We start from the raw sequence: 72,089 nt of genomic DNA on the forward strand, positions 1-72,089 counted from the left end.
GGAAGGTATGATAAATCGGACTCTTCTAGCGGTCTTGGCACATAACCATAATGTTGGCCGTCAACAAAGTAGGACGACCGGAACTTTAGGGACGCTTCGCTACAATAAGGCCTTCACTAAAAGAAGTAAACAATGGGTGATCAAACCAGTGTTTGAGGATATGCAATATGAGTTTATTGAGAGACTTATCGTAGATGTCCTCGATAGGCACATACATGGAGTGGTGAACGAACCTATGCAGGGGACAACTGCATTGCCACCCAACATTGCCTCTGTTCCATGTCCACCTAAAGCAGAGCTCATTGAGAAATACACATCACGGTTTAAATGATTGTAATTTGATTGTCTGTTCTCTCGAGTCTCCTCATGTCGCAGGCCCATTGTACATGCAATGTGTCTCTCCACCCTTGCCCCTCCCTTCACCGTGCAGTAGTGCGAACCACCCGGGTGTCACCTGTGACTTTGCTCTCGAGTCTCCTCATGTTGCAGGCCCATTGAATATGTGTAGCTATGTATTGTGTAAATAAAAGTGATTGCTCAGTGTAAATGCAATGTGTCTCTCGAACCTTGTTCATTTGCGCATTAAATTAAACCAAACAGTAATATAAATCATTTTTACAAAAAATATAGAATGTTTCCGTATTACAAACACATGGCCGACCCATAGGGACAATAAAAAAAAAGGCACGCAGACAAGATGCCCTTACACTAACTGCAGCTAACTAGAAATGTGTGCTCGCTCAAAGTGAAGGTCAGCTGCTTTGATCTTTTGCTCGGGTGGCGGAACGGCCCACGACCCAGTATAAGGTTCTATTGTGATTTGACCTTGACAGGCCGGGACCATCCCGAAAGACTAAGAAAAGATAATGAATAAAATTTCAGAAACGAAACGATAGCCACGTTCATTAGAAGAAGTAACGTCGGCAAAGAAGGAGTGGTGTTTCGGGTCTGCCCTACACAGAGACACAATGGAAAATGCAAATATAATGTAAGTAACTTTTGATGAGTTTATACTGCAATTATAACCATCTCCTTTTACGGAAGCACCTCAAAACCTTCCTCTTTGCTTCTGCTTTCTCTCTCCCTCTCCCCTGCTACAACTGGTCCACTGTTCCCCTGCTACAACTGGTCCACTCTCTGCGACCTCGGTCCTGGGCCCTTCCACTCTCCACCTGCACTGCCTCCCTGTCAACCCCTGCACTGGGGGACTGTCTCAGTATCCTACAGCCCCCCCTTCCCAGCACTTGTTCTGCACTTACCTTGCACTTGCCACCAGCTGGCCCTATTTATTTATTATTTTATGCTACTTACCTTGTACTCCACTCCCCCCCCCTCCCTGCCTCGCCACGCCTTTAAACACTTGTGTACACCCAGTAGCGCTGTCCTAGCTATGAAATGAATAATTTTAATAAAGATCTGATGGTGAGACTTATTTCATTAGTTATGTTTTTAGGTACATCCTCCATTATTGTCTGTGTCACGAGTACCAGACACCGGCGGACGGCTTCTACAGCCGCCAGTTGCTTCTCCGCGTGAACAACGTTACCACCCTGACCATTTTATGGGACGATCGCCAAGTACAAGTATGCCCTTACGCGGTGCTAACGGTTAGATGCAACATACCTACCGTTGTGGTGGCCTAGTGCCTCGTTGTTGGAACAGCCATGCGATTATCAGTGCGACCGAAGAGCTTATTTTTATCGTAAACCAACACCCTGTGTACTGCACACGAACATCGCTTCCCTCAAGACGAACTATTTTGGATCGAGAGCAAAGAAAAATGCAAATCGCTGAATATTCTCTAAACATTTGATGTCCAATAAATGTACTTTGCCAAATGTACAATCTTGCCGTTTGCTTTTAAACCACGGTTTCACATTCCGAATTGTGGCGCTGTATTGTGAGATGCTCTAAGACCCTGTGTACAGCAAAGGACCATCGCGTTCCTCAATACGAACTTTTTGGAACATGAGCAAATAAAAATGCAAATCGCTGAATATTCTCTAAACATTTGATGTCAAATAAATGTACTTTACCACATTTACAATCTTGCGGTTTGATTGAAAAGTACAGTTTCATATTCCGAATTGTGGCGCGCTGTGTTGTGAGCTGATCTGTGTTGATTTCCGGGTTCTGTGTGGAGTCGCGTAGAAGACGCCTGGGCGCGTTTGCCTACGCAGCACAGTCACGTCACTGATAGAGGCGGGGAATATGAATGTTTTGATGAAGTCTGTTTCAGGGGCGGGGGATTTGATTTAGTGCCGCAATGGCAGGTGAGCCAGGTAGATGTGGGGAAATGATAGGATTATCACAAAATGGAGGCTGATTTCGATCGCGATAATGGGCGAAAAGTCGGGTAAGGTCCATAGGAAAGTTTTCTACGATCTACCGATTTATGCTTACAAACACATGGCCGACCCGTAGGGACAATAAAAAAAAAGTCCCGGAACTATCCTTTAAAGATCCCGCAGGGACTCGCTACTGGTGTGTTAGAGACCAACATCGTTAAATCAGGTATAAGTGATCCCGACACTGTTACTGAAGGTGTAACTACCATAAGTGATGATGACAATGGTGCTTTTATTGAAAAAATTTCGAAAAAAAAGGAAAAGAAAAATAGAAAAAAACAGGCAAAACAAGCCAAGGCTAGTCTCACTACATCTCGTACATTTATGAGAACTCTTGATATACTTGAGGCCTGGCTAGACAAGAATGCTAACAATAACATCTGCAAGGTGGTGGTCGATAATAATATAGCTGATCCAACCCCTCCAGCCTCATCAGTTAAATTGGCAGCCCTACCATTGGTTGCCACACGAAGCCCAGACAAACCAGAGTATACAGAAGGCACCTCTATGCTGTCAGCCGTACTTAAAAACAAAGTTACTTCTGAAAGGATTGATAGCAATCTTTGTGCCTTAGAAAGGGGGGTTCAAGACATTTTTGATATCTTTAAGAACCCAGATGCCTTATCCAGACCAAATACTCCTACAATCATGGATTGCACCTCCACCGCTTGCTCCATATCTCCTGTAGCACAAGCTAAAGAAACTATGGTGGCTCGCCAAATTGACAATAAGGGTGGTGGGATCATAAAATGCAGTAATTTGAAAGAGGGAATGCAGGAGATCAAGTATCCCGACCTCACTGCAAAAGACAAAATTCTTGAGTCTCTTCAATCAAAAAATGTTGAAACTATCACACCAAAAATGGACAAAACTGCGAACCAGACTGCAGGTACTATCGAACACCCTATTTTATCTAGGGAAGCAGTAGCATTGTCGAAGATATTCTGAATCACAAGCCAAGTGAAGCAAAAAAACTCCTCCCAAGCTTAGTGGGCCCCTCTGCTGGTAAACATGATAATCTTACTATGGAAAGTGGCGCAAGCAGAAACAACTGGGTGCCTGATGTAGCATTAAGTCAAAACATAGGTATAGGGTCATTTCGAGGCAGACAAGAACGCTATCAATTTCAAAAATCCGACCAAATGGTCAATAGTAACAAGAGAAATGAGTCTCGCAACTTAAGGCGTCCTGTGTATCCAAATGAACCAAGTCTGGTGCTTTATTATGTATTTGATGATGGGGGACCTTGGTCCCTAAATAGGCAGTACATTTTAAGCTTATTTAACGACATTGATGAACTACGCCTAATAACCTCCTCAGACATTCAACTTGTAGATTTTATCCACGAAGAGAGACATGATTATGTTAGACTAATAATCAATTCTCCCCTGGTCAGAACACTTATATTAAAAGAAGCGGGTGCTCTTCAAAAAAGAGGATTTGACGTGATGGAATTCCAGGAGTCATATAATATTGACGGAAATTTGGGATCAAATGAAGCCTATATGAAACATCCCTCTAATCAAAGTACCTATTCCCAAGAGGTTAGGTGCCCCAATGGTAATGAAGGTGATAAGCCGGCAATGACGGAAGTCAAATCCCAACTATCTGATATGCAAGAATGGAGATGGTTAGCCCTATCTCTTAGGGAATCCATAGATAAGCTGAAAACATTGAAGGACCCACTTTAGCGTAGATACAGCTTTTAACCTTGCTTCATGGAATACTAGGGGTTGTTCACATCTTACTGCTAATGCAAAAATTGTTGATATGTTAAAGTGTTATGATTTTGTCTTGTTGCAAGAGACCTGGGCTACAGGTAATTTATTATGGGATGGCTATGGTATAATTAACATGAAAGCATCTAAAGGTCTGCAAGGCCGTCCTAGTGGTGGCCTTGTATTGGGTTATCGATCAGAGACTAACATAAAGCTGATCTCTGAACAACAGGTTATGGACTGTGCAATTGTTGGTACTTTTAGATTAGCTACAGACAATGGCAATGTTCTCATAATGATGATAAATATATACTGGAACACCGCCACTCATACAAACACAGAGCTTTTAAAGCTTTTTGCACTACTTAATCAAATATTACATGATTGGTTGGACTCGAACATGGGTAGTGCTTTGCTGCTTGCGGGAGATCTGAATGCAGATTGCAGCATGGAATATGATGATGCAACCTGGATTCTCGCATCCACAGACTTGGAGGCTTTGGGGGCACGCAATAAAGTGTACAGAGGTAGTATGTGGGTGGTCTTCATGTATAGTCGGGGAATGCAGCCTCTATTCAATACCACTCCAACATGGCAAGCACAGGGCCTTAGCTCCATACTGGATTACATCTTTGTAAACAATAATTCTCAATATTACTCCAATTTCTTAAAGGTGACTGGTCTGATGGAAAGTGACCATGCAATGCTATCTACAGTTTTACCATGGAGGAAGGCAAATATAGATGTAGTGCAAAATGTGGGGAACATTATAGTTAATGTTGCTGGTACTAAGGTAAAATGGACCCCGGAAAATATAACCAAGTTAAATACCTTGATGTTACATGACTATTTTTCTTCGTCAATAGAGTGGAAACTTGCAACTTATTCAGGAGATTATTTTAAAACATATGTAGCACATATGCTGGCAAAAGGCAATATCATAAAATCAACTTCACAAATACCCAATAACAAATGTCTACACGTATTTGATATTGAAGTACAAAATAGGAAGGCTTTGTTAAGAAAAGAACTGCATTTAGTAAAAAAGGAAACATCAAACCAGATAGAATTGATCTGCAAAATAAAACAGATCAAACAGAAATATAAAAACTAGTTACTGTCTTACAGAGCAACTATGGCACAAAAGGATGGAGAAGCGATGATTAAAACCCTGGATTATGGCAACTCTAGGGATATATGGCTTATAATCAATGGAACTGAAGTTTCTCAGCAACAATTGACAACAAATCCAATTGCTGGGCATATATGGGTAAACCATTTTGAGAAGTTGTACCAACAACAAGACACCCAACTTTTAACCCAATATACTAATGACCGGTTGTGGTCACTGAACATATCATCAAATAACATCGCCAGGCACATAAATAAAGTTAAATCTACATGCACCCCCGGTCCCAATAACCTTTCATATATTACACTGAAAAACAATGTAACACTATGGGCAGATTTATTGAACTGCATGTTTAGATCCATTATACACGAGAGGAAAATTCCTAAATCCTGGAAAATGTCTTATGTAATACTGATACACAAAAAGGGTAATCGCCAAGTCCCCTGAATTACCGGCCGATCATGTTAACAGATGTAGAATCTAAGATTTTTGCGGCAATTGTTTTGGATGAGTTGAATTTATGGATAAAAAATAAGAACATTTTAGATATAAAACAAATAGGTTTCAGAGAAGGGATGGGCACAGACTTGGGCGGATCAGTTGTAGCAAATTTGTTGAGTATGGCTAGAAGAAAAGACAAGCCGTCATTATATCTAGCATCCATGGACTTATCCATGGCTTTCGACATGGTCGATAGGAAAACCCTGTGGACAACCTTACTTGAGCTTGGCATTGAAAAAAACCTGCTAGATGTTATAATAGCTCTTTACTCGAACACTGTGCTTAGAGTGAGACTTAACAACAGTGGCCTACTATCTGACCAAATTTCTACTCATAATGGTCTAAAACAAGGTTGCAGATTGGCAGCAACACTGTTCAATCTTTATGTTTCTAAAGCAGGGAGTTTTTTAGATGATAGTGGTTTAGTCTCTCCTAAATTGGGTAAAATAAGATTAAATTGGTTAGCTTATGCGGATGACTTTTTGTTGTTTGATGGGACTAAGGTGGGCTTGCAAAGGTTGATTGTTGCATTTGAGAAATTCATCTTGAATAGAAAGCTACTGATAAACCCTAACAAAACAATAATATTCTACACAGGTGTGAAAAATATAAAAGAAGACTCTTTTTCGATTACATGTGGTGGTCTGAAATTAAAAAACAAATCAATGTTAAAATACCTGGGTTATATACATACATCTCCTTATTCGTCAGGGTTTATAAAAAGACATCTTGGTATAAAAGCCTCTGCTATTGCCAACCAAATATCAGCTGTGGAGAGAAGATATGGCAGGTTTACAATGATGCCTTGTATTTTGTTTTATCGGTCGAAAGCTATTCCTCGACTGACATACGGTCTTGAGTTTTATTCTGAAGAATTGATATCTTATCTGAAAACAGTTGAAGCACAAGTATGGCGAAGGGTCTTAAGATATTTACCGAAATGTTTGCCTATGGAACTCATATGTTACGAGTTAGGTTTGTCCTCTTTAAAGTGTACAGTACACTGGAAAAAACTATCTCTACTACGAAAGTACATGATGTCTGAAGATAACACATTGTATTACTTTTTGGGCGTTGACCTGCTTGGAGTTTTCATCTGTGAGCTAAAAAAAGGCTGTGTGAAAATTCTAGGCGATTTAGGCCTTACACTAGAAAATCTAAAAAGGAATCCTCTTAAAGTGAAAGAATTATTAAGAGCCTCTGACTGGTTGGAGAATAATGTGGTAATCTTAAATTCCTCGATATATTCACAAGCGATATCTTTCTGGAAATGGAAACCTTATCCTGAGAAATATCTAGAAAAATATCCATCCAGAGCATACAGAAACCAATTCATGAGATTTCGTTTTAATGTTTTAAGCACTCATGAAATTCGGAATATAAGGTACAGTAATGAGATAAAGAAATCCTGCAGACATTGTGCGAGTATCAGGGTAAATGAATCATTAATGCATTTGTTGTTGGTTAGTCTGGCTTTATTGAAACAGAGAATAGAATACTTTGCAATGTTTGTCCATGATATATCGAATGTAAATAGATGCAACTTGTGGTTCGAAATGCTTCATGGTAACTCGACGATTCTAAAAATACGTATTAATGAATTTTTGAAAGTTATCTGTGAATTAACATGAAGATTATTTAAGTATTTAAATACTCAGGTAGTTTTTTTAAAAAAACAATGAGTTGAAGTCACAGATTATTAATAATGTCTTAGTTAATAGGTATAATTATTATGTTTGTATATACAATGAGAAGTAATAAGCGATAAGTGTTTTAAAATGAATTGTTTGTTTTTAGCTGTTTAATGAATTGCAGGTTCGATATTGTATCAGAAAAATGTGTTTTAAAAAAGTGTAGAGTATTGTATTTTTATATGTTGTATCCTTTTGTAAACTTTTTCTACTAATCGATTGTATTATGAAAAGAATTCATTTTGTAAAGGTTTGTATAAACCAAAAACAATAAAGATAATAATAATAATAGTCTCCTGTAGCTGTCCTACCGCTACACACCCCACGAGACACCCCCCGAGCATTCAAGACTTTTGGACAAATCCTATGTTCGCAGGTAAGACACACACCTGCATTGCCTCCTTTCCTCACGCTCCACAAGGCTACACAACCAACCCGACCTCTAAAGACCCTCCTCCTCCATCCTAAAACCCCCAATACCTCTTCTCAGAATTTCACTCCCTCCCATCCTCTCTCTCACCATGCGACCATGCATTTGCTACCTCCCAAATACCACCCAACTCCCACATTACAGAGTTCCACTGTGCTTCCCTTCTCCCAGGAACCCACTCACCCTCCTACCCTTAACAATGGCAGTACGCCCCAAACCACACTGCTCGACCACCATCTCCTCCGCCGATCCTAGCGCACGCCTCCATACCCCCACCACTCCATGTGAACCAACGCATAGCCACGACCAACACGCTCCAAGTCCACACCGCCAAGGGCAACCTGCATAGACAGGCACCACCCCCCACAAGACCCTGATCCCCCAGCCCTGTTACTCCTCGCAACCCGGGAGAGCGTGACTTTCAGTCTACATCCTTTGGTACCCAGCTGACGCTGGTCGACGCACCACGCCATACTGCAGCTGAACGCTCTACGGCTGTAAAATGGGTTCCTGCGAATTGTACACTACCCCCTACTGCCTTACTATACATCACTTCTGCGATTCATGCCTCTCTTGAACAATGTTTACTTCCGAAGAAATGTACTACCTAAACAAATCAATGTTTATCTGCTGAGAAATGCATTACTTGCATGAGTCGCTACAATTTACCCCCCTTGCTGCCTGTGAACACACCGTGCATTCCCTCTATCACACCCCCTGCCGGCTTGCATTTCCTGCCCGATCTCTGCGAAAATGTGCCCACCGATCCAATCCTCCCTTCCCATCTCCCTCGCCTCACCTACCCACCCTGATTCGGATTGGCTCACCCACTACTCAAAAAAGTCCAGTGACCTCCAGACACTACCCAGAGTCTTATGCCTCATCCCCCACCACCCCGCCACTCTCCACACCTGTAACCTCTACCCCAGCTCACCAGACAGTACCACCACACCTGTCCCCCAACTCCCATGTCACTGCCTACACACACCTCCAGTACCAGCAACGCCACTCCCCACACACCACCCACTGAAGCAGTACACCCCAGAATATACACTGCCACCTGCCTAGGAATCCATCGCCTATGCAGACTCTGCACCAGACTCCTCAACTTGGTAACCAATATGCCCAACACAGCCACCGCCAGACTCCATCGCCTCAGGCCCTGAACCATAGCCCCCAGACCCCTACGCTAATCTTCCCACTGTAGGGTGTCCTGACCCACGTTTAAGCTACCCTGCTACAACATTTGGTGCTGTGGGCTTAGGAAATTCAAGATGGCGGAAAACCCACTTGTGCGCCGAAATCCAGGAAAGCTGCGCAGTTGTGCGCACACCAAAATGGTTACCTAACTTGCCACCCACCAGTGTAAAGAAAGGTCTTTGTTAACAAAATCCACTGTTACTGATGTCAAAAAGTTGCTGAAATCGTGACTCATTGGACCACTGTAAAGATTCAACCCTTTTTGTGGGGTTCCACATAACCATCTTACTGTAAGGAGCCCCATCAAAACAATGTTAAGCAAGGATTTACTACCATGTAAGAACCATTCCTGTTTAGAATGCATTAATCCAAGAAAATCCCAAAAATGGGTGCAGTACCAGTACTCACCACTATCCAAAAGCCGGCGTTTTAAAACCCACTGTGTGTTTTTCTGAAGGCAAGTCAAAATGCCTATTTTCAAACATCGCAATATGTGCAAAATATTTACTGAACACCAGCAGACATTTGGCAGAATGGAGTTTTGTGTGCTACAAAATCCGGGAAATGAAGAGCCCAAAAACAATGCTTATAACAAAAAATGCTATGGAGTCAGCAGCTTAAGCCTAACTGAAACTGGATTTGAAACCACCAAAATCGAAAATGTTAAATTAAATGAGTGACCTATGTTTGGTGTCACATGCCTTTGTAACTGTTGAAATGTCATAGTTTTGCACTTAGAATCAGCATTCTAGCTGCATGTGCAAAATTACAAGTTATTTTAAAAGCAACAAAAAGTTAGCTGAAGGTCTGGCTTAAGGAACTTGATTTTGCCTAGCAACTAACCCCCATCAGGAGTGAAATTTGAGTCACAACCATGTTCCCAGGCCAATGTTCCTTTTGCTGCCCACACTAAGGATATGCCACCTATCTGATAATTGAATTTCCTGTGCTCTGCCAGAGAGTGAACAAAGCCTCTCCACTCAGGCAAAGGTTTTTATTACAGACGTCGTAAAATGTGGCTTCCTCCTGGAGAAGCTGGGGGGAGCACTGCCTGGGAGAAGCAAGCTGGCTTGGCAGAAACTGGAAAGACTGGTTTGTGTACCATGTGACCTGAAAAGACACACCCCTGCAGCAAGGATATGGTTTTATAAAAAGGGGGATAATTCATAGTGCGGACATGTGAAAATTTTATAAATGATACCATAATTCTTGTGATTTTTCTGCCCACAGTTTAAGACGTGGTAGGAACCGGTGGTATGTTCAGGGGGGTTTTAGCGGAAAAGTGGATATTACTCTAAATGTGTGCATGTTAAAAATCTGAAACTTCATCAGTTAATGTCCCTACCCCCTGCACACATGTATGTAAAGTTGGGTCCATGTCGGAAATTGAAAAAGCAGTTAAAAAGTCAATTATGTACACTCTTTGAATGCGAGCTCCTAGAATGAGCAGATTTGGACATAGACATGGCTAAATTCAGCCACACCATGTATATGTAATTTTAAACAAATGTGTACCTGTGCAAATATGTTTTTAGGTCAGATATAGATTGTGTGTAAAGTTGACAGGGGTGGGTTCTCTGTATCATAAACAGACCTCATCATGATGACACTTCATTTCATTCCCCCAATCAAGTAAGGAATGAATATTTGACCAATGATAGGTGAGAGGGGCAAGGCTAGTGATGCAACACACACGCCCATTCTCAAGAAACAGATAAAAGGAGAGAGTCAGGACACATAGAGAGATTCAATTTCATCTGCCGCTGGAAGCCCTGCCGGAAAAATCCATACTTACCTCCATCAAACTCCAGAAAGCCAAACTAGAGACTTCAATCTATCCAAAGCAGTGCTGTACTAAGAGACCAGAGAGAAAGCAGTGCTGTGCCTAGCAGAGACCAGACCAGGCGCTGTGAGCAGAACCCGGAAAGACCTGACCAGACTGTTGACCAGATCGTGACCAAGTCGCTTTCCTGTTCAAAATCTCTTGTGAGTACTTAGCAAAACTCAGAACACATCTCTTAGTTTAAATTCATCTAATTCAATTTATTTAACCTAAGTAGAACTGCCTCCAAATCTGTAACCTGTCATTTCTAGTAAAATTTGTCACTTGTCATTTTGAAAAAGTGTGCGTTTAAAATTTACAAAACCCAAAAACGACCTTTATTAAATTGCTCATATCTCCGCGACCGTTTGGGCTAGAGACTTGCAATAACATTTGGAAGCTGAGATCCCAGGCTTTCTTAGGACCCCAAAACGGTAGAGATAGTCCTCGCGGTTCCTTTGTAATAGCGCTCGGCGCATCCGCGAATTTTGCCGCGATTTGCAATTTCTTCACATGTAAAAAAAACTGCTGCTGCCTGATTTCATTTGCCAGAAATTCGTTTAACCTGTTAATCATTCCTGCGTCATTGCTAGTGTGAGCCTGGACTAATATTAACTAGATACCACTCATCCTGAACCTCTAAAAGGGAATTAAGAGCGTTTCCAGCATATTTCTCATTCATTGCTAGCACCTATCAAAGCATTTGCCTGTGTTTTCAAACTTCTGTTTAAGCTTGCTGGATTGAACTGAATTACAGTTGATTGCATTTCTGAGAACTGTGTGCCTTCCTCCCATTTTCTTGCATTGCATAAGGAGGGGGGGAGTGAATAGCCAGAGAAAAGTGATTACATTGTTTGGTTGAAATCATATTGCGTATTTTCTGTACTGCATTCATTGAATATTGCATCCGCCTGAGTTTACATAAAGCATCCTCTACCACACTATACTTTGTTCCTATTTACCAGTGTGCTACCTTATCCATTTCATGTCAACTCATTAGTGATTATAAGAAGTGTGCTAGTGCCAGATTCTCCGTTGTTGATCTTTATCATATCAGATTAAGTGTGCTATTCAAGTATTAATTTATTATAAAGTGTGAGATATATTTTTTTAATTTATCAAATAAACCTTTTAAACTTGCAAAACAGAACTACTTCTTGGCTCAGTGGGGTCAGGGGGATTCCAAGAGAGGGGTGTTATACAAGGGTAGTCATCCAGAACGCATGAACTGGACCTAAAGATATATCAATAAGGGTTTTCATTCAGTATTATAGACTAGGCGTTAACTTGGCTGTAGTGCTGAATTGAATCCTCTTACACCACATACTGACTCCAAAGCAACCCCTCATCCCCAACGTAAGAAGCCCTCCTGTTATGTCCAAACTCCTGGTCTGCGCCCTCATAAAAACTCGCTCTGTCTGTGCTCACGCCCTAAACATCCATGACCTTCCACTTAAAAACGACCTGGACATACTTGGCATCACAGAGACCTGGCTGCATGAGGCAGCCACCCTCACACTCACCCTCCCCCTGTCTACTCCATCCTCCACTCCGATAGAGTTAGGGAGTCAAGGTGGAGGAGTTGCCATCATCTCCAAAACGGACCTCCTCATCAGAAGCCTTCCCCTCCCTCCCCTGCGAGGGCACGTAATCTTGCTTGCCAAGCTCGAACCTGACCCGAAAACAACCATAAAAAATATGCTCCTCTATCGCCAGCCTAACAGCTCCAGATCCCCAGATGCTGATCTGCCCCTCCTCATCGCCCCGCTCCTGAAGCCAAGCACCATATTCCTACTACTGGGTGATCTAGACCTGGGACTCAACGACCCCACCGACCAAAAATCCACACACCTCTCCACCTCTCAACAGGAGATGAAATTCATGCAAACCATCAGCACTCCCACTTATGCCAAAGGCCGGTCCCTCGATTGGATCCTTCCCCTTAAAATCCACACTCAAGTCTCCTCCATCGACCTTGTACCATGGACGGACCATTTGGTGATTCTCTTCACCATGTCAATTTCACCAAGTACACCCAAAACCATTATAACGCCTTCTGCAATCACTGCAAGACACACCAACAAACAAACAAAAAAAATACTGGAGCTTAACATCTGGGCCTCCCTCGATTCATGTCCCTATAACAGCAACTCGAGGCCATTCTCATGGCTTACAATTCCTCACTCCTCCACGCCCCAGAACCTCACGCCCCCCGTTAAACAAACTACCTGAAAAAAAGACTACCATCACAACTGGTTCACAGAGGAGGTAACAGCCCCCCGTAAAACAAAACTATCCAAAAAACACATCTGGAGGAGAAATCCCCCCATCAACAAACTACCTTTCAGCACTAGTGCAACCACCTACTAATTAGCAATAATTAGCACTAAAGCTAGCATTTATAACACCAGCATAACTGAGGCCAGCTCCAACACTAGAGAGCTCTTCACAATCCTCAAAGAGCTCGTAACCCCAGCATCACCTATCACAGTATTTCCCAAAGACAAAACCTGGTGCACCTTGGTTCAATTCTCCCTTGCAAACAAAATCCTTAAGCTCAGAAACAATACCATACTCAAGAAATCGTAGCTCACCTGCAACAGGTTTAACATCCCTGCACCCACCACACCCAGCTTGCTCCCTTTCCATTTCTCTCCGATTACACCGGCAGACGGGCTCTCCAGTATACAACGCCTCAAAGCAACTACTTGCACAGGCGACATCTGCCCCGCTCACATCATCAAGCTCTGTGCTGAACTCCTCGGCCCGACCGTTGCAAATTCATCAACACCTCCTTCAGCTCCTGCACTGTTCCTAGTTCCATCAAAGAAGCTTGGGTCACACCCCTGCTGAAACCCCCCCCTCCCCGACCCCACCATGCAAACCAACAACTGCCACATCACAACAGTTCCCTTCCTCCTTAAAATACTCGACCGCACAGCATATCGACAACTCCAAACCCACCTAGAAACCAACAACCTACTCGCTGTGTGCCAGTTGGGATTCAGACCTAGACATAGCACCGAATTCGCCCTCCTGGATCTCCAGATCCAACTCGATCACATCCGAGACAATGGCGACCTTGTGATCCTCATGCTATCAGACCTCTCTGCGGCTTTCGACCTTGTCGACGATGACATCCTCTGCCGCCTCCTCATTACCACCTTGAACTTCTACCTTGAAGCGGCCACATGGCTAAAATTCTTCCTGAGTGAGCGACCCTCCGGGTTATTTTTCGGAGCCAAAGCCCCTGACCTCATTCCAGTCCCACTACCTGCAAACCCAAATCCCATGCCCTCCCAACCCCCTCATCCCCAGCACCAATGTCCTTCCGCCACCCTCAACCCCAGCACCCATGCCCTCCCACCACTGTCAGCCCCAACACCCATACCCTTCTACCACCCTCATGCCCAAACATTCGTAATTTGGAAGTTTCTACTTAATTCTGTGCTTTTCCTGTGTTGGAGGGGTGGAGTGCGTGCCATACCACTGAGCTGACTAGAGGTCTTTCTGTGCTGCCATGTCCTGCACCTTACGGATCTCTACTGTGATGGCAGCAGTGCTATGCACACAGCACCGGCACTACCTGTCTAAGGCGGTTGCCACCCTCCGTGAAGCCCTCGGCATGGCATCTGCCATCACCGGGGAGTGTCCGAGTAGTTCATGCCCTATTCGCTACACAAGTTCCTGCTGCGGCGCAATCTGTGCGAACATCTACCAGATTGTGTCCAGGAAGGGTTGTGGTACTGGGCTGGGTGGGTCACGTGGTTGCCTTCATCCGGATCCAGTGGATGTGCATCTGCAGAGTCGTCGTCACCATCGTCATCATCCCCATCACCGCCAATATCACCATCCCCATCCCCATCAGCATCCCCATCCCCATCATCATCAGCATTGCCATCACCATCATCATCCCCATGCCCATCACCATCACCATCCCCATGCCCATCACCATCACAACCACCATCCCCATCCCCATCCCCATCATCATCAATATCGCCATCACCATCACCACTATATCACCATCCCCATCACCATCACCACCACCATACCCATCCCCATCATCATATGCATCGCCATCACCATCATCATCCCCATCCCCATCACCATCACCACCACCATACCCATCCCCATCATCATCCCCATCCCCATCATCATCAGCATCGCCATCACCATCATCATCCCCATGCCCATCACCATCACCATGCCCATCACCATCACCACCATACCCATCCCCATCATCATCCCCATCATCATCAGCATCGCCATCACCATCATCATCCCCATGCCCATCACCACCACCATACCTATCCCCATCCCCATCATCATCAATATCGCCATCACCATCATCATCCCCATCCCCATCACCATCACCACCACCATACCCATCCCCATCATCATCCCCATCCCCATCATCATCAGCATTGCCATCACCATCATCATCCCCATGCCCATCACCATGCCCATCACCATCACCACCACCATACCCATCCCGATCATCATCCCCATCCCCATCATCATCAGCATCGCCATCACCATCATCATCCCCATCCCCATCACCATCACCACCACCATACCCATCCCCATCATCATCCCCATCATCATCAGCATCGCCATCACCATCATCATCCCCATGCCCATCATCCCCATCCCCATCACCATCACCACCACCATACCCAATCCCATCATCATCCACATCCCCATCATCATCCCCATCATCATCAGCATCGCCATCACCATCATCATCCCCATGCCCATCACCACCACCATACCCATCCCCATCATCATCAATATTGCCATCACCATCATCATCCCCATCCCCATCATCATCCACATCCCCATCACCATCCCCATCCCCATGATCATCAATATCGCCATCACCATCATCATCCCCATCCCCATCACCATCATCCACATCCCCATCACCATCCCCATCATCATCAATATCGCCATCACCATCATCATCCCCATCCCCATCACATCATCATCCACATCACCATCCCCATCATCATCACCATCCCCATCATCACCATCAAGAAGCCAAGCAGTGTCCTGAAGATGGCGCCACTGCATTGCACGGCCAGAAGATAGTGGGGGAGGGGGCTGGTGGCAAGGGCGAGGGAGGATAGGGAGGGGAGACGCGTCCACCTGTTCGAGGCCCATGCAGCTGCAGGAGCGTGTTCGATGGTGCCTGCAGGTGGGCAAGCGAGGCACTGGCAGCCTCAGGTGTGGGCAGGCACACAGGCTTCCTTCTAGCCACAGGCGGTGTCAGTGGTGGTTGGTAGACAGAGGTGGGGGTGCATCGCCGGTTGCTGCTGCAGGCTCCCCTGCCCCAGCGGTGGTAGGCCCAGCGGTAGTGGTTGTGCATGTGGGCGCAATGGCGGAAGGGACGGGGGTCGCTAGCAATGTGATGTGAGCTGGGGTCTTCTCTTTTTCCCAAGCCTCCTTTCCTTTCCCTGCCCTGCACCGCATCACTGCACTCTGAGGCGTTGTCTGGTGCTGGGCCGGTTTTGCAGGAGTGACTGTTATGTTGGGGTGTGGGAGGTGCGTTTTGCTGCTTCCTGACTGCCTTGGGTGCCTGTTGGGAGGGATAATACTGCGTGGTGTGCATCATGTCTAGGCTAGTACATGCAACTCATGGAGAGAAGGTTCGGGACGTGGCATGGCGCCCATGGTCACATGTGCAAGGCGCTGGGTCGGATGCTTATTTGGAATGCCATTCGATGGGGATGTGTAGGGTGGTTGCCAGGCAGCCATATGGAGGTTTGAGCTCGTGCGTGCTCATAGTTAGCCATATGGTCAGTGGTTTGGGGTGTTGTCTCATCTGTGAGGTGTGGTGGGATGCATCAGTCCCGGAGTGACCCCTTATTAAAAAGGGATCCCCGCGTATGCACACAGGGTTTATTGGTCGTGCTCCTTGGCACCTGGGTTCTGCATGTGTCATGTCCCTATGGGGCCAGTTGACATATGTCCAGGGTGTGGCTGCTTGGCGCATTGCAGTTTCTGCAGGCTGCTTTCACGCTACATGGGTGTGGCGGTTAGGGCCAATGGTGGCTGCCGATGGCTTGTGGACCACATGGGCACGCCAGAATACATGGATCTACATGTCGGAGACATGTCCTAGATGGACGGCTTCCAACTTCTCACTAGAGGGCCTCTTTTCGGGGAATCACCTGCCTTCGGACCTCAATAGTGGTCCCAGTGTGTTGTTGTGTTTGTTGTACACATACAATGGCACACGTTTGGGGTTTGGGCATTGCATAAAGGACTTCAGGCCAACCATCTAGTCAGTGGCCTCTTCTTGGGGGCTGGCTGCTCAGACCCCTGACACTCCTGGCCGGGAGTGGCGTGGGCTACTCGCTGTCTCCTCCCACGCTGTTAGTTGCAGGTGCCCCACTTTCCCTCCTCCGTGGGCAGCTTTCTCCTCCCGGTGGTGGGCTGCGAGGGTAGGGAACCTGGTGCAGTCATAGGCCCAGGCGCGGCAGTATCAGACGGCAGTCCTCCTCTGGTGGGTGGTTTTATGATGGCCACGCCCTGCTCTACCAGCACAGTGACTTCTGCTTCGTGGAACGTGTGCCTCTCACGGCTGCATTTTAGGCACCATGCCTGCCTTTGGCTCTTCCTCTTGACATGATGTGGGCTTCTTTCAGCTTCCAATGGCAAGTGGGTGATTGTCAGCAGATTCTATTTTTCAAAATGGCTGCTGCCCTGCTCGCCGTTTTCATGGTTCTGCTGGTCATGCCCGGCGCTAATTCCTCCAATGTTTGAGGAAGGAAAATGCTGTTCAGCAATTCTGACATGACTAGCATCTGGTACCGGTAATTCAGCCAAACATTTCCGAAATTCGTACATTAGTACTTGGCAGCGTGTCTTGGTGGTATTTCCGTCAGATGGAATTGCTGTTACCATCAGGCTGATTGGCTAGTGATCAGGTGCAAATTCAGACGAGCACGTCGGTAGTACGGCAACCTGACAGGTGGAATTACCATGAGTAGTTTTACCACTGGACATTTCTTTTCTTTTCCTGTGCTCCTCCCTTCTCTTCTCTCCTCTGTCTCTCCTCTCTCATTCTCTCTCTTACCTCTCCTCACTCATCTCCCTCCCTCCCCTCTCCTCTCCTGTCATCTCCTCTCTCCCTCCCCTCCCCTCTCTCTCCGCTTTGTCTGTCTGTGGGTCTCTCGCTCCCTCTCTGCTCTTCTTTCTTCTCTCTTTCGGTCTCTCCTCTTGTTCCTCTCTCTCCTCTCTCCCCTCCCTTTCTCCTCTCCTCTCTGCTCTCCATTCTCCTCCGTCTCCTCTCTTTTTCGCTCTCCTTTCTTTCTTTCTTTCTTTCTTTCTTTCTTTCTTTCTTTCTTTCTTTCTTTCTTTCTTTCTTTCTTTCTTTCTTTCTTTCCTTCTCCCCCTCTCTCCTATCTCTCATTTTCTCCCCTATCACTATCGCTCCTCTCTCTGCTATATCTTTTCTCCCCTCTTTACACTCCCTCCTCTCTTACCTCTCTCTCTCTCTCTCTCTCTCTCTCTTTCTCGCTCTCCTCTCTCTCTTTTACTCGGTCTCCTCTCTTTCACTCGTTCCTCTCTCTTTGATATCTCTCCTCTCTCTCTCTCTCTCTCTCCCCTATCGATCCCCTCTTCCCTCTCTCCTCTCTGTGATCAAAAAAAGAAATGTCAAAAATCCCCTCCGCTGCACCTCCAGGAGTGCGTTAAAAAAGTATAAATCACTTTGAACCTGAAATGGTTATTTAAACAAGCAGTGCCAAATTCCTCTGTTCCGCAGACCGAGTCATTTCCTATTGCGCCCCGCCCGCCCCCCACCCGCGGGGCTGCCAGCCAAGCCGTGCACGCATATTCTCAAGATAAGTAACACGTGTGCCTGGAAGAACAAAGTTACTGAGCTATATCATTCTTTTGGGCCAGCGCTGTTTCCTTCCCCTCCGACCTCTGGCGACCTAGCCAGGATTCCAACTGCATGCACATGCGCAGTGCAGGCCTCAGCTGTTCCAAGGGAGCTGCACGCAATGAAAGGCAAATATAACAATGAAGGGAAGGAAAGTGCCCGTTCTTCTAGGCCTAGTGAGCATTCAGAATGTGCAAGTGCTGAGAGGGAGAAGGGGCGAGGGAAAGGGGTACGTGCTAGTGGTTTTACTGAGGAAGTGCTAGGAGGTAAGTTGCAGGCAGTTGTAAGTGCCTGGCAGAGATCATTTGATGAGAGTGGTCAGTTGCCAATAATAAGTGTAGGCCTGTGAGAGCGCACAGGCCAGAGGGCGCCCAGTGGTAGTTGCTGGGAGTGGGTGGAGGCTGGAGGCTATTGGGGGAGAGAGGAGCAGGCCAGGGCCCATGAGGATACATGAGGGCACTTGTTACCAATCCCAGCGATTGTGGTGTTTAGCGAGGGAGAGGGGGAAGGAGGAGGTGAAAAGGAAAGTCTTGAGGAGCTTCTGGAAATGGAGGAGATCCAGCTCCAGACAAAGAGGAAGGGTGAGGCTATTCCAGAGGAGGGAGCCACCAGAGGAAAGAGATCAGCCATCAGCTTGCTGTTTTGAAAAGCGCTTGACGCGCAGAGAGTTGGTGACAGAGAATACATTACAATGCCGACAAAGATATGGTTAATAGCCGCATATTATCATGAGACAGCCAGCAGGGAATCTTAAACATGAGATGCCCCTTGAGGAGCTATACACACTTCTTTGTCAGCAAGTGGCAGATGTGTAGGAACCAGTGTTAGAAGGCAATGAGGTGATAACACTTCTGTATATCCAGTGGTAAGTGACAGATGGAAGGGAGGCAGGAGACGCAGTTTGTAATGCGAGCGCTGCAAAGCGTTTGACGAATCAACTACCAGGGCACCAGTGGGCCAGGTATGAATATCGGTTTCTAAACCATCAATCAGCCCCACCTCTAGTACACCAGAAGGGATCTGAACAGATTGGGAACACAAGCAAATTATAAACCTCCTTGTCCAATTTTGGTAACATGGACAGAACGGCAGGCTTATTTCCGAAAGGTCGAGGATCGTTGGTCAGTTGCAACACAGCAAAAATACAATTATTACCCAATGATAAAAGGGATTGACCAGTCAAGGTTGTATAAAAATATCTACTTTATTATTATCACAACAGACAGTTCTAGCACACAACAAAATACAACCCACACTGTAAAGGAATGCAGATGAAAGAAAGTTTCAAAGAAGGAAAAGGGATGCACTCTGGATACTGACGAGAGGGTAGTCAGAATAGTAATTAATAGAAATAGTTCAAGGATACTTGGCCCTCTGCAACTAATCCAGAACAGACTGCGAGACTTGTCCTTGCCTCAAGCCCAATGACCATATCTCTCCAGCCCTGAAAACTCTCCACTGGCTCCCGGTGGCTGCAAAGATCAATTTTAAGACCCTCTGCATTGTCCACAAGGCTTTCTGGGGCCGGATCGTGCACTACAGCAAACTCTCCCTTCCAAAATACCTTCCTTCCCGAGACCTTCGCTCAGCAACCTCCAACTTTCTGAGGGTCAGATGCTCCTCCAGGCAGAGAGTGGGGGGTAGATCTCTTGCCTCGCCAGGTGACTCCCTCTGGAATGGCCTCCCTGCCCCTCTCAAACCTGAGCCGGACCACCTGACGTTCGGGAAGCAGCTCAAGACCTTCCTATTCTCCTCTGCTTTCTCGCGTTATAAATGACATATGATATCATAACACAAAGGGAGCAATGGGTCGTAAAATGTCCTTAGGGGCCTTTGGAGAAGGACCAGGGGGACAGAACCACATTGTACCTTGTGCTGTAGGAGTTCTTGGTGCTGGACAGGGTTGAGTCAGTTTCAGGGTGCTTTGCAGCTTCTGCGACAGAGTGCAAGATAAGAGACAGGCGGCAGGCAGTTCAGCGTGTGAAGCTGGATGGATTCTGCAGGCTGGCCTATGCAGTGGCTTACGGTCAGGAGTCGTCGTCTCATTGCAGGTCAGTGGCTCTGAAGCACTGGTCGAGGTGTCTCGGATGTCTTTAGAGACTGCGGCATAACAACCATCAGCGGGGCAGTCAGCTGCAGCTCAATGGACTCGACTGGCTTGAAAATGTTCTTTAAGGTCGTACGTCGGTAGATGCTTGTTGAGGCACGTCTTCTCGCTTCTTATCTGGGCTTGTGTCGTCCTCTATGGCAGACGGCTCAAAGCTGAGCAGTATGTTGCAGGCAGCTCTTTGGTTTCGAGTTCAGAGACTCTCTGGCACTTTCCACCAAGGAAGCTTTTTGGAGAGCCTACCAGGGCACTCTGTGTGCTGGCTGGGTACCAGTTCTGGAGCTGCTGGAGGGTCCTCTGTATTTGGAATCTCCCTCTGTTCCCTGGGAGATGTTTAGGGGAGTTCTCTTGCATCCCTCTTGAGGGTCCTGGCCTCCCTTCACTGGCAGAAGATGTAAGGCAGCCTGCACCTTCAGCCAGGGTCCAATGATGAGTTCTTCCTTCTGCTTCTGGTGAAGCCTTCAGATGATCTGCCAAAAGAGGGGCTCATCACTCTTTTAAAGCCAAATGGGCCACTTTGATTGGTGAAGACTAAGCCTACCTTAACTGGGCCCCCACGAACAATCTCCTGTATGCTTGAGGTCATCACCAGAGGGCTTTGCATCAGAAAAGGTAAAGGGGTGTAAACATGTATTACTAAGTCCCACCCATCATCCTGTCTGTTGTAGATCAAAGGGTCTCTCTAGTTAATGGAGCTCTCTGCAGTTCCTGATTAAAGTGGCAGGTCTCCCATGAAGCTGCGGTGAGACTGGACTTTGTGGCTCCATCAATCTACATACTCGTACCTTCTAAACGTGGTCTCCCTGCATGGGTGATTACTGTAAACGCAGTCCCAGACATGACATTTCACTGTCAATCGATACTGTGGGCTAGAGCTGGCAGCAGGGTGATACAGTGCATATGCAAGGGGGTTGGGGTTTCCTTTCTCCTTTGTTAGCCTCTTCAGCCCGGCCCCATGTTGGCCTGTTTGAATTAGACTCTGATTAGTATGTGAATGCTGCCACTAGCTGTAGGGCTCAACACAAGGAGAGGGCGGATCCACCCATGGAGCCTTTGTTAGTTAATTAAATAGGCTGGCCATGGCAGGGGGAAGGTATAGCCCTCCCCATTCTGAGACGACATAGTGTACCCCTGGCTGTCAGATCCCAAATAAATGTGAAAGAGGGGACTGTGCCTGTAGGCTGTGTCCTACCAGCGTACACAGGTCTAAGAGTATTTTGTGTGGTGAGCATAGTAAATTGTGTGCGGATTAGCCCCACACATTTTCATCGAAGAGGCTGGTTGTCTGTCTGGGTCATAAAGTGTGATCCAAAGATGTAGAGGTTCAGCTTCTTTATGGACAACACAACGGCGTAAGCCTCTTTTTCAATAGCAACTCAGTTTCTTTACCTTTTTGTCAATCGTCTGCTAATGTAGGTGACAGGTTGCTCTACCCCTTGAGAGTTCAGCTCAGCTGTACTAGCACTTCTCATATCCCAAAATAATAGGTGTCTGGCTGGATAAGGAACTCCTGACCATAGTCTTGCACTTTCAGAACTGGGGCCCTGCACATTCCGTCCTTTAAATCCTGAAAGGAGGTTTAACAGGTGGAGTTCCAAGTTACCTTCAGATTTTTCTTTGAATTTACATCATTCAGGGGCATGGTAATGGTCCCATACACCTTGATGAACAACCAGTAGTACCTGGTGAGACCTAGAAAGGCTCTCACCTGCCTCTGTATGGTGGAGATTGCCCAATCTTCACAGCCTGTACCTTCGCTTCAAGGGGTTGTTTCTTACTTCAACTGATCAGGTGGCCTAGGTAAGTCACTTTGCCCTGTGCTATCTGGCATTTTGTTACTTGGTCGAATTCCTCACAAAGTTCAGGTTTTAAGCTCCAGAATGAAAATAGAGATAGAAACATATTGTTGTGTTGCAAGACTGGCAGAATGGGGGCAGTGGCTGGAGTCTCCTGAAGCTCGAGGCCCCTTTCATTTGAAAAGGTTGAAAGGTCCTGATGCCGTCTCTGGTATAGTATCAGCTGAGTCGGCAAAGGAGACGCAGATTAAGCAAGCTCTCTGAAGCAGAGGCAGTCTCAACTCACTTTAGGAGGTGCCGGTCCAGATGATTTCTGAATGAATTGTTAGGATACACAGTGGCTGATAGATTGTGATTGGCTGCATCACCAATTCAATCTTCAAAGTGAATTATTCGTTTCGGTTATTTAAGAGAGCAGCTCAACTATGTGAAGGCCCCCAACCCAGGCCTGAATGTAAAGTTTCAAAACAGGCTCCTTCATTATGAACGCATCCTACAGACATAATTAAAAGACAAATCTAATAGTTGCTCTCCAAGCAATGCTTATTGTATTTAACAAATTGAGTACGTTTCATTTAGCGTCATGAAAGTTCTGGTGTGTTAGAAAATGTGCGACTTGATATCCTGCCGAATCTGATGTGCCTTATGTTTGCCGTATGTGTCGAAAGTATGCCAACTCTATGCCCAAAATGTTTCGCCCACTGGGCTTTCTCAAGGCAAGTTGCATATATTACGCTGCAAATTGAAATTTCTCTGTAACTTCTCTCATTGAGCTAATTGCATAACAGTTTCCAAGGTTACAAAAAAGGGGAAACAAGCAGGTTTATGGAAATCATTAGTCATGCACCTACACAATTGTTAACAACAGCAATGCAAAGGAGTAAGGTGGAAAATAAAAGACAAATTAAAAAGAGAAAAAAGATAAAGAAAAAATGAGAACAGATGTTAGTACATTCTAATTGCAACACAGACATCCTGTTAGATGTGTCAGCCTAGATACGATATGATAGTTTATTTATTTAGCGCCTATACACAACGTGTTTAAAGAGTATGGCAATGACAGCAGGTCTCAGCACTATGGGCCCAAGTGCAAGGCAACTCATATTACGGGGTTACACTTGGTCTGGTTATTGTTCTCTCTCACTGGTCAATATATTGACCTTTATTCAGACAAAAGGCACTTAATGGATCTGACTATCATTATTGTTCGAGTGTCAGTATTAACCAAGAACAGCATAGGGTGTCTTGATTCTGGCACAGCCGAGTTGAAAAACCAGGGCCAAGAGGGGCCCCGGTCTCCTCACAGAGGCTGACCTTTCCGTGGTCTCCTCACAGAGGCTGACCTTTCCGTTGATACGCCCCTCTATCCGTTAAATATAATAGACAGACGAGTAGATCAATTGAAAGAGCGAGAGAACAACACTATCAGTGTGCCGGGCTGTAAGGAAAAGGATACGTTTTAGGACAGGGTCTAAGTATCAAAAGAACCAGAACAAGAGAGAGTATTTCTCCTTACTTTGGACTGGGTGTATCTGTTTCTGGATGGCGAAAGGTATTCCCTCGTCTGGAACTTCCCCTGTGATCTACAAAGAATGGTGAGTGTTTAGTGAGTGGGAACGGGAACTTCCTAGGTAGAATTGGAGTCAAATATAAACAACTGGATTCTTACCCGGGAATGGGAACGACTTTGACCCAGAAGGAAAGCAGCAGATAATGTCGAGTTCAGTGGTCAGAAAGAAACGAGGGAAGGAAGGGTTAGTATGGAGCTAATACCCGAACGGCACGAGAGACGCACTAGTGCGGGGTAGGTGCACAGCAGGTGTTTCTGCAAAGCGTCTTGTTTCTGTGCACGGAGGAGTTCCAGGAAAAGAAGTCAGTGGGACAGGCAGAGTTCAGCGTTGAGCGGGCAGCGAATCAAACAAATACGCTAAGCAGAGGCAAGTCCGTGGGACAGGCAGAGTTCAGCATTGTGCGGGCAGCGAATCAAACAAATACGCTAAGCAGAGGCGGGTCCGTGGGACAGGCAGAGTTCAGCATTAGGCGGGCTGCAGAGCAAACAATATGGTAAACAGGCAGTCCGAGCAGTAAGCAAAAGGGGGTTCGGAACCAAGGAATCAAACAAGGAGCTTCAGTATAGCAGTAGTCCGTAAACTACGAGCAAGAACACAGTAAACCAGATAGAATTTGCAAAAGCACGTTTACTATAATCAGAAGTAGCTTGCTGAGAGCGAGGAGAACTTTTGTGGCGGCAATGTGGGCGGAGCCGGCATTGCGCAACTGATCGAGTAGTCACATGATGATTCCGACGGATAGAGCGTGCAGCAATGGAGCGTAGGCCATGAACGCATCTCCTCCAAGTGTTATATCGCCATGGCAACTTCCATTGTTGGTAAAGTGGAGAATGCCCATAACGGTATGCACGGGATGAACGTTTCTGTGGCGGGGAGGACGAGGTAACGGATGTAACGGAGCAGCCCTGGTTAGAAGCAACCGTGACATCGAGCTGGATTTGTTTGTTTGCCGTCTCCTTGGTTATCAGTCTCAAGAAGTCTCTTGGCTTTCAGTTTCCTTCAATAGTAATTTTCTCAAAAGTATCAATTTATTGGATTGCCTAATGATAATATCCAGTAGGGTCACAAAAGTGTGCTGTTATTATTATAAACTATCTTGATCAGTGAAAATGATTTTCGAAATAACGCACCTTGTTACTCCAAAGCCGATGTTCATTTATTTCTGGTGGGTGATTCCTCAAATTAAGTCTGCTCCAAGTATGTCTTGGTTCGCTCCCAGCTCCATATGGACTGCAACAAGCTAAGCTACACATAAAGAGATTGTTTGTCATGCATTAGTTGGTTTTAAGTCATTCTTAGCCACGTGATCTGTTGCAAGGGATTGTTCTGTAAACATAAATGAATGCATTAGCTCGGTGCTCACAGGTGACATCATCTATTGGAGTGGTTGTTGGAAATTGGTTTCAGTTAGTCACAGTGGGTCCGCTAATTAAAGCACGATCGACATTACTGCATAGTTCGCCATGGTAATGCCTTCATTGTCACATTCTCGTATATCTCCAGAATCACAATTATTCACATTCTCAAAACCCTCCTCCCGGTATATCTCCAGAATCGCAATTATTTGCATTCTCAAAATCCTCCTCTGGTATATCTCCAGAATCGTAATTCTTTGCATTCTCAAAAGCCTCCTCCCAGTATATCTCCAGAATCGCAATTATTTGCATCCACAAAACCCTCCTCCTGGTACATCTCCAGAGTCACAATTATTTGCATTCTCAAAACCCTCCTCCCGGTATCTAAGAACGGCATTATTTACATTCTCAAAACCCTCCTCCCGGTATATCTCTAGAACCGTAATTATTTGCATTCTCAAAACCCTCCTCCCAGTATATCTCCAGAGTCGCAATTATTTGCATTCTCAAAACCCTCCTCCCGGTATATCTCCAGAATCACAATTATTTTCATTCTCAAAACCCTCCTCCCGGTATATCTCCAGAATCACAATTATTTTCATTCTCAAAACCCTCCTCCCGGTATATCTCTAGAATCATCATTATTTGCATTCTCAAAACCCTCCTCCCAGTATATCTCCAGAGTCGCAATTATTTGCATTCTCAAAACCCTCCTCCCGGTATATCTCCAGAATCACAATTATTTTCATTCTCAAAACCCTCCTCCCGGTATATCTCCAGAATCGCAATTATTTGCATTCTCAAAACCCTTCTCCCGGTATCCAAGAACAGCATTATTTTCATTCTCAAAATCCTCCTCCCGGTATATCTCCAGAACCGCAATTATTTGCATTCTCAAAACCCTCCTCCCGGTATCTAAGAACGGCATTATTTGCATTCTCAAAACCCTCCTCCCGGTATATCTTCAGAATCAGCATTAATGAGCCATGCTTATAGTTCTGTTTTGGGCCCAGTTTTAATCAAAAGAAACCAGTCTTTAACAGCACTGGTGCTTATCAGTTTATGTGTGTTTAGACTTCAGGTAAATTGCTAACTGGGACTTTGTCCTGAGACTGGTCAGGAATATGAATTGGCTTGAAAAGGATTAGATTGAGTAAAAAAAAACAATGAAAAAATTGTACTTTTTTGACTCAAGCATGAATTTCTAATCAATAAAGAATCAAACTGAGATCACAATCAAACGCATTACGATATTTTTATGGTATAAGGGCAATTTAGGACTTCTAATCCTTTTCAGTTTTGGGCCCATCACATTGCTTATCTAAGCACTGCTGTGCACCGTATACACTATCATTACAAGCATTTGGCTTGTGCAATACAGGTCTACGTTTGTTCACAAAAATACCTATACGTTGTCTAAATAACCGTTTCCCTGTTTAAATACCTAAATTCTGTTAATGTACCTTGTTGTTCGGGGTACGGTTCCCCACTCGAGTCGTCCTTGTCTTTCTAGTCAGATTACCAGTGCCTTAAATCCAAGTATTTTTCCTTTTTAGATTCACTCCTGCTTTGTGATCAATAGCATATACATCCACCTCAAATTTTGTGATTCTAATAAGAAAATCATTCATATAAAGCATTGAATGGGCTCCACAACGTGAGATACAAATCCTCTCGGTCCTTATTTAACATGAATATTTTCTCAAATGTAGATACTTTCTGCATCTCTATTATCCTGTCCCCCGTTGTAAGCTTTTTTCGAGATTTCCAAACTCTTAGGATCAATTTCACTGCCACTGTCAGCACTTTATCCATCCATTCATTGGGCCTCATTACGACCCTGGTGGCCACGGTATGAACGGTGCTGGTAAGGGACCGGCACCGTTCATATCGGGCTGCCACATTGCGAGTTCTGCACGGGTCCCGCTCTGTACGCCTGGCCAGACCAGACATGCAGAGCGGGACCCGCTAGTAGAACAGGATGCTAACAACGGGCCCGTCATTAACGGGCCCGTTGTTAGCATCCTCCCCATTCCCATTGAGCCCTGTAGGGCTCAATGGGAATGGGGACGTACCGGGTCCGGGTCCCGTGTAAGGGAATTACCGGGCCCTCCATGGTCAGAATGGCCTGGTAAGTCCCCTTTAGCGGGACACAGACCCGAGTTTGGAGGTAGCCATGCCGCTAAAAACGGCATGGCTACCTCCAAACTCGTAATGAGGCCCATTGTATTCTTTTGCAGTCAAACATCTTCCATTTCGCACTAGTAAAATCACTTGTGCTGGTGATTTAGGAAATGTAATATTCAGACAAACATGGTCCCCCATGAGGTGTTGTCCTGGAGTGTGTGCAGCAATATACCAATTTGGGTTCAATCATTGCAAGCCAGGAGAATGCAAAAGTACATATAGAATCCTTGAAAATAAAATTAACAACTGCGATTTCCCAAGCTAAAATTCTCAAAGCCAAATATGGCACATTTTTCTTGAAACCGGCACTTAACTATTATTTGCAGAAAGTGTCTCCTATTCTCTTGTACGCTTCAGAGACGAAGGTACTTATATTAGAAGAGTCTTGGGCAAGAATGGAAGGAAAGTACTGGCGTAAGATACTTCAATTGCCACAATGTGTACCTGTAGCATGGATCCGTGATGAGCTTGGATTGATATCCTTATATGCACGTTACCTATGGCAAATAATGGCCATGTTCGGGAAATGCATTGTGGCACTTGAATCGTCAATGGTGGTGGGCATGTTGGCGAAATATGTGTTCCACTCCACTGACAGATTTATTGAACAATGTCATAAATTGGTGGTACATACCTTGGCAAGGAGTGATATCACATTATTAGAACTTATTACAAATCCGATGAGAGCTAAAAACAAGCTCTTCCAGACTGACTGGATTCAAATGCGAGCAAAATGTGAGAAATACTGTGATTTCCATGAACATCCACTTAGTGTAAAGAAATACAGCAATCCAGAGAAATATGTAATACTATCTCCATCTGAATCACATAGACAAGATTTCATGAGAATACGCTTAGATCTTTGGTACACGCGAGAAATCCAGGTGAAGCGTAACATGTTAAAATCGACAGAGAATGTGTGTCGTTATTGTAAACAACAGGAGCAAAAAGAATCATTGAAATATCTCATGGTCGAAATTTCCAGCTTTGATGAATCAGAGAATCAAGCAATTTAATCAGTACTGAGTGGGTTTAGAGAGCCGACTCCTGATTTGCTATGGCTCATGATACATTCAGGATACCTTACGCATGTGCGAATTCGGGCCATAGAATTTTTGAAGGGCTTAAAGCTAAAAGAAAACTGAATATTCATTTGAGTGTTGAATAGTTGAGTTGTGATACTAACAAAATAACCAGGTAATACCATAAGAAGTTAATTTGTAACAAGCTGAGAGAAGAGTTAATGAATCGATAAACAAATGCCTGGTTAGAGATTTTATATTGTAGTGTCCTTTTTAAAAAAAATGTTTTTACTTTCTCTACTATGTTTTCTTTTTTTTAAAAGGGCCTTTTTTCTCTTCTTTTTTGATATCTTAAATGTTTGTTGAAAGAAAATGAAACACAATATTTCAATTTGTTTGTATTTTAAATTCATTTATGAACAATTTGTTAAATATTGTAAATTTGAATTAATTCAGCTAAACCAATAAACAAAAAAAAGATTCAGTATTGTATCTGTTATGTCTACAATTTCTCTACAGAAAACACAAACCCTGGAACACCTCTGAACTAGATGCAATACTGTTCCTCTATCATTATCAGGGCTCTAGCATACATCATTATCCATCAGATGTAATGTATGCATCCTTACCAGGGTCCAGTAGAGACGCCCTATAGTGTTTTGGCATATCAACCTCAAGCCCATATCAATCTTAGCTTTGACACCAATTTTGATTGAACATTCCCATTCTTCCTCAGATTTCTCAAAATTCAGTTCCCTTGACAAAGTTCGCCTCAACTTTGCACACGATTCTAGTAGATTTGGGTCCAAAGGCATCAAATTCATATAAGTAGATAGTCCGTGTTCTGAACTGTCAAATAAAGTACTGGTTCTGGTCTTGGTTCTAATGCCTTGCCAAGCAAACTAAGTCTCAGAAATAACAGTGTCTGTAATTCCATGTAGCTGGCCATCTCTCTTCTCCATAGTCCAAAATCCTGTTGAAGTTCATGAAATTCTAAAATTCCTCCTTCCATCAGAATGTCACTCACTCTCAATGCCCTTCACAATCCAACTGCGGCAATGTATGTTTCTGTTCTGGATTTGAAGTGCCGGGTTGTGCCAAAGTGACCCATCGTACACATGGATTGGTTATTCTCTGTAAACCAGGTCACCAAAGTCATCCTGGTAGCTATTACAGTTTGTAATTTTAATTTTATTTTTGATAACATTTCCATAGTGTTTAAGTTATCTAGAGCATAAGGTTCACATGTATCCCTTCCTAGATTTAGCCAAAGTGGGTACGTTGTATCACAGTGATCAAAGTAATGTGTTGCATTCTTAATCAAAAATCCTCTGTGATATTTCAAAAGGGCTGGATAACCAAAACTTCCCTCCTGTACACTATGTAATAGTATAAACCTTTGAATTTTTGGACGCTTACCAGTTCCCCATAAAAGATTTTGGAAAAGGTTATCGATTTTCCAAAGAACCCTTTTGGAAAATGTCAATGGGAGTGATTGTATCTTATATAATACTTTTGGCAAATGAACCATTTCTATTGCATTACCTTTGGCCCACACATTTAAGGTCAATCTTTTCCATTTCCCAACACATCTTAAAACATTTTCTGCCATTTTGTCTACTTTAAATTCAACCATTTTCCTTAAATTACGAATAATGTGCACCCCTAGTATTTTACACCATCTGGTGACCAACCACAATTCCACATTGTCATTATGTTCCTATCACATGCAATCGAGAGTGTCAGCGCTTTGGTGTAAAGCGCTCTACAAATCAATCAATCAATCAATCAATCAATCAATCGATTAAAATCTCAGTCTTACTCCAATTGATTTTATCCCTGATAATTTCCCAACTTCCTCAAACGTAGTTTTTAGTAATAGCCACATCCTGATGGGTTAGAAAGAAGTACCATCATACCATCAGCATACACTAGAATGTTTAACTCTTTGCCCCCCCACTTGAATACTACGTATACTTCTATTCTGCCTGATGTAAACTGCCAGTGGCTCTAAAGCTAAATTAAATAAGTTACGGGGATAATGGGTATCCTTGTCTAGTACCACGTGACAGCAGAAACAAGTCTGATATATTACCATTGGCTTTAACTTTTGCTGTGTTTGAAAGTTTTAGGAGATCTTCTCTTGCAAATTTAAGGGCATCTGTTCAGTGCTTAGCTTCCAGTGAAACCCAAATCATCACTGTCATGGTGTTATAATATGCGGTTGATAGTAGACTAGCGGCCCCATTGTTTTTTTAATAGGGCCCATGTATTCGATATCTGCATATTGCAGTTAGTGGTGATCTCTCATTCTTACCAATCACACGCAATAGTTAAATCAGAACTCTTTTTTTTATTAGTTGTGTTTGAACGTTTTAAGATATCTTCTCTTGCGAATTTAAGGACATCTCTTCAGTGCTTAGCTACCTGTCAAATCCAAATTATCTCTGTTTGGAGTTATAATATATGGTTCATAGTAGACTAGCGGTCCCCTTGTTTTTTGTATAGAGCCCATATATATGTGGAATAAGTTGCTAAGGTTTTCTACATTGCAAATGACTGCCATGTTGTTTAGCCCTAAAGTTGTGCCCATAATGTATTTGACCTGTTGACGTTCCCTTTGGATGTTTTGCAGGTGTTTGTACGTCTTGTCTCACAAGAAGTATTGTATTGCTGTATCTTTGAAGCTATAGTGTCGATCTGAATTTGCAGATGTATTTTACTTCCATTTTTCTTATCTCGTTTTCTCCGTCCCTTCTGAAAGATGAGGGTTTCATCTGATCGATTGCCAAGAATCTCAGCTTTTTCTTCTCCTTCATGCCATGCATGTCCATTCAAAGTTGCGCAAATGGAAAAACGGGATTCTTGTTTGCTGATGGAGTTCAAATGTTCTATTATCCTAAATCAGACTTGTCTAATCGTGCTAACAACATACATCTTACTGCAGACACATACAATCAAATATACAACATAAGTGCTGGAACAGTTGAGAAAATTGTCAATATAGACTGTGTGACATTTGTTGCTGTATTTGGCTGTTTTATCCAAAGTATATATAAAGAATGAGCAAAATCCACATTTGTGAAAGTCTTTGGGTTTGCTACTCTGTTCTCTTAGCCATTTTCCTCCTTTTTCCAAAGCCCTCATGTGACTTGGACATAATTTGTTTCTTAGTGCCGGAGCCTTAGTGAAAGTGATAAGTGGCTTGTTGCCAATGTATTCTTTCATTTGTTCATCTCTCATCGGTATCTGCCAATGTTTCTTTACGCTTTGAAAGATCCCGGTGCTGTTGTTGCTGTACTGTGTGATAAATGTTACTTGGTTGTGCGTCGAAGCTTTTGGCCCACTTTGCTATTATCAAGTGTTAATTCTCCCCTTGTTCTGCTCGAAATCTTTTGTTCTGCTGGTGAAAGGCTAGCATGACCATAGCCTCTTCTCTTGAATCTATGTTTAACCAAGTCTAGTTCCTGCTTGTCAATTTCTGTCTCACTACAATTGCATTTGGCTCTTGTCATCTCGCCCACAGGAATGTTGTTAATCACATGTTTTTGATGACCGCTTTGGAAGTGCAAAGTTGAATTAACTTCCCTTGGTTTACGTAATGTGCGTTTCTTTTTTGCATTCTTTTTTTTATTTCAAACCGTTGTTTTTAGTTTGATCAAAAACTTTTACATCATTACATTTTCAATCATCATTCACTGATTAAAAGGAAAATAACAATTACTTAAAAGGAGCAGCATTACACATTTTCACCATTCTGTTGATATAAACCATTTACACATAAGAACATCTAAATTATTATTTATTTTTTTGCCTAGACAAAACTGTTCTGCAGCAATGTATTACAAACACGATTCGTGGAACATAACACAAGGACCTAAGCCATAATTTGCTTAATAAAAGAAACACTAGTTTACTACGATGTATTTCAAACATGATTCATGGAGCATTTTCAGAATGTTACTTAGCAAGATCGACTGCTACAAAATACACTAATTCTAAGTGAGGCACAATGGGACCAATGTGGAATAGCCATGTCGGCGTGTTAGAATTGCCACTCAGAGGCGAGTCAACTTCAAGCTCTAGTTGGGAGTTTGTTTTCCAGTTCCAGATTTAAGATGGGAAGAAACCTGGTTAGTAATAATATGGTTTTTGTGCAATTTCCCCACATACATGATAGCCAGAACCATTGCATTTTAGATGCCATGCAGCCCACTCTATCAATTCCAATTTCTGCAAGGCGAGCTTTTTCGAAGTATACACAATAAACAACCAAATGTTTTGTGGATTCGCACTGACTAATATTATTGTAAAATCTACAACCATAGCCAATGTTTGGCGATGTGTGGAGCGACCAGCTCTTGGTTCTTTCCAATGTTAACATTTGGTTTAGTTTAAACCTTAAGTATATGTCCCTTGCTTTATTACATGGAAATTGCACCGAATAAGATTTATGCGGTAATCGCCCAGTACAAAACTTTGCAACTTAATAGGAATTCAATGCCTCAAACTTATTCAAAGTTTTACACCAGTCATGAGTGAAAAGACGGTTTCCAAGTCCAACGGAGCAAGAGCAATTTCAGCTAATAATGACAACTTCTTGTTATAATATTTTGCAATGGATGGCGGGTTAGCAGCAGCTATCATTTGACCCAAATCCTCATATAATGAGTTTTTGGGGGGGAAGAGCATTTTTGCTAGATTTGACAATAGGTGCCAATTGTACCGTGCTGACAGTGAAGTGAGACTCAGCTCCTGTCTCAAGGCAGCATTGGGAATGGACTTAGCTAGGCGCAAAACACCCTTCCATAGGCCCCCTTGGAGCTGGTCAAGAAATGTATTGATATCTTGAGGCACATATCCAAGGCATACAATAAAATTGACTCAACTTTGAGGGTATAGAATTCGAGTAATGGAAGTAAAGAAAATGTGCAGTATTTGGTGTAAACCATGCGCATTTGTGTAGCATGAACTTTTGTCTTTACATTTCGTGCTTCCTTCCACACGGTGACTGAAATTGAGACAGAAATTGAGTACCCTAAATACCTGATGGAGGAGGCTTTTGCAATGGAAATGTTTTCAATGGTCCATTTCCACGTGCAGGGCGTCCTCTTTAAGTTCTTGAAGATGAAAATATGGGATTTGTCCACATTAAAGAGGAGGTTATGCGCACTGCAATAGGAGGCCAACAGGGACAGTTTTGCTTGCAAGCCGAACGGGGTACGATCAAAGATCAAAATATCATCCGTGAATGCGAGCCAAATGAGCTAGCCTTGCGGGATAACTAGCCTGCTTTGCCCAGATTTCATTAATTCCACATAGATATAAATTAAATAAAGTGGCCGCTAAATTACAGCCCTGCTTGACCCCAACCCCAATAATGAGCGTTTCTGTATCTTGAGATCTTGGATGGAGATATGTAAATCTAACAAGTTTATCTCCTGATTGTTGATCTGTCCCAGTAATTCTGTTCCAAATATGTTGTGTTTGATGTGATTCGTGAACTCTTGAAATTCGCTATCAGTGCCCTCCCATATTAAAAAAAAACATTGTCTATGTAACAATGCCATCCAATTATGTGTCAGGTCCAAATGTTGTTAGACAATATGTGTGTTTTCTCAAAATGCAACATGGAGAGATTGGCTAATGAAGGTGCATAGCAAGCCCCCATTGCAATCCCTTTTGTTTGTTGGAAATATGAGTCATTGATAATGAAGATGTTGTGATTAAGAGTAAAGGGAAGGAACTCCTTGAGATACTCCAAATGCATAATACGTGACACATCTGCAAAGCTGAATTTAAAGGCTTTTGTTGCAAGTTCATGGTATATCGATGTGTATAGGGCGTTGACAGCAAAACTAGCTAACTTGTAGCGTGACTCCCATCTCGTTTTTTCAAGTATCTGTATGATGTGTTTTGAGTCTCGCACATAAGTGTCAAGCTTGATTACCAGGGGTTGGATGTATTGGTCTATTTTTGAAATTTATTTTTGCTTTTTTATAGCGCACATACAGCCCAAGGGCATTGCGGCGCTTTTACTTGTGGCCGGCTTAGTTACATAATTACAGGGAATGCAGTACATAGGCATAGCATATTAGAACAAAGCATGAGACAGGGTACATACAATCTGACATCATATATAATTATATATATATATATATACATATACATATATATAAATGTGTATATATATATATATATATATATATATATATATATATATATATATATATATATATATATATATATACATATATAGGGATTATTGCAATTTTCTTTAAGAGCAATGGGCCTCATTACGACCCAGGCGTTAAGGGTTAACGCCGTTGTTAACCCTTAACGCCTATTCTGATTTTAACGGCTGCTCTTAGCAGCCGTTAAAATCCATGGCGCTAACCTGCCATGATGCTAATTACGCCACCGTAATTTACGGTGGCGTAATTAGCGCCTTCCCCACTCCCATTATGCCCTATGGGGCAAAAATGGGAATGGGGAAGGGAAAATGGGAAATGGGGATTTACCGCCCCACTCACCTTGGAATGGGGCGGTAAATCCGCCATCCACCATGGTGTAAACGTAGTTTACACCATGGTGGTAATGATGGCGCAATTAGCGCCTGGGTCGTAATGACCCCCAGTGAGTTTCAGGCAGGAATATCGGGCAGGATTTAAGTGAAGAGCACAGTTTCCTGGCTTTGTGGAATGCTAAGTGGGAGACCTCTCCTCGTAGTGGTGGTGGTAGTGCGTTCCATTGCAGAGCTAAAAGGTAAGGGAAGCTAGCACCCTTGTCTCAGGCCCTCTTAACTTTAGGGACTGTGAGCATGTTTGCGTATGGTGTTCTGGTTGGTCTTGTGGAGATTGATAGGTGGCTTCTTTCAAAGGTATTGTGGAGCCATGTGGTGGATACACTTATGAGTGAGGGCAAGCGCTTTGTATTTGGTGCTGGTCCAGATGTCTTTCTGAATGAAGTTCAGATCCTGTAAACCGCACAACGCGGCACAGTTCCAGACAACGGTTGGAATTAGATATAGGACAAACTAACCTTCTGAAAGAGATTTAGGCCATGCTAACCATTGAATATTTTGTAGGCCGAGCTAACCTTCCTAAAGAGATGCAGGCCCAGCTAACCATCTGAAGGAGATGTAGGCCCATCTAACCATCTGAAGGAGATTTAGGCCCAGCTGACCTTCTGAAAGAGATCTAGGCCAAGCTAATCTTCCGAAAGAGAAGCAGGCCCAGCTAACCATCTGAAGGAGATATAGGCCCAGCTAACCATCTGAAGGAGATGTAGGCCCCGGTCACCATCTGAAGGAGATGCAGATTAAGCTAGCCCTCTAAAGCAGGGGCAGACTAAACTCATTAAAGAGGGTGCCGGTTCGGATGACTTTCTGAATGAAGTTCAAATCCTGTAAACCGCATAAGGGGGAACAATCCCAGACAACCCTGGGAATAGGATGTAGGCTCAGCTAACCTTTCGAAAGAGATGTAGCCGAGCTTACCTTCCGAAAGAGCTGTAGGAACATCTAACCAAGTTATAGGCCTATCTAACCTTTCGAAAGAGATGTAGGCCCAGTTAACCATCTGAAGGCGATGTAGGCCTAGCTAACTGTCTGAAAGATATTTAGACACAGCAAACCATTGAATAAGATGTAGGCCCAGCTAACCTTCCAAAATAGATGTAGGCCCAGCTAACCATCTGAAGGAGATGCCGGCCCAGCTAACCTTCTGAAAGTGATGTATGCACACTAACCATTGAATCAGATGTAAGCCCAGCTAACCTTCCATAAGAGATGTAGGCCCAGCTAACCACATGAAGGAGATGTAGGCCTAGCTAACTTTCTGAAAGAGATGTAAGCCCAGCTAGCCATTGAATAAGATGTAGGTCCAGCTAGCCATCAAAATAAATGTAGGGCCAGCTTACCTTTTGAAGGAGATGTAGACCCAGCTAATCATCTGATGGAGATGCAGTCCCAGCTAATCACCTGGAGGAGATATAAGCCCACCTAACCATTTGAAGGAGATGGAGAACCATTTAACCATCTGAAGAAGATGTCGTCCCAGTTTTCTGAAGGGCATATAGACCCAGCTAGCCATCTGAAGGAGATATAGACCCAGCTCGCCATCTGAAGAAGATGCAAAGTCAGCTAACCATCTGAAGGAGATGTAGGCCTAGCTAACCATCTGAAGGCAATGTGCGCCCAGCTAACCTTTTGATTGAGATGTCGGTCCAGGTTACCTTCTGAAGGAGAACTTGGCTAAGCCAACGTTCTGAAGGAGATGTAGACAAAGCTGACCATTTTAAGGAGATCTAGGGCCAATTCACCTCCTGAAGGATATGTAGGCCCATCTAACCCTTATAGAAGATGTGGGCACAGCTAATCTACTAATGAAGATGTCAGTTGAGGTAATCTTCTAAAAGCATAATTGAACCGCCTAACCTTCTAAAGGAGATGTAGGCCCAGCTAACTTGAGAAGGGCATATATGCCCAGGTAACCTTCGTAAGAAGATGCAGACCCTACCGACATTCTGAAGGCGATATAGGCTGAACTAACCTTCTGCAAGACATAAATAACCAGCTAACCTCCTGAGGGAGACACAGGACCAAATAACCTTCCAAAAGAGATGTAGGCATGCTGGTTGTGCTTACTGGGGATGTGGTGGACCAATCTAGCCTTCTGAAGGGGATGTAGGCCCAGCAAGCCTTCTGAAAGAGATGTAGATTGAGGTACCCTCCTGAAGGGAATCTATGCCCAGCTAACCATCTAAAGGAGATGTAGGTTGAGCTAACCATCTGAAGGAGTTTTAGGCCCATTCAACCTTCTAAAGGAGAAGTAAATCCATGCAACCTTCTGAATGAGTTGTAGACCCAGCTAACCATCTGAAGGAAAGGCAGGCCCAAATAACTATCTGAAGGAGATGTAGGCCTAGCTAACCATCTGAAGGAGTAGTAGGCCCACGTAACCTTCTGAAGTAGAGTCAGACCTAGATAACCATCTGAAGGAGATGTAGGCTCAGCTAACCACCCGAAGGAGATCTAGACGCAGCAAACCATCTGAAGGAGATGTAGGCCCATATACCCTCTGAAGGAGAGGTAGAACCACCTAACCATCTAAAGGAGATGCAGGCCTAGCTAATCATCTGAATGAGATTTAGGCCCAACTAACCATCTGCTGGAGATGCAGGCCCGGCTAACCTATTGTAGGTGATATAAACCTGGCTAAGCAGCTGAAGGAGATGTAGGCCCAGCTAACCTTTTGAAGGAGATTTATAGCCAACTAACCATCTAGATGCAATGGAGGTCCAGTTAACCACCTGATAGAGATGTAGACCCAGCTAACCTTTTGGAGGAGATGTAGGCCCAGCTAACCATTTGGAGGAGACCTAAACCCAGCTAACCAGCTAACCATAGGAAGAGATCCAGCTAACAACCTGAAGGAGATGTAGGGCCAGTTCACATTGGAAAGAGATATACGCTAAGCTAATCTTCAATGAAAGCCAACTATTCTTCAGAAGGTTATGTCGACCACTTAACCTTTTGATGAAGCTGTGGGCCCAGGTAACCTTCTGAAGAAGATCTAGGCTCAGGTAACCTTCCAAATGGGATATTGACCCAGGTTAGCATCTGAAAGAAACCTAGGTATAAAGAAACCACTGAAGGGTATGCATGTCCAGCTAAGCCTCGAAAGGAGATGTAGGCCCAGTTAACATTTCAAGTAGATGTGGGCCAGCTAACCATTTGAAGGTGACAGGGGTGGAGCTGACCTTTGAATAAAATATAGGCCCAGCTAACCTTCTGAAGGTGTCATTGGCCCAGTTAACCTTTTGATGAAGTTGTCGGTCCAGGTAATCTTCTGAAGGAGATCTAGTCTGAGCCAACATTCTGAAGGAGATGTAGACACAGCTGACCATTTGAAGGAGACCCAGGGCCATTTCACTTCCTGAAGGATATGTAGGCCCGTCTAACCCTTAGGAAACATGTTGGCAGAGCTAATCTACTGATGAAGGTGTAGGTACAGGTAATCGTCTGAAAGCACCATAGAACCACCTAACACTCTAGAGGAGATGCAGGCCCAGATAACCTTGCGAAGGGCATTTATGCCCAGCTAACTTTCAGAAGAAGATGTAGATCCAACCAACATTCTGAAGGAGATATAGACTGAACTAATCTTCTACAGGACATATATGACCAGCTTACCTCCTGAGGGAGACGCAGGACCAGCTAACCTTCCGAAAGAGATGCAGGCATGTCTGTTGCACTAACTGGGGATGTAGGCTAATCTAGCCTTCTCAAGGGGATCTAGGGGATTTTGGGTATCTTCTTTTGAACACACGCTGCAGTTTTGTCACAACGGCTGGTGTCAAACACGCAGCATGGTCTCATGTTTCCAACATATGGGAGGAAAGGGGGCAGGGTCTCCTGCAGAGGTATGCAGCTGCTCCTCTAGAGGCCCAGCTTACCTTCTGAAAGGAATGTATGCCCAGCTAATCATCAAAGGAAATGTAAGGTGAGCTAACCTTCTGAAGGAGCTGTAGGGTGAACTAACCTTCTGAAGAGGATGTAGGAAATTACTCATCTGTGGTAGATGTAGGGTGAACAAACCTTTTGGATGAGCTGTAGGGTGAGCCAAGTCAACAAGAAGAGGTTCCAGAGGGCCATAAAGGTGCCCTGCAGGCAGGCTCAGACTGGCTTATTGGGCAATCAAAAATGCAAAATGCTTGTGTGGGCCAGTGTTTTGGGTCAAATTGAGGGCACTTTTTTGGCAAATGTGGGCCAGGTTGATGAGTTACTTCATTATGCGGCTAATAGTTTTGACCAGTGTTGCTGAATACATATTCTTTAAAATGCACAATTTCCAGAACACTTTTTTCAAACAGCGTCACAAAAGGAATGAATTCCCATTTGCAACTGTGGGCCACCTTTTCGTTGGTGCCCGAGACAATGTTATGCCCCAGTCAGACCCTGCCTGCAGGACCTGTGATTACTGGCCGACAACGGTGCAGGAAGTGAATGGGGGCACATGTTACACCGGTGCTTCTTTCTTAAGGTGTATTGTGTGCTGCCAACATGCTGCCTTACGCCAGGTGATAGCACTTTCTAAAACCGCGTGCATGCAGAGCTGCAAGAAATGGGGGCCAGAATGTGCTAGATCCCTGGAGGTGAGTTGATCCCTGCATGTGGGCGTGTCTGCTTCGCCAAAGTCAATCAATCAGCCAATCACCACACTGTGTTTCAACGAAAGCTACAAAAGTTACATTCCTACAAAAATACACACTATAAAAATACATATGTACATACATATAAAACGGTTTATGGTCATAAGAATTTTTTTTAATGAAGTTTTTTATTCGAAATGGGGGGTTTCCCCCAACCCCCTCCCCTTTTTTAATTTTTTTTTTACCATTTTTTTTAAAATCCCGGACCCCAAAATAAATATATAATTAAAAAAAGAGAAATTCGACTTTTTTTTTTTTCGGTCTTTTTTTTCGACTTTATTGTTAGTCGAGATTTTTTTTTGTTGAGATTTTGACCGACCACCATATAAAACAGCACCACATTCCTATAAAAGTCACAGATATCGTATTGTTTACTTTATATACAGAGTCCAACATTTCACGGTGACCATCTGGAAGATCTTGATGACATTACTAGTGAAATACTTTGGCTTAGAAGTGTCTTGGGCTATAGTCACGGTCTTGCATTCGCAATACCACAGGCGTGGAAATGTGCTAGAAAGTATTCACTGAGCTTTGAAGATGATGGGAGACTTGTGGCAAACATCTAGGACTGAGCTGTGAAAGTAGGAGTGATGATCTACTTCTGTGTAGCCTCTTTTCATTACTGCTGTTATTATCTGCTCATTTCAAGTTTTGTGGTATTTCTACCATATACCATGTATTGTGTGTTATAAGGAATCTAATTAACTGAATGCCTTATTTTATTTTTCTATTCTAAAAGAATAGCGTTTTTCTCTTTTGTACTATGTGTAAAAGTTTGACTGAACTATATTAAAAAAAATTAAAAACATTAAATTGACCATTTAAACAATCATAATGATTGAGATGTTTCATCACTTTACAAAAAAAAAGAAAACGACTCTTCTTTCCGGGCTAGGATTTTCAATAAAATTAATTTAGTACAATTACATCGTTCGAGTGCAGGATTAGATTTCTTGCATCTTCTATTCTCTGAATTAATTCTGACGTCGGTAAAGGCTGGCCTTAAATGCCGTCTTCTGTTGTTTTCATGTAGAGGGCATACGAATAAAATGCGATTTATGCTCTGATCCCAGATAGCGCAGAATTTGCATTTGGGTTTTCTGGGGTTGTCTCGTCCCTATCGCGCCATAAAACTGAGTAATGAAAAACAACCTAATCTTAATTTAACCACCAGCGTTTTTGTAGATTTTAAGTCTCTTGCTGTCCAATGACGTCTTGTAAACCTGGATTCTGTTAACTGTGGCATACCCCAAAGCTGTAACCAATACGTCAAGGGGTTCAATCTTGCTTCATAGCAGAAACTATTCAAACCTAGATTGAGTGTTACTGTCACACGTGGGACGCGTCTGGGCAATGCCGGCAAGCACTTTAGAATTTTATATTCTCCAGTATCTATGATGTCAAGGTTACTGCTCCCCGAAAGTTCTGCACCAAACAACGATGCTGGGAAGGTGACACAATCTCTCCGACACAGGTAAGTGCAGTTAAGTATCTTTATTAACGAGACCCCGCAGCAAGATGCTACGGCTCCCCTCACTCAACGGCCACTGTGGAATGTTGATTGCTGAACGTGCATCAACATTCCACCAGTGTGCCTATGCACGAGCCCGTGCATATTACGACATATCCTGTTCCCTTGGATAAAAATGTTAACACCAAATTGAACAATGGAAAATGAAACAAATATTACATGACATGTCATAAATGCAACTTTCACAGCTTGATAAATACAAGTAAAATAGGTGCCATTAAATGTACTTCCACCCTTAACAAACATAATCTCTAAATCTTAAGGGAGGACCACAGCTCCTACCTGCACAACCCCTTTGTTGACCTGCATCAGGTTGCTGAGCCATAGCAGTTTGACATTCCACACTGACCTCTGGATCAACAGGACCTGGAATTGGGACAACCTCTTCCTGTTCACACCTGATGGCTTGTGAACCCACAGGATCATAATCCAGCACTGTTTCCTGCGATTCCACATCGGATTCCACACCAGCCCTGTCCACCCGTTTGCATCCATCCACCACCACCCTCCTCTTACTCCAGACAGAGCCATCCTCCAAGTGCACATGCCCTTTTCCAACTTTAACAACCTTCCTTGAGGGCATAAAAGTGCTGTATCCTTTATGAACTATCCTAGGATTCTTTATGTACACCTGATCCCCAGGCTTTACATTCAATTCCTTCCTACTCTTTTGTGAGGACCCCGTGGTCTGCTGGCCCTCTAAAATGGTGCGATGAATAGCTCGCAAATCCATATCGCATGGACCACCACCACCCATAGCCAGGGTTCTCAACATTGTACCTGCCTTCCTGCCCCTCATTAGTTCAAATGGAGATCTTCCCGTAAGCATGGCAGGAGTTCTCCGATATGCAGCCAGGTATTGTGTCACAACTTCCTGCCACTCCAAACCCTTGGCCAAAGCCAATTGTATGGCTGACTTAATGGTGCCATTGGCCCTCTCAACTAGACCATTCGCAGAAGGATTATACAGAGCTGTCCTATAGTGAGAAATGGCATGCTGTTCCAAGAATTCTCTCATGGCTCTAGAAGTGAACTGCACACCATTATCAGTAACTAAACTTGCAGGCAATCCCTCACGGTCAAATACTTTCCTCAGAAAATCAATTACGGAATTAGTTGTAACACAGGAACACGCCGCCACCTCAATCCACCTGGAATTATAATCCACCAACACCAACATATATCTGGACTCAGGCTCTAAACAGTCAAACTGACCCATAATGTCCAGAGCCAATTTCGACCATACCTGCTCTGGAACCTCTACAGGATGCACAGGTTGTGGATGCAGTACCTTGCTCTTATCACTGACAGAACACGCCTGACAGTCTTTCACCACCTGTTCCACATCCTTGTCCATTGACGGCCACCAGTACTCCTCTCTCAGTCTCCTTTTGGTCAAAGATCGGCCCAAATGACCTACATGTGCCAATTCCACCATTCTTCCCCTCAGACTTACCGGGGGTATCAACCTACTACCCCTAGACACACCCCAGGGACCCTCGGCTAATTCATGAAGAACCTGAACATAACCTTTCCCTTCTGGCCTGTCCTTCACAGTGTGCCACCCCTTGACCGGACCTTCCCTAATCCACTTTAACTCAAGATCATCCTCAGACTCCCGATCCCACACTGACTTCTCCACAGCAGAAGTGACCAAAGCAACCTGACACTCCTGTAAATCATCCTCCTTAACTACTCCCCCCTCACTGTCCTCCTCTACAACTGGCAAACGGGACAAACAATCCGCGACAACATTAAACTTCCCCGGAAAATACTGCAAGGAAAAATTGTAATCCTGTAACTGTACTGACCACCTTGCAATCCTCGGGGATATTGCCATGACTCCCTTGGAAGAAAATACCTGCACCAACGGTTTATGGTCCGTTCTGACCACATAGGGTATGCCCCACACAAATGTCCTGAAATGTTTTGAAGCCCACAAGACTGCCAACGTCTCTTTCTCAATTACAGAGTACCTGGTTTCCACATCTCTCAAGGTCCTCGAAGCAAAAGCCACTGGGACCCATTCACCATGAATGCATTGCTCTAGCACTGCCCCTAGACCCACCTCACTTGCATCCACCGTCAACGCAGTTCTATTTTTTGGGTCAAATGATTTTAGAGATGGAGCCTTCTCCACCTCCCTCTTAACCAACTCAAATTCTGCTGCACACTCCGCAGACCATACAAATCTTACACACTTCCTCATAAGAGCTCTCATGGCCACTGTTTTTTCAGCGTAATTTGAAACAAATTTAACATAGTACTCTGCAAGACCCAGAAAAGCCCTTAGCTGATCCTTATTGACCGGAGCTGGCGTATCCCTCAACACTTGTACCAACTCCCTTTTTGGGCCCACACCTCGTGAACTCAATGTGTGTCCCAAATATGTGACCTCCTCCACCCCCACCTGACACTTTGTTAATTTTACAATCAGACCTCTCTCTTTAAGAATCTGCATGACCTTCCTTACCCTTGCAACATGTTGCTCCTTGCTGCTGCCCCAAACCAAAATGTAATCTTGAAAGTAGCTGACCCCGACCACCCCTCCAAACAACTGCTGCATCAGCCTCTGAAACACAGCCGAAGCCGAAGCCAGGCCGAAAGGCATGCGACAAAATCTGTATGCCACAAACGGAGTCACAAATGAAGTAAGGGGTCTAGATTCAACGTGCAGGTCAATTTGGTGATACGCCGTTGATAGATCAAAAGTTGAAAAATATTTAGCTTCACCCAACGTCAACAACAACTCATTCATATTTGGCAAAGGATGCCGATCCACCCATATGCTAGAATTTAACTCCCGGAGATCTACACACATTCTGATGCTGCCGTCACTCTTCTTAACTAAAACCAAATGAAACAACCACTCCGAGGACTCAATAGGCTCGATTATTCCTGCTGACTGCAACTTAGTCAATTCCGCCTTAAATGCCTCCCTCACTGCAACTGGCACCCCCCTCACTTTATGAACTCTAGGAACTGCACCCTTCTTCAACACAATGCGATGTGTAAAACCCCTAAGCTTACCAAGAGTGTCTGAAAATACCTCAGGAAACTCACTCATAAGCACTGTTGGGGTAACCCTTATGTCCTTCTCTTCCGTTCCCTCCATGACACTGAGAACCGGTTCTTTTTCACCTGGATGAATTTGTATTTTTAGTGCAGCCTGCTCATCCCAACCCAACACACTTGTCCCCTTTGAAGCCACATACAATTTACCCAAGGCTTGCCTCCCTCTGAATGAGAAATTTGACCAATTATAACCAAGCAGATCGATGGAACTCTGCCCATATGCATATGGTCTGATGTCTGGAGTCAGCAAAGTAGAGATCGGTTTACCCAAAACCTCTTGATACACTTCCGGAGACACCAGGGTATAAGGTGACCCAGGATCCACAAGCATATCCACAGGGTGCTGGTCCACCAATACCGACACCAATGGACCCTTCCGCCCACAACCCTCCACATGTAATATGACACTCTGTTTGGGACCACCACCTGATACCCCTTCTAGCCCCATGGTAAACTCCTCTGTAGTTACATTTGCGACCACCTGCCCCTTACACATGCGTGCAAAATGGCCCATCCGTTTACATTTCCTGCATTCCACATTGCTAGCCAGACAGGATTTCGAATCCGCAGTGTGACTCGACCAACCACAATTTTTGCACACCTCTTTACTCTTAGATGCTCTATTCCCTTGTACCACCACTTTATCCAAACCCTTCTTGCTCCTTGACACCACAGCATGCACCATCTCCCTATTTCCATCCCTTTCAGTAACAATTTGCACACTCGCCTTCGAGGCTTCAATTGCTCTAGCAATCTCCAAAACCTTGTCAAGTGAAGGATCGCTCTCAATCCACAATCTCTCTCTTATTTTTTGATTTGACGTTTTCATCATAATCTCATCCCGTATATGTTCCTCACCGTTACCCGGGAACCCAAATGTAGCCATGAGTGCCCGTAGGGCTGTAACATAAGAATCTATGCTTTCCGCGGAACCTTGTGCCCTAGAGAAAAACTTATACCGCTCTAAAACCACATTAACTCTTTTACCAAAACGTACTTGCAATTTCTTCAAAGCCGTCTCGTAGGCACTTACAACCATTTCCCCCTCACCTCCCCCTTGAACCATAACATTCTCTCCAGGCAGGTGATGAAAAACTCTCAAGCCCTCGGTACCAATACAATTAAGCAAAGCAGCCTCCTTTTCATCATCGTTGAACTTTGCCCCACCTGCAGCCCGCAAAAATACCTTAAAGGCATCTACCCACTGCTCCCAAGGAGCAACCGGCTCTCCTGGGTTAGGCAGAAAAGCAGGTGGAGGCCTAGCAGCTGTATGCAACATGGCCAAATTTGCTGCCTTGTTCCTTGTGCCCCCAAAATAACCTACCCAACACTGTGCTTTTCTGTGCCCAACCCAATGCCCTTTGCACCCTTAAATCCGAAAATGTCCTTTCTGTCACTTTGTGCCAGTGCACCCACAAGTATCTGCATTACCGCCAAAAATATATATCTTTTTTTTAAAATGTATTTATTTATTTTATTTTCCCGGCAGTGGGTGAGTCACAACACACCAACCAATGTGACCGCAGACAGATGCCTTCCACTGTAGCCTTGTGAGCGTGCACCCCCACGCATATGCAGTACAGCCAGGTCCTGGCACTGGGTGAGTCACAACCACTGATGTACCAACAGATTTGCAACAATCCCAGCCCCAGCCGAACTGCCAACCTTCACTTGTCTGGGCCGCACAGGGTTTGTGTGCCCCAACCTTACCGGCAAAACCCCTCCAGATCCACCTTTAATGTAAACTGTGGCCCCTCAAACTTGCCATGTCGCTGAAGGTGTTATCCTCTTGTCTTCTCTCATCCGCCAGTAGCTGTTATCAAGGCACACTGCGCAATGCCACCGCAGCCCCTCCTCCTTCCCTGGGGTGACCGCAGTCCGCGCTGAGCAGCGTAGGCGTCACCGCAGCCCCTCCTCGTTCCCTGAGGAGACTGCAGTCCACGCTGAACAGCGTAGCGTAGACACGCTGCCGGGGCGGTGCCAGCTGCCAGGGAACTGCCAATGCAAGTGACGGCAGCCCCTCCTCGTCCCCTGAGGAGACTGCAGTCCACGCTGAACAGCGTAGCACAGAGACGCTGCCGGGGGCGGGGCCAGCTGCCGGCGGACTGCGAATGCAGTGCGCTCCGCGTACAGGCCTCCGCCTCACTCAACTGGCACACTCGCAGCGAGGCCCCGACTGGACTCACGCACATGAAGACTCCGCTGCCACCAATGAAAACAATGCAGCCGGCAAGGCGAACCCCTTGACGCCTCCAGCTGCTCGCGACCAGCCGGTGGCGAGCTGGCCCGCATAAACACCCCGACTGGGCACCCGAACAGTTTCTCGCCTTCCCCTCCTTCACAGGACAGGGGGGCCCACCCGTGGCCAACGCTGTCCTAATATTGGACCAGGCTTGCAGCAACAGCTCCGACGGATCCGGCGTTGATCGGCCCACGTCCTCGCCTACTGCGCCAGAAGTGAGCAAGGAGCCCGAACAGCTGATCCGCGCACACGTGGGACAGGGTCTCGTCAAAATCCTCGCCGCCAATGACACAATCTCTCTGACACAGGTAAGTGCAGTTAAGTATCTTTATTAACGAGACCCCGCAGCCAGATGCTACGGCTCCCCTCACTCAACGGCCACTGTGGAATGTTGATTGCTGAACGTGCATCAACATTCCACCAGTGTACCTATGCACGAGCCCGTGCATATTACGACAGAAGGCTTGATTTTTATATACTGTCGCTACCTGTGACAAAGTAGTGGTCTCTTATACCTATTAGCCAAATTATTAAGTATCATCCCTTTCTTAGATAAGGTAGTGTCACTGTTTTCAACGTGTTCGTTGCAGCTAACTTTGTGATGCTTAAACTTAACTTTTGCTACATCAAATTTTCCCCCACCTATAGTAAATCTAAAATTATGGTACCCATTTAACTTATTTTGTGACAATATCATGCTTTTAGTTTTGGTCATATTAATTTTGAGCTGTTTCTCTCTACAGAGATTTGAGAAAGCATCCAATTGCTGCTGCGCCACAGTCAATATCGCTTGCGGGGTGGTGACTGCGGCTGTAAATTCGATATTGTACCCCAGCGCCATGGACATGTATGAGGATATCCTGCGTGTCCGTGGGCAATTAGTTGCTCCGGCATCTGAAATGTCCACTGTGGTATGAGTAGGAAGGGGTTGGCTAAATTGGCAATAGCGGTACCACATAATAGGAATGGCGGATAGGAAGAAAAATCCCTCTTCGACTATTTACAATCGTGCGTTTTGCTTGCTGGGTCTTGCCCACGTGAAGGTTCTACACATCATGTGATATTTATTGTCTGATGCATGAACATTCCAACCAATTAGGAGGCTGAAATAATTGTGCTCTCTTATTCGCTGAAATTCTTCCAATCGGAGCACACACTATTTCAGCCACCTTACTTTCGGAAATGTTTGTTCTCCTGACACAAAAAGTTCCAACAACATTGGTGCTGCCCTGCCCCCAGGAGTGGAACCCCTAGAAATGCCACACTGAGAGCAGTTATGGGCAGGATATGTCAATTCCGCCCTGACAGTGGATATGCTGCCCACCTTTAGCCAGGAGTCAATTCTGCATTTAGACAGAGACAACGTGTCCCACGACATTAGGTGAGAAACTAAACGTTTCTACTCCTCCTCACCATATTGCAATTTGCCCCTTCATCTTCCAGGTAAGACATTCAATATTAGGTTCTGGAATACTTGAGTTTGTAGGCTTTGAGACTATTATCCTATTATTCGCCTACTTTTGCCTGTGGAGGACTACTTTGGTTTAGTTTAAATTAGGGATTTGGCTGCGTGTTTGGCCAATTGAGCTTCCAATTTTGTGCTGGCCATTAGTAGGTCTTTTCCGGCTTCAAGAGGTCTTCTGATGTGTGTACCTCTTTGCTTCCATGAGCCTTGCTCTCAAGTTGCATCCTTAGCGTGTCTCCCTTGCCATAACAAATGCAGAAGCCCGAGAGATTTATTTGCCCCTGAGAACTACCCTTAGTGCACCCCAGATGTTTTTCTAGTACACCTCTACGGAGATATTTGTAGCGAAGTAATTGTCTATGAGGGGTAACATTTCCTTTCTGTAAACAGGATCTCCAAGAAAAGCTTCTTTGAGGTGCCAGCGGGGCTTCGAGAAGTTAGACGATTGATTGAGCTTTAATCGCTCCGTTACTGGGGCGCAGTAAGATAGAGCGATAGTCCCTAGTGACACTTCAGATAGGAAATGGACCAACAGGCAGGAGAAAGGCAACATAGTGATGCGTGAAGGCCCTTTGGGAAAATGGGGTAAAGAGGCAAAGGTTATCGCTTCGATGCATCAACCAAAGTCAACTCCCTTGTGAGTCTTGCCAAAGCTACCACATTCCTAACATCTATTGGAGAATGTCCCAGGAAGTCATTTTACGAATTAGTTGCAGGACAAAAGTGTCTGGGTTTTCAATGGAAGCACCTTCTACTACAAGCTTTACCTGGTGCCACCAATGCAGTAACCCTTTGACCACCTGGAAGTAAGACGACACAGAGCAACACAGGTTCGATCCCCGGATCCGCGCTTAGAAACCTCTGGATATTAAACGCGTTACAAATAACCTATCATATCATATCATATCTTATAAGCACCTGTTTCAAGAACGGAACATCTCCGACGAAGAGCTATTCAAGCCTTCTCGTTTTCTCTACGCGGAGGAAAAGGATTGAGAAGGAAAAGGTATCCTGTGTGACCGGTGTCCATCGCTAGGAAACAGGTGTGTTTCCTGTACCATTATCAGCTTGCAGTTACATTCTTCAATTGTAGAGAGAATCCCTCTACGCTAAGTGGATAATTAACACGTGAACAGTTAAGGGCTAACTAGGAACAGTAATCACAGGATTGATATGATAAGTTATTTATATTTATAACGCGCTTAATACCCAGCGGTTTCTAAGCACGGACCCGGGAATTTAACTTGTGTTTCTCGACGTCGTCTTGCTTCCAAGGCGAGCGTGGTGCCCCTGAGCTATCCTCCCAAGACTGAATTAAAACCAATAGGCTTTTTAGTTGTGACAACTATAGGGTATCCTGACACACTTCAGAGAATAACACAATGCCAAGCTTCATCTCGTACACAGTATAAAGGACATGAAAGTTGCAACAGAAGCAAAGTATTATTGCGCTCGCTCTAACGCATAGCTCTAGGGGGCAGCCAGGCAGGACCCTGCCTCCCCGGTGGAACCAACGATGAACGCCACAACCAAAGTATACCTTTGCGGGTGGCGTAAAAGGCTCCCCATGGTAGGGAGTGTGCCCTGTAGAAACACGAAGCAGCAAACAATAACGTTATGTTATGTGGGATTTTCTTCTCTGGGTATCAAGAGAACAGTTTCTACAGAGGAAAGTTATCCCCCACGGCTTCCTTGATGATGTCCACCTCCCTGTGACCCCTCCGGACCTTCATGGGCAATAGCCAGTTTCTTGAGGATCGTCGGCTAACTCTTGTTGTTCAGGACACATAAGAGGTTCCGCTTCTTGAGGGGAGGAAGTGGACTAATTGCAGTCGTTGCGAATGAAGAGAAATGAGCAGTGGGATCCGCATCAATAATTGAAACCTTTATTTCTACGCCAGGAGGTGATGTTCCTGAGAAATCTGCATGTGGTTATGGTGGTGTCAGTAAGGTTCTGGAACAGATTCAGCTTTCCATCTCCAAAGCAAAGTTCCCCTATGGTTGTAGGACCTTTCAAGATCTTCCCCTTGATTTGATACTAATGGAGCCTGGAAGGAAGAATAGACTCAATGGATCCCGACCAAAATGAGTTGCTCTTCATCCGGGAGTAATTAAACCTTTCTAACCAGACCTCGGACAGACCTTTTCAAGTCCTGATCCTGGTCATGACTCGGGATCCCTATAATGCGTATGTTATTCTTTCTTGCTCGATTTTCCATATCTTCTTGTTTCAAATGAGGGGATTCACTACGAGCTTCCAGGGCTTGATTCAGAAAGCACATAAGACTGTTCACATGAGGCATTTATGTCAACCACCTGTTTCTTCACGTTGAGCATTTGTTTGCCCCGTGTTGTGACCTTCTGCTCAAACTCATGCGATACGCATGTGGGTCTTTTTCTTCAAGCCTAACAGAACCTTCTCAAGGTCCATCTTGTCAGTAGGACCACCAGAAGTGGGGTCAGGTTCAGCAGTTCATGGATCTGAGAGGTAGCAGTGATGTTATGTTTCTCAGGTTTCTCGTTAGATGACATCATTGCTAATATATCTGCATTCTTAGTTCATTTCGTGTGTTTAGCCATAATGATGGGAGACGATCGGTCAATGCCGCTTATTGCGGGGTCACAGAAACCACTATATACAGGATAGTATCATCAGGTCACACTATAACACTGACTGGGGCACATGGAAATCAGGGCTATGTTGGCTCCAGTCCTGTGCCAAAAGAACATTCTGGGAAGGGAGCAACTGGTGCCACTAAAGGTAAGGATTGTACCCAGGGGCCTCAACCAAAGCTCCACACAGCATACAGTGCAGAGGAGCTCAGACATGAGGGAAAACCAACATTCTCAGTCAGCTCCAAGTTCAATTTCCTTGGTTTTCCGAACGGCTTGTGGGCATGTTGCAAATGCTTCCCGTTTATTTATAGCCCTCTGCCTCTGGGGATCTCAGGGTGCTGGGACCACCCCTCCCCATAATACAGTAAATTATTCCTGGACTAAGTAGCTCCCCCTAGTGACAAAAGGTCAACTGGGACATGCAGCATGACTCCCCGCTTACATGGCAAGCCGGCGCCCTTCTCCCTCGCCCATTCAACAGATCCCAGGCATAACTCAGTGCTGCTCTCTCTTCCAGCATCAGCGACCTACCTTCTCTGTCAGGGTTGAGGCAGCCCCCACAGCATCAAAGGCTGTCTCTTTCTACTCTGCTAATCAATGCATTATTGGCTCTTTTGCATCAGAGGAGGTGGGGGGCAGAGGTGGGCATCACAGGAGGTGAAGGGCGTAGGAGGGCATCACAGGAGGTGGAGGGCAGAGGTGGGCATCACAGGAGGTGGAGGGCATCACAGGATGTGGAGGGCATAGGAAGGCATCACAGAAGGTGGAGGGCATAGGCGGGCATCACAGGAGGTGGAGGGCAGAGGTGGGCATCAGAGGAGGTGGAGGGCATCACAGGAGATGGAGGGCATAGGAAGGCATCACAGGAGGTGGAGGGCATAAGTGGGCATCAAAGGAGGTGGGGGGCAGAGGTGGGCATCACAGGAGGTGGAGGGCATAGGTGGGCATCACAGGAGGTGGAGGACACAGAAGGGCATCACAGGAGGTAGAGGGCATAAGTGGGCATCGAAGGAGGTGGGGGCAGAGGTGGGCATTAGAGGAGGTAGAGGGCAGAGGTGGGCATCACAGGAGGTGGAGGGCATCACAGGATGTGGATGGCATAGGAAGGCATCACAGGAGGTGGAGGGCAGAGGTGGGCATCAGAGGAGGTGGAGGGCATCACAGGAGGTGGAGGGCCTAGGAGGGCATCACAGGAGGTGGAGGGCATAAGTGGGCATCACAGGAGGTGGAGGACATAGGAGGGCATCACAGGAGGTGGAGGGCATAAGTGAGCATCGAAGGAGGTGGGGGCAGAGGTGGGCATTAGAGGAGGTAGAGGGCAGATGTGGGCATCACAGGAGGTGGAGGGCATCACAGGAGGTGGAGGGCATAGGAGGGCATCACGGGAGGTGGGGGGCAGAGGTGGGCATCACAGGAGATGGAGGGCGCAGGAGGGCATCACAGGAGGTGGGGGGCAGAGGTGGGCATCACAGGAGGTGGAGGGCATCACAGGAGGTGGAGAGCATAGGTGGGCATCACAGGAGATGGAGAGCATCACAGGAGGTGGAGGGCAGAGGTGGGCATCACAGGAGGTGGAGGGCATCACAGGAGGTGGAGGGCATAGGAAGGCATCACAGGAGGTGGGGGCAGAGGTGGGCATCACAGGAGGTGGCGGGCATCACAGGAGGTGGAGGGCGTAGGAGGGCATCACAGGAGGTGGAGGGCAGAGGCGGGCATCACAGGAGGTGGAGGGCATCACAGGAGGTGGAGGGCATAGGAGGGCATCACAGGAGGTGGGGGGGCAGAGGAGGGCATCACAGGAGGTGGAGGGCATCACAGGAGGTGGAGGGCATAGGTGGGCATCACAGGAGGTGGAGAGCATCACAGGAGGTGGAGGGCATAGGAAGGCATCACAGAAGGTGGAGGGCATAGGTGGGCATCACAGGAGGTGGAGGGCAGAAGTGGGCATCACAGGAGGTGTGGGGCATCACAGGAGGTGGAGGGCATAGGAGGGCATCACAGGAGGTGGAGGGCATAGGTGGGCATCAAAGGAGGTGGGGGCAGAGGTGGGCATCACAGGAGGTGGGGGGCATAGGTGGGCATCACAGGACGTGGAGGGCATAGGTGGGCATCACAGGAGGTGGAGGGCAGAGTTGGGCATCACAGGAGGTGGAGGGCATCACAGGAGGTGGAGGGCATAGAAAGGCATCACAGGAGGTGGGGGGCAGAGGTGGGCATCACAGGAGGTGGAGGGCGTAGGAGGGCATCACAGGATGTGGAGGGCAGAGGTGGGCATCACAGGAGGTGTAGGGCATAGGTGGGCATCACAGGAGGCAGATGGCATCAAGGGAGGTGGAGGGCATAGGAAGGCATCACAGGAGGTGGAGGGCATATGTGGGCATCACATGAGGTGGAGGTCATAGGTGGGCATCACAGGAGGTGGAGGGCATCACAGGAGTGGAGGGCATAGGAGGGCATCACAGGAGGTGGAGGGCATAGGTCGGCATCAAAGGAGGTGGGGGCAGAGGTGGGCATTAGAGGAGGTAGAGGGCAGATGTGGGCATCACAGGAGGTGGAGGGCATCACAGGAGGTGGAGGGCATAGGAGGGCATCACCGGAGGTGGGGGGCAGAGGTGGGCATCACAGGAGATGGAGGGCGCAGGAGGGCATCACAGGAGGTGGGGGGCAGAGGTGGGCATCACAGGAGGTGGAGGGCATCACAGGAGGTGGAGAGCATAGGTGGGCATCACAGGAGATGGAGAGCATCACAGGAGGTGGAGGGCAGAGGTGGGCATCACAGGAGGTGGAGGGCATCACAGGAGGTGGAGGGCATAGGAAGGCATCACAGGAGGTGGGGGCAGAGGTGGGCATCACAGGAGGTGGCGGGCATCACAGGAGGTGGAGGGCGTAGGAGGGCATCACAGGAGGTGGAGGGCAGAGGCGGGCATCACAGGAGGTGGAGGGCATCACAGGAGGTGGAGGGCATAGGAGGGCATCACAGGAGGTGGGGGGGCAGAGGAGGGCATCACAGGAGGTGGAGTGCATCACAGGAGGTGGAGGGCATCACAGGAGGTGGAGGGCATAGGTGGGCATCACAGGAGGTGGAGAGCATCACAGGAGGTGGAGGGCATAGGAAGGCATCACAGAAGGTGGAGGGCATAGGTGGGCATCACAGGAGGTGGAGGGCAGAAGTGGGCATCACAGGAGGTGTGGGGCATCACAGGAGGTGGAGGGCATAGGAGGGCATCACAGGAGGTGGAGGGCATCGGTGGGCATCAAAGGAGGTGGGGGCAGAGGTGGGCATCACAGGACGTGGAGGGCATAGGTGGGCATCACAGGAGGTGGAGGGCAGAGTTGGGCATCACAGGAGGTGGAGGGCATCACAGGAGGTGGAGGGCATAGAAAGGCATCACAGGAGGTGGGGGCAGAGGTGGGCATCACAGGAGGTGGAGGGCGTAGGAGGGCATCACAGGAGGTGGAGGGCAGAGGTGGGCATCACAGGAGGTGTAGGGCATAGGTGGGCATCACAGGAGGCAGATGGCATCAAGGGAGGTGGAGGGCATAGGAAGGCATCACAGGAGGTGGAGGGCATATGTGGGCATCACAGGAGGTGGAGGTCATAGGTGGGCATCACAGGAGGTGGAGGGCATCACAGGAGTGGAGGGCATAGGAGGGCATCACAGGAGGTGGAGGGCATAGGTCGGCATCAAAGGAGGTGGGGGCAGAGGTGGGCATCACAGGAGGTGGAGGGCATAGGTGGGCATCACAGGAGGTGGAGGGCAGAGGTGGGCATCACAGGAGGTGGAGGGCATCACAGGAGGTGGAGGGCATAGGAAGGCATCACAGGAGGTGGGGCAGAGGTGGGCATCACAGGAGGTGGAAGGCATCACAGGAGGTGGAGGGCATAGGAGGGGATCACAGGAGGTGGAGGGCAGAGGTGGGCATCACAGGAGGTGGAGGGCATCACAGGAGGTGGAGGGCGTAGGAGGGCATCACAGGAGGTGGAGGGCATAGGTGGGCATCACAGGAGGTGGAGGGCATAGGAAGGCATCACAGGAGGTGGGGGCATAGGAAGGCATCACAGGGGGTGGAGGGCATAGGTGGGCTTCACAGGAGGTGGAGGGCATAGGTGGGCATCACAGGAGGTGGAGGGCATCACAGGAGGTGGAGGGCATAGGAAGGCATCACAGTAGGTGGAGGGCATAGGTAGGCATCATAGGAGGTGGAGGGCATAGGTGGGCATCACAGGAGGTGGAGAGCATCACAGGAGTTGGAGGGCATAGGAAGGCATCACAGGAGGTGGAGGGCATAGGTCGGCATCAAAGGAGGTGGAGGGCATCACAGGAGGTGGAGGACATAAGTGGGCATCAAAAGAGGTGGGGGGCATAGGTGGGCATCACAGGAGGTGGAGGGCAGAGGTGGGCATCACAGGAGGTGGAGGGCATAGAAAGGCATCACAGGAGGTGGGGGGCAGAGGTGGGCATCACAGGAGGAGCAGGGCGTAGGAGGGCATCACAGGAGGTGGAGGGCAGAGGTGGGCATCACAGGAGGAGGGCATCACAGGAGGTGTAGGGCATAGGTGGGCATCACAGGCAGCAGAGGGCATCACAGGAAGTGGAGGGCATAGGAAGGCATCACAGGAGGTGGAGGGCAGAGGTGGGCATCACAGGAGGTGGGGGGTAGAGGTGGGCATCACAGGAGGTGGAGGGCATCACAGGAGGTGGAGGGCATAGGAAGGCATCACAGGAGGTTGGGGCAGAGGTGGGCATCACAGGAGGTGGAGGGCATCACAGGAGGTGGAGGGCGTAGGAGGGCATCACAGGAGGTGGAGGGTAGAGGTTTGCATCACAGGAGATGGAGGGCATCACAGGAGGTGGAGGGCATAGTAAGGCATCACAGGAGGTTGAGGGCATAGGTGGGCATCACAGGAGGTGGAGGGCACAGGACGGCATCACAGGAGGTTGAGGGCATAGGTGGGCATCACAGGAGGTGGAGGGCATAGGTGGGCATCACAGGAGGTGGGGGCATCACAGGAGGTGGAGGGCATAAGTGGGCATTAAATGAGGTGGGGGCAGAGGTGGGCATCACAGGAGGTGGAGGGCATCACAGGAGGTGGAGGGCATAGGAGGGCATCACAGGAGGTGGAGGGCATAGGAGGGCATCACAGGAGGTGGAGGGCGTAAGTGGGCATCAAAGGAGGTGGGGGGCAGAGGTGGGCATCACAGGAGGTGGAGGGTATCACAGGAGGTGGAGGGCATAGGAGGGCATCACAGGAGGTGGAGGGCATAGGTGGGCATCACAGGAGGTGGAGGACCTCACAGGAGGTGGAGGGCATAGGAGGGCATCACAGGAGGTGGAGGGCATAAGTGGGCATCAAAGGAGGTGGGGGGCAGAGGTGGGCATCACAGGAGGTGAAGGGCATAGGTGGGCATCACAGGAGGTGGAGGACAAAGGAGGGCATCACAGGAGGTGGAGGGCATAAGTGGACATCGAAGGAGGTGGGGGCATCACAGGAGGTGGAGGGCATAGGAAGGCATCACAGGAGGTGGAGGGCATAGGTGGGCATCACAGGAGGTGGAGGACATAGGAGGTCATCACAGGAGGTGGAGGGCATAGGCGGGCATCACAGGAGGTGGAGGGCATCACAGGAGGTGGAGGGCATAGGAAGGCATCACAGGAGGTGGAGGGCATAAGTGGGCATCAAAGGAGGTGGGGGGCAGAGGTGGGCATCACAGGAGGTGGAGGGCATCACAGGAGGTGGAGGGCATAGGAAGGCATCACAGGAGGTGGAGGGCATAGCTGGGCATCACAGGAGGTGGAGGGTATCACAGGAGGTGGAGGACATAGGAGGGCATCACAGGAGGTGGAGGGCATAAGTGGGCATCGAAGGAGGTGGGTCAGAGGTGGGCATTAGAGGAGGTAGAGGGCAGAGGTGGGCATCACAGGAGGTGGAGGGCATCACAGGAGGTGGAGGGCATAGGAAGGCATCACAGGAGGTGGAGGGGAGAGGTGGGCATCACAGGAGGTGGAGGGCAGAGGTGGGCATCACAGGAGGTGGAGGGCATAAGTGGACATCACAGGAGGTGGAGGGCAGAGGTGGGCATCACAGGAGGTGGAGGGCATCACAGGAGGTGGAGGGCAGAGGTGGGCATCACAGGAGGTGGAGGGCAGAGGTGGGCATCACAGGGGCTGAAGGGGGTAGGAGGGCATCACAGGAGGTGGAGGGCAGAGGTGGGCATCACAGGGGCTGAAGGGGGTAGGGGGCATCACAGGAGGTGGAGGGCATAGGTGGGCATCACAGGAGGTGGAGGTCAGAGGTGGGCATCACAGGAGGTGGAGGGCATCACAGGAGGTGGAGGGCATAGGTGGGCATCACAGGAGGTGGAAGGCAGAGGTGGGCATCACAGGGGGTGGTGGGGGTAGGAGGGCATCACAGGAGGTGGAGGGCAGAGGTGGGCTGGGCATTCTGGAGACCTGAAAGGATCCTGTTGCCACTTGAGTGTCAGGGGTAGCGCTCTTGTAGAAAGCATAGCTACCTGGTCTTCCAGTTAAAGCTCACCATCTTTTTATTGATAGGCACTGATGGAGGATTGTGTATTTTGTCAAAGTCGGAGGTTTCTGTGACTTCGCTCAATAAGGACAGGCAGCTTGGAGCACCTCAGTGGGATCCGAACTTCTCACATTTCAATCGTCCTATTCATTGCCCCTCTGCTCATCGTGAGGCTGCTACAACTGGCCAGTGCAAAGCCACTCTGATGTTAGGTTGAGTGAGGCCATTTTTGCTCTCAAATCTCGCCCATCATATCAAGAACGCATCCTCAATTTTGTTTCAAAATAATTTTAGAAGTGGCAACTCCCCACTCCTCTTGCCCCAATCAACATTAAAAAACTAGGTTGGTTGACAGGTTTCTTATCCTGCTTCCTCCTTCTTCCGGCACTGTCCCATCAGTGACATAGGTCTGCTCCAGCATGGACATCTGCCCAATAGAGTCCTAGAGTACCGGCGCGGCACTGTAAAATCCTCTAGCACTGGCAAAGCTGGCGGAAGAGGCTCATGCTGCTGGAGTCCTATAGCGCTTGTGCAGCACTGCAAAAATTCTGCAGCACTGGCAAAGCTTGCAGAAGAGGCTCATGCTGCTGGAGTCCTAGAGCACTGGCGCGGCACTGCTAAAATCCTCTAGCACTGGCAAATCGTGCGGAAGAGGCTCATGCTGCTGGAGTCCTAGAGCACTGGCGCGGCACTGCTAAACTCCTGTAGCACTGGCAAAGCTTGCAGTAAAGGTTCCTGCTGCTGGAGTCCTATAGCACTGGCTAGGCACTGCTAACATCCTCTAGCACAGGCAAAGCTTGCAGAAGAGGCTCTTGCTGCTGGAGTCCTAGAGCACTGGCTCTGCACTGCTAAAATCCTGTAGCACTGGCAAAGCTTGTGGAAGAGGCTCATGCTGCTGGAGTCCTATAGCACTGGCGCGGCACTGCTAAAATCCTCTAGCACTGGCAAATCTTGTGGAAGAGGCTCATGCTGCTGGAGTCCTAGAGCACTGGCGCGGCACTGCTAAAATCCTCTAGCACTGGCAAAGCTTGCAGAAGAGTCTCATGCTGCTGGAGTCCTGTAGCACTGGCGTGGCACTGCTAAACTCCTGTAGCACTGGCAAAGCTTGCAGTAAAGGTTCCTGCTGCTGGAGTCCCATAGCACTGGCGCAGCACTGCTAACATCCTGTAGCACAGGCAAAGCTTGCAGAAGAGGCTCATGCTGCTGGAGTCCTAGAGCACTGGCGCGGCACTGCTAAGATCCTCTAGCACTGGCAAAGCTTGCGGAAGAGGCTCATGCTGCTGGAGTCCTAGAGCACTGGCGCGGCACTGCTAACATCCTGTAGCACTGGCAAAGCTTGCGGAAGAGGCTCATACTGATGGAGTCCTAGAGCACTGGCGCGGCACTGCTAAAATCCTCTAGCACTGGCAAATCGTGCAGAAGAGGCTCATGCTGCTGGAGTCCTAGAGCACTGGCGCGGCACTGCTAAACTCCTGTAGCACTGGCAAAGCTTGCAGTAAAGGTTCCTGCTGCTGGAGTCCTATAGCACTGGCTAGGCACTGCTAACATCCTCTAGCACAGGCAAAGCTTGCAGAAGAGGCTCTTGCTGCTGGAGTCCTAGAGCACTGGCTCTGCACTGCTAAAATCCTGTAGCACTGGCAAAGCTTGTGGAAGAGGCTCATGCTGCTGGAGTCCTATAGCACTGGCGCGGCACTGCTAAAATCCTCTAGCACTGGCAAATCTTGTGGAAGAGGCTCATGCTGCTGGAGTCCTAGAGCACTGGCGCAGCACTGCTAACATCCTGTAGCACTGGCAAAGCTTGCGGGGGAGGCTCATGCTGCTGGAGTCCTAGAGCACTGGCGCAGCACTGCTAAACTCCTCTAGCACAGGCAAAGCTTGCAGAAGAGGCTCTTGCTGCTGGAGTCCCAGAGCACTGGCGCAGCACTGCTAAACTCCTGTAGCACTGGCAAAGCTTGCAGTAAAGGTTCCTGCTGCTGGAGTCCTATAGCACTGGCGCAGCACTGCTAACATCCTCTAGCACAGGCAAAGCTTGCAGAAGAGGCTCTTGCTGCTGGAGTCCTAGAGCACTGGCTCTGCACTGCTAAAATCCTGTAGCACTGGCAAAGCTTGCGGAAGAGGCTCATGCTGCTGGAGTCCTATAGCACTGGCGCGGCACTGCTAAACTCCTGTAGCACTGGCAAAGCTTGCAGTAAAGGTTCCTGCTGCTGGAGTCCTAGAGCACTGGCGCAGCACTGCTAAAATCTTGTAGCACTGGCAAAGCTTGCGGTAAAGGCTCATGCTGCTGGAGTCCTAGAGCACTGGTGCAGCACTGCTCAAATCCTGTAGCACTGGCAAAGCTTGCAGAAGAGGCTCATGCTGCTGGAGTTCTAGAACACTGGCGCGGCACTTGTAAAATCTTGTAGCACTGGCAAAGCTTGCGGAGGAGGCTCATGCTGCTGGAGTCCTAGAACACTGGCGCGGCACTTGTAAAATCCTATAGCACTGGCAAAGCTTGCGGAAGAGGCTCATGCTGCTGGAGCCCTGGCGCACTGGTGCAGCACTGCTAAAATTCTCTAGCACTGGCAAAGCTTGCGGAAGAGGCTCATGCTGCTGGAGTCCTACAGCATTGGCGCAGCATTGGCGCAGCACTGCTAAAATTCTGTAGCACTGGTAAAGCTTGCGGAAGAGCTCATGCTGCTGGAGTCCTAGAGCATTGGCGAAGCTTGCGGAAGAGGCTCATGCGCTGGAGTCCTAGAGCATTGGCGAAGCTTGCGGAAGAGGCTCATGCGCTGGAGTCCTATAGCACTGGCGAAGCTTGCAGAAGAGGCTCATGCTGCTGGAGTCCTATAGCACTGGCGCGGCACTGCTAAAATCCTCTAGCACTGGCAAAGCTTGCGGAAGAGGCTCATGCTGCTGGAGTCCTATAGCACTGGTACGGCACTGCTAAAATCCTCTAGCACTGGCAAAGCTTGCGGAAGAGGCTCATGCTGCTGGAGTCCTATAGCACTGGCGAAGCTTGCAGAAGAGGCTCATGCTGCTGGAGTTCTAGAACACTGGCGCGGCACTGCTAAAATCCTCTAGCACTGGCAAAGCTTGCGGAAGAGGCTCATGCTGCTGGAGTCCTATAGCACTGGTACGGCACTGCTAAAATCCTCTAGCACTGGCAAAGCTTGCGGAAGAGGCTCATGCTGCTGGAGTCCTAGAGCAAACACGCGGCACTGCTAAAATCCTCTAGCACTGGCAAAGCTTGCGGAAGAGGCTCATGCTGCTGGAGTCCTAGAGCAAACGCGCGGCACTGCTAAAATCCTGTAGCACTGGCAACGCTTGCGGAAGAAGCTCATGCTGCTGGAGTGCTAGAGCAAACGCGCGGCACTGCTAAAATCCTGTAGCACTGGCAAAGCTTGCGGAAGAGGCTCATGCTGCTGGAGTCCTAGAGCAAACGCGCGGCACTGCTAAAATCCTCTAGCACTGGCAAAGCTTGCGGAAGAAGCTCATGCTGCTGGAGTCCTAGAGCACTGGTGCAGCACTGCTAAAATCATATAGCACTGGCAAAGCTTGCGGAAGAGGCTCATGGTACTGGAGTCCTAGAGCACGGGCATGGCACTGCTAAAATCCTGTAGCACTGGCAAAGCTTGCGGAAGAGGGTCATGCTGCTGGTGTCCTATAGCACTGGCGCGGCACTGCTAAAATCCTGTAGCACTGGCAAAGCTTGCGGAAGAGGCTCATGCTGTTGGAGTCCTAGAGCACTGGCGCAGCACTGCTAAAATCCTCTAGCACTGGCAAAGCTTGCGGAAGAGGGTCATGCTGCTGGTGTCCTATAGCACTGGCGCGGCACTGCTAAAATCCTGTAGCACTGGCAAAGCTTGCGGAAGAGGCTCATGCTGTTGGAGTCCTATAGCACTGAGAAAGCACCAGGACTGGAGGAAGTTAGCACTCCAAGACTCCTCTTGCACTTACAGTGCACTTATGGAGGACGCTTACAAAGCTGGGGTTCTGTATCCTTGACAGGGCCTACAGGGGCCAGCTCAAACGGCTAGCTTTGTTGGTTGTGTGTGGGACTGGTCATGCGGGAGTTGTGCTCCATGCAATGCGCTGCCTATCAGTGCTATGAATTTGAGACATGCGTTGTTGAGTCTGAGAGTACGGGATAATAGGGGTTACCTACTGGCCATGCAGGTACTTGGTAAGACGTTGTGCAAGCCAAGAGGCGATGCGGGAATGTGATATAGAGCTGTAATTGTAGAGGGGCTGGTTATGTTACATGTAAACAGTGTGTGTGTTATACAAGCGTGCTTTCACAAGGCAGGGTGTGTTACAGAACTGCTATACACACAGTGTGGTGTCGAAGTACAACCACACAGAAGCTGAATTTGTTATAGGATAGTAACATCAAAACAAAGTGAGCATGTTGCAAAGTTTTGAATGAGCCAGAACCTCTGGCGTACCCTGGGTGATCCACTAGATCGTTTTCCAGCCTGCCATGCCATTTCAGAAGTGAAAAGACCATATGCAAACCAGGTTGGACCCTACACCTAAAGGGGGATAACCTGTATGTCCTAAGCCTGCGGGTCCTAGAGACAAAAGCTACACCTCCCTAACTACGGCCAATGCGCATGAAAGGTGTCTGGGGTTGTTTGTGGTACTCTGCAGAAGGCATGTCTCCTAGCAGCTTGGGCTGCAAAGCCCATTTTGGGGGTAGGTCCAAGCCTGATTTGCATGTGATGTTTCTCCTTCTGTAATGGAATTCAAGCTGTAAAGGTGTATCAAGTCATCCTATAGGCTAGCTACAAGTCATAAGTAAAGTGCAGGCCAGAAACTGGACATTGGTATCATGAAATAATAAGCCAAAGAATCATGAAGAAAGAATGAAAGGCTGTGTCGCAGTAGAATAGCAGACTTGTGGAGCTACGTTGGGAGGCTGTCTGGCCTAATGTTAAAAACTAAGAAGAAAAGGTCAGCTATCGACTCTGAAGAGGAACATGTGTGCAGAGGATGAAACCTCTCACGTTAAGGTGCAAAGAAGAACACAAAGGATGCCAAGTCTTAATTCATTTAAAACATTTAAAATCTTGCAGAATGAACAGAACCGTGATCTCTTGCCTCGTAATTCGAGCATGAAAATAGGGCTTGAACTTGAAGTTCCAGACATGATAATGAGGACCCTGACTCCCGTTGCATTCCCAGGACAAGAATACTCTGCAAGGCCGAGTACAAAGAGAATTTCATGGCATAGGGCATGGGTGATGAGAGATGTCGGGCTAATCGGGTGGTAGGGCAGCTTCATGTCCTATCTACTTGCACCTCGGTCTTGACTTACGTGCTGCTAATTGAACCGAAGGTTGCAGACATGGCACAAGCCTGCCAAACTAATTGTATTAGTCTGTATAACAAAGGACCTTATAGCTTCAGAAATCAATGGAACACTGTGTAACTGATTTGTCTTAATACGACACATTTGAAGAAGTTGTCATGAGTAGTCCAACTCATATCGGACAGCCAACAACAAACATAGCTCCTGTGTGATTGTATATCTAGATGTGGCCCTTCACCAATTCCAACCCTTGATAGGTTTTTCACTATTGCCACGAAGCATGATGTCATTCTTGATGTCCATTGATATTCGTTGTAAACTCCCTGTTTTAGATAATTGCTAATAAAACAGCAACTTGCCATCTTCTTGAGTTTGTCCAGTTATATGAACTCAGAATTATTCTGTTGTAATCCCATCCAGTAACAGATGCACGTTCCAGGGGCCATAAACTCATGTGGATGGAATGCGATGTGGTTGGATTGGAGGAGGAGTTGATACTGAAGGCCTCAAGTCGATTAAACAAATGTAAGTAGACTAAGGGAAATGGCAATAAAAAGGGGCAGAATTGGGATATTTTATGAAAATTAGTTGGGTCACAGGATTTTTGTGTGAATAAAAGAATACCTGCGTAATCCTATTTCAAGGGAGATAGAAGAATACATCTCAAATTCTAGTCAGAATATTAAGAGAGATAATACACAATGTCAGAACCGTGGAAGGTGACGTCTTAAACTCTGTACAGAATAATAGGATTTGAGGCAAAGAAAGAATACATCATACTATAAATGATTATAGGGAAAAGGGAAGGTGATCACAAGTGTTATTAATGTGTGTTATGTTATTATTTTGAGTATTATTTGATGTATGAAGTTCTCAAAAGTGATAAATTGTGAAATGTTGAAGTGATGCTGTTTCGAGTCAAGTGTTGTAAACAATTGGCGCCAGTAAGAAGACAGATAGGTTGTTGAGACAAACGAGAATTGAGTGGCGATTGAGGGTGCTTGCTCATATCTATGGTTTTGAGATTAAAAGTGTTGAGCAATAAGCTTTGAGATAGTTAGAGATGTATTAAATAAAACAAGGTAACAATCTGATGAGTATCGACAGTTATTTGTGACTTGTCATTATGAAGGACACTCCTCTTATGCACCTTTGTAAAACATTACCATGACATGCGCTCAAGCTCAAACAGTACAGTGCAGAATGGGTAAAGGGCACAGCTGATAAAATGTTCATTCCATGGCCGCAAGAGGGCTCATTGTTAAAGGCAGTATTACAACACATGACCACATATGTGCATGCTGGTACACAGGGAAGACATTAGAGCAAAGACTGGCAGATTTAGAACTTTGGAAAATGTATCAAGAGGAGAAAGAGGACCCATTACCGGATCAGGCTGTGACGCTGTTGGTTTCCGTGCATACAAGGAGAGAGACCAATACAGTATACTTCCTGTTCCATGTACCCATCCATTTTTGGAAACCAATCCAAAATGACCCAGAGGCAGAGAAATATGTAGAGCGCTTGTTTCCATGATTTAACCACCCAAATAAAAATGGGCCTTTTAATATAATTACATTTTAAGTCTACCGAAAATAATACGTTGGACAATATACACCAACAATAACTATATTCATTAATTAGACGATCGCCGCGTGACAATAGAAACTGAGGTCATTCAGTTTAGTTGGCGTTCCACGCGGAGCGCCAACTCTAGCAGAACACGGACGGGAAACAATCCCTTCTCATTTTAAGTTTACATGAATTGCAACAAATATAAGGCACTGAAAATAACTTTGGTCATCAAAATAATATTAGAATACAACCCAATGGTATAAGATGCACTTTACGACTATATAACCACTATAAAGACAATTTGGCAGTGGAAATGGTGCAAATGCTACATTTATATTTAGCAATGATATAAGGTTTCTAATTGATGTAGGGGTCAAATGAATCTTTTGAAATACAATTTATGTTGCATTTATTCAGTACACTTGAAGAATCTAGCAAACATGCCAATGAATAGCCTTGATAAAGAGCAGAACGGTCGAAACACATGTTGGCTAGGCTGTGGTTATCCTTTAGGAACTGAATTCACATCACAACAAGGGGCTAGGCTTTGGAAATGGCTTATGTATATGGTTTACGATCACAAATTTAATTCACATTACCACAAAGGATATTATCAATTTATAAAATGCACTGTTGAATAGAAAGCACCACTAATAAAATACAATGACGGATGTTTAATTTAGTTTCTGGCTGTGCATAACTAATAGAAACAAGGGCCTCATCACGAGTTGGGCTGTATCCCATTTTGGATACCGCCCAACTTTATTGGTGTTACCGCGCACCCGTCTGGCAGTATTAATTCTGGATCACGGGTTGGGCGGTAATCATTATTTCCCATTCCTCATTGGGTCTATTGAACCCAATGGGGAATTTTCAGTGCAATTACTGCCAGCAGTATTACAGTGCGGTAATTGCACTGAAAAAATAGGCATTTTTCCAGCGTGTTTACACCCAGCTCTGAGATGGGGTAAACACGTCATACTCATGATTGGGCGGATCCTTAAATGCGGCGATAAACCTGTTAACACTGCATTTAGGGGCTACCGCCCAACCCGTGATGAGACCCTTACATATAGTTACGTGGCTGGTATTATTATTATTGTATTTTTTATACTGCATAAGCACAAAGGTACAGTATCTTATTTATAGGCTTCTCTGTTTTAGGATGTTTGTGCATTTGGGAGCTAAGAATGGCTCCACCATTCCTTACATAAGACCTGGTAAAAATGGGCCTCATTACGAGTTTGGAGGTAGCCATGGTGCTATTAGCGCCATGGCGGCCTCGAAAATCGTGTCCGGGTCCGGGTTCCTTGAATGAGGAATTACCGGGTCATTCCAACCTGGGAGGACCCGGTAATTCCTCATTCAAAAAATCCATACCCATTGGGAATGGGGATGGAGCTAATAACGGGCCCGTTAGTAACGGGCCCGTTATTAGCTCCCTGGTCCCCTTGTGGGACCCGTAAAGGACATCTGGTCTGAGCAGACGTTCTGAGCGGGTCCCGCAAGGGAACCTCGTAATAGGGCGGAATGGGTTTACCGGCACCATTACCGGTGCCGGTAAACCCATTCCGCCAACCTCGTAATGAGGGCCATTATCTCCTGCCAGCCCTTGAACCAAAGGGAAATGACTGAATTTGCAGCCATTGTATCCTCATGGCTTGATTCTGAAGCTGTCCGAATCAGTATGTACAGTTCAATGTCACAAACTGTTTAATGTTAGGGTAAGTGCTGTAAAAATAAAATGAGACCAAGCCTGGTGTGCATTATGTACTTAGTGATTCAAGCATGCAACCCTTTATTCACAGACATATTTGTCAAATATAAAGATCTGTGGTCATTCTTTTGTTCCCACAATGCTCTTTGATTGTATGCAAAGCAGCCAGAATCCCTTATTGGTGCTACCTGTAACCTTCCCCATTCTCAGAAGGGTATTTTCAAAGACTGCCCAGCTTGCAATGATAACGTTCCATCAGAAAATGCTTTATACTTGCTGTACCAGGCATATCACATACCAATCTAGCCCTTTCTATCTCTCGCCCTCTCGCTCTCTCTCACTCTCTGTCTCGCACTATCACTCTCTCATTTTGTATGTGGGTGAGAGTTGCGTTCTCAGGTGCGCATTTGCTAGAGAACCCCAGCTGTTCCTGACAGCTGTACCACCAGAGGAAAAACACAGATAACTTGAGCAGGGGAAGGTCTTGAAAAATGTGCTTTCCTTAGTTAAAGAAGTGTAACATTCTTATTATAACAACACTATATACTGGAGGTGACCTAGAGACCTAGAAGTGATAATTACAAATGAAGAATGTAAAATTTGAAAAGGTGCCACTTTGCAATGTTAGTACACGTAAATAATGTCCTTTGTTGATTTCTTAATAGCTGCTTTTGCAAAACAAACAGCCTCCCTTCATGTTTCCTGTTTTCTCTTGGATTGCGCCACTGTTAGCAACAGCTGAGTTGGCTCTAGAAAATATGCACCTGCCAACGTGAATCTCACCCACATAAAAGAGACAGAGACATTGGGCCTCATTATATGTTTGCCGGTCCGGGAACTACGGTACCGGTAAGCTTGCCGGTACCATAGTTCCCGGACCAGCAAACTACGAGTTGTGCTCGCGTGTGCCTTTCTGCCCGCCAGGTCTGACCAGAACGGACCCGCGAGCACAACATGTCGGATGCACCGGCACCATTCTGAATGGTGCCGGTGCATCCGACCTCCCCATTCCCATTGATCCCTATCAAATGGGAATGTGGAGCGTTCCATTCCGGTGCCCGCACATGGGCAATTACCCGGTCTGGCAGGGCCGTAATGACCCATTAATTGCCCATTTGCGGGTGCCAGAATTTTTTAGAGGTTTGGCGGCAGCCTGCCGGTTTTACCGGCAAGGCTACCGCCAACCTTATAATGAGGCCCATAGAGTGAGTCAATGAGAAACAGAGGGAGAGAAGGAGAGATAGAGAGTAAATGCAAGGTTCCATGTTATATGCCGTGTACAGCCTACAATCACCAAATTAAAGAGTTGAAGACAACAAAGAGAATTATTATGCAGTTTGTAGACAGAGCACTTTACAATAATTTTAATACATTTAAAGAACCTGGAGTTTTTTGCACAAAATATTTACAATGGAAAAAAGGTCAAACACATTGATCCTCTCATGGATGTCCTGTGCTTAACTGACGTTCAACAACTCCAAGACTGAATTTCTAGTGCTGACCAACAACAATGAACACCATGACATCCCGATCAGGCTGTCAGCTATGAACCTGGAGGGCTTCCCATCCCAGCCGACCCCTTGCACCAAGTCCCTGGAGTTTGACATTGATAGAAACCTCTCCTTTAAGCAGCACATAGCAAGGAAGACACAGACAGCTTGGAACCAACGTTCTCTCCTGGTCAAAATGAAGCCCTTCATCCAAGAAAACTACTTTCGATCTGCTGCCAAGCCTTGGTCCTCTCCCACTTGGATGGTGCCAATGTCCTTTTGGAAGGACTTCCAGCGACTACCCTGGCACCCCTTGGATGTCTTCTGCATGCTGCAGCACGACTCATCAAAGGAACTGCAAATTCAACCAATAATCCCGACCTTAATCGAACTACACTAACTCCCACTGCAAGCATCTATCATCTTCAAATCCTGTTGCATTATCTACAAGGCTGTCACCCGGAAGTCCCCAAGCTACCTTGCTGAGAAACTTAGCATCTCCAGAGGCCTGCGATCCACCAGAAGTAAAGATATGTGCAGACTTGAATTACGACGGTGCATTACGAAAACAACCAGAAAACAGGCCATCTCTGTCTATGCCCTAAGACTCTGGAACCCCCCTCCATAAACACCATACTCGCACCCTTGCATCTACATTTCAGTAAGGAATATTCTTAAGTGTCGAATATTCAAAGGACATCCCACATATGAGGATATATAATCTATCAAATGTTTGAACAAATGGCAATGGCCTTCATTTCAAGTTTGCCCTTTCCGGAAACAACGGTGCCGGTAACCTTACCTAACTACAAGTTCTGCGGGCAGGTGCCGTCCCGACCGCCAGGTCTGCCCTGGCGGGCGGAACGGCAGCAGCCCGCAGACTTTCACTAAAACACCGGTACCGTCATTGACGGTGCCTGTGTTTCAGTGGTCCCCACTCCCATAGAGTCCTATCGGACTCTATGGGAATGGGGAACATCATAGTTACCGGTGCCTGATTTACTGGCAGCCGGGGTTGTAATTCCCTGGTGTAACTGGGAAGCCAGGTGCTGTTAACTGTTTACGGGTCCGGCTGCAGCCTGCTGGATTTACTGGCATGGCTACCGCCGGACTCGTAATGAAGGTCAATATCTTTCAATAAAGGGAAATGCCCCAATATGTTTCCCACTGATCCCTGCCTGGTTTGAATCAATTACATTATGTTCTCGTAGCTGTTCTAGAGCTTTGATGTCATTTAAATAGCACGACTCATCAAAGGACTCTGCAAATTCGACCAATAATCCCGACCCTAATCAAACTACACTAACTCCCACTGCAAGCATCTATCATCTTCAAATCCTGTTGCATCATCTATAAGGCTGTCACCCTGAAGTCCCAAAGCTACCTCGCTGAGAAAGTTAGCATCTCCAGAGGCCTGCGATCCACCAGAAGTAAAGATATGTGCAGACTTGAATTACGACGGTGCATTACGAAAATAACCAGAAGACAGGCCATCTCTGTCTATGCCCTAAGACTCTGGAACCCCCCTCCATAAACACCATACTCGCACCCTTTCATCTACATTTCAGGAAGGAATATTCTTAAGTGTCGAGTTTTCAAAGGACATCCCACATATGAGGGTATATAATTTGTCAAATGTTTGAGCAAATGGCAATGGCCTTCATTACAAGTTTGCCCTTTCCGGAAACAACGGTGCCGGTAACCTTACCGGCACCGCTGTTTCCGGACCGGCAAACTACGAGTTCTGCAGGCAGGTGCCATCTAGACCACCAGTTCAGACCTGGCAGGCGGAACGGCACCAGCCCGCAGACTTTCACTGAAACACCGGCACCGTCATTGACTGTGCCTGTGTTTCAGTGGAACTCTATGGGACTCTATGGGAATGGGGAACATCATAGTTACCGGCGGCTGCCTAACCGGCAGACGGGGTTGTAATACCCTGGTGTTACCGGCAAGCCAGGTGCTGTTAACTGTTTACGGGTCCGGAGGCAGCCTGCCGGATTTACCGGCATGGCTACCGCCGGACTCGTAATGAAGGCCAATATCTTTCAATAAAGGGAAACGTCCCAATATGTTTCCACTGACGCCTGCCTGGTTTGAATCAATGACATTATGTTCACGTAGTTGTTCTAGAGCTTTGATGCCATTTAAATGTTATACTGCAAAACGTTCTACCCATAAACTGAGTGTTATTTTCAAATAATATAGCACAAACCTGAAATATGATGTTATTATAAAATTTAAAAATATTAAAACGTCCTACCTGATCTTATTACTTGGACTCTTCGGTTCTAAAAGTAGTAGAACGCTGTGTTATCACAACCCTTAGGTAGTTCAAGTGACCCTGCAGTTAACTACAAAATACCCATATATAGAGAAATAAGTTCACTCCTAATCTAAGTAGTATCTTCAACTCCCAAATGGTATTCATCTAGTGTCCTCAGAGTGCTTAACTCACGCCAGTGGCCTAGTCCTAAAAAAAGTGGGGGGACTCATTAACATACCAATTGAAAGTGGCATCACAAGAAATGTTCATATCAAGGTGCCTTCTGAAAAAAGTGGAGGGACTCCATAACAAGTGGGGGGACTTCGTCCACCTGCGTGTACCCTCGACTCTCATGCCTGTTCATACTTGAAACAGTGCGGCTTCATAAAGCCTTAGTGTAGCGTTTCCCTTATATAGCGTTGGCGGTACCGCAAGTCACATGATAATTAACCGCCAGTGTAGGGGTTACTAAAGCTCAAATCGCTGGAGCTGTGCGAACTCTAAATGATTGGGGAGGTTGGTATGATATCCAGCCTAAGAATTAATTGGCAGAGGTGTATAGTATATCCACGGACGAGTTGTGCTACCACGGGTTTGGACAGTATATCGCTACTGTTATTGTTGGGCCTCTACAAATATCCAGGTGTATTGATTAACTAAGCAAAGACCCTGGTGCCGCTAGATCAGGTATCATTGCTTAATTAGCACTGTGCGCAGTGTATTTATTTATGAATGATTGGAACAGCTCGCGGTGTCCCGTTCATTCATACAACATGCTTAACTAAGATGGCTGCCACAAAGCTGGAAGATGGGTCTCCAAGCGGAGACCGTCTTCCATTTTCACGGCGGCCCGGGAGGATGGTGGCCACCGTCCAAACTAGAAGGTGAGCATGGTAAGTTGGTGGGGAGTGGAGGGAATAGGGATCGAGGGAAGGGCAAGGTGGGGGGAAGATGGTGGGGTAGGGTAGCAGCCTTCAGGTTGCTCGGAACGCAGGCTTGTATCGTTAGATTCAGCCCACGTTCCAAGTCACCTGATTGGCTGGCTCCCCTGCCCCGAGCGCTAATGGGAATTTTGACAGGGACTAGCAGAAGAAAGTTGAGTAAATTGTCTAAATCAATGGATTCCTGGTGTGGATTGCGTTGGTTGAAGACTTCCAACATAACCATGTGAGAGAAATCCGCCATCATTGGTTGAGTTGACAATGCCAGAATTAAATCTAGCTAGCAAACGGGCAGCCCCTGGGAAGAAGCACTGGCATTGATTCTGCTTCTGGGCACAGTGGACAGGCATGTACACAAAGTACCCACCCTTGAGTCAGGGTAGGAGGAGCAAACAAGTTCAGATTTGAGTATCACAACAACTCTCTCCTTTTTCCTACCATCGCTATGGGTTACTGGACCGCAACCCTACCAGTAAAGAGGTCAGGTAGAGGTGCATCAAACGCCATAGTTAGCCATGTTTGGTGATGAAGACCAGGTGCAGAATCCCAGAGCTGTGGCTCATTGCGTGCAATTGACCTGGTGATCATCTACATGATACGGACCCTTGGTTCGCCCGTTGTGCTAGGGAATATTATCTGCACTGCAAGTTTGCCGTGCCGCCAGGGGAGTTGCTAGGTCTGGAAAAGACCCGGGGCTAAGCTGATGTCGGAACTGTTGGGACTGGGGGCTAGCTAGTCTTTTGGCTGTAGCTCCTGAGATTCTATCTGGGGCTACAACCAAAAGATCAGGGGCTATAGCCCCCTTAGCCCCCCCCTAGCAACGCCCTTGCCTGCCGCAGTATTTGAGTCGCGAGCCTTTGTTGATGGGTCACAGTGTCTGCAACTGCAATGCAGGGCAGCACATGTGGTGATTCTCAGCCCTGATCTTCTGAATGTAGACAAAGGAAGGGTACACCCTACTACTCCTAACCCAGATGCCTGCCTCCATGCATTGCTTCGCAAAGGTCCAATCATACCATCCTTGATAATCTCGCGACAGACGGAGTGACGCACACGCACACACACACACCGAACACATTACACACATATGGCCATCATTTATTTGCTGTGCTTTTTTTAAAACTAAAACCGTTCACAATTCACCATTGGGAAAGAGCTGCAGTCATGACAATTTACAGCAACGCCGATCATCAGTCTCGCAGAAACAACATAGTCTAACCAAAGCTAGCCAGACCAGCCTAAACTGTCCAGAAATCAATAAAGCCACGGAGATCCTCCCTGAAGAACACATGACCGAAAGAGCGCTAGCACCAAAATAGAATTGCTACATAATCAAGTCAAAGGCAACATGACATATTGTCGTA

The sequence above is a fragment of the Ambystoma mexicanum genome, chromosome 11 (assembly GCF_040938575.1).
Source record: "Ambystoma mexicanum isolate Mex_15411 chromosome 11, UKY_AmexF1_1, whole genome shotgun sequence".
NCBI lineage: Eukaryota > Metazoa > Chordata > Amphibia > Caudata > Ambystomatidae > Ambystoma > Ambystoma mexicanum.